The 72,089-nt window shown below is 39.6% G+C and overlaps 1 long non-coding RNA gene across 1 annotated transcript; it reads right to left on the bottom strand.

Annotated features, from left to right (window-relative positions):
- Positions 1–16,679: 16,679 nt before the first annotated feature.
- On the bottom strand, positions 16,680–42,397 carry LOC102027066. The gene is made up of 3 exons (XR_260308.2): positions 42,167–42,397; positions 40,940–41,190; positions 16,680–17,722 (listed from the first exon to the last, which is right to left on the bottom strand). It is a non-coding gene; the product is annotated as an uncharacterized LOC102027066 (long non-coding RNA).
- Between the last annotated feature and the right edge of the window lie 29,692 nt (positions 42,398–72,089).

Raw genomic sequence — 72,089 nt, forward strand, 5'->3', positions numbered from 1 at the left:
TCCTTTCTGCAGCTTGAAAAATTCTAGCGCTTTGAAATAACTTTCTTTAACTCTTTGCTACTCGAAGTATGGTCTGGGGCCAGCACCTTCAAACTTCTCCGGGAGCTTGTTAGACACCCAGACCTACTGAGTCAGAGTGCATCTGCCCAAGTCCAGCATGCACTCAGGAGCACCCTGGGGGCTGGGGAGCAGCTATTTAACTGGCAGTGTGGGAAGGCCCACATACAGCTGCATTTGCTAATCTTGGGAATGCTGATCAAAGCCCTGCTTATTATGTCTTTTTAATTTTTATGTTCCTGTTATAAAAATTTTTTATGTAAAGAAGCATCATAATACCAAACCCTCTCAGGTGAAAAATTTCGTTTTGACCCTTGCACGTTCTTACAGGTCCCACTGGAAACCTATAAGTGGATCCAATGATGTTTGTGGCTTCAGACTGTCATTGTCTAACTGGGATTATGTTATGTTGGGCCGTGAGGAACACAGAGCAGCTTTGAAAACTGTACCTCATTTTGCTTTTTTTTTTTCTTCTGCAGCAGCGGTTTGATCCTCTGGATAAAGTTGATAGTTTTTGGCTAATTTCAGTCCCATCAGGGAAAATAAGTGGTGGAAAACAATTCACACAAAATTTAAACACCATCTAAAGTTAGGGATACCTTGGAAGACTCCAAGATTTTCGTATTCCATTTTGTTCTGTTATTTTTAATGTTGAGAGAAGGATGTGGATTAAAAAAATATTGATTATGCAAAAGATGCAGTTAATGTCCAAGTGTAATTATAGTATGAGGGTTAATTATATCATGAAGTCATGGATTTCTGACTCACTGGTAAACATCGTTTATTAGCAAATAGGTGTTGAGCATTGGGATATGTGAATACGAATTTTATTAGAAGACCTCTTGAGAAATATGAAATGAAGACACTGTTGCCTCTATGTGTTCCCTGTGTCTGGAGGGGGCAAATGTGTTTGTAGTTCACCAGCGTACATCTGCTAGCAAAGAAATCCATACAGGTGAGCCAGAAATAAGGGGAAGGGATTTAGGAGAGCTCCTTGCGATCACTGACGGCACTCTGTCAGCTGCCCCTGCCTTCCTGACCCTACATACTCTGTACTACAAATCCTACCTTTTTCTCTTCATCCAAGAGAAAGGAGGCAGTGAGCCTTCTACTTGGTCTCAAGACCAGACCTTTCTATTCGTGTCAAATAGGAGAAGCAAGTTAGTGGGCATGGGCTGCCCCTGTGACAGGCAGTCTTTTCACACTGTGACCTAGTGTGGCCCGGTATGCTTTGAAGGCCTCCCATGGTGGTGGTCTTGACGTGCCATTCAGTGGACACTGATTTTTATCGCCAATCCATCACAAACTATTTTGCGGACAGAAGGGCGGGGAGAAGAACGGAAAAGGAGTTGGAAGCTGATAAGAGTCTACATTTAGACAGGATTTAAAAAGATCAGTGTAGGCCTGCTGTAAGAAGGCCTAGCTATAAAAAGCTAGCTGAGGGTCTCAGTATCTCCCTGGTGCAAAGGGTGCTGTGGGCTTCTGCCGTGTTCCTGGTCTCTTGGTTGTTAAACTGTCACAGACACTAAGTAAACACATCACATCCCATGTTTATGTCCTTTACTGTATATACAGACAATTGCAAAAACTCATGGAACTGTGTACTTCAGATCTATGCATTTTGATTTATGTCTTTCAATAAATAAATAACATTTAAATATCTAGATGCGCATGAGTGCGGGGAAGGAAAGAGGTTCCATGGGAGAGTGATCGTCCTGCTTCAAGAGGAGGGCACGTGGGGGCCCTTTTCCCCATTTCTTCTTGGAAACCAAAAGGTAAGGCAGTCTTTAGTCTGTGGTCCCTGGTCAGGGAAGGGAGGGGTGCTGCTCAGTGGGGCCAGACTGGTGCTGGCAGCCTCTGTTTCTTGACCCAGGGGTGGCTCTTTGGATGTCAGCTTTGTGACAAATCACCAAACTGTTTGTCATTGCTTTCTGTACGTGGGTAACTTTTTGTCATAAGTTTTTCAAACTTCTGTGCCACAGAAAACACCACAAAACTCACGAATAAAAACACATGGTTACAGATTAAATAAAAGATTACGCATTGCAAGCATTCCGAGATCCAGTTTTCTGCATAAATTAGAATAAAGAAGAAAAAGATGAATATACACCCCTGCCCCCTGCTTTCTGTCTTCCTGGTTGTCTGTAAGAGAACCAAAGAAGTTCATCAGTCAGCCAGAGAGTGGGGAGAGCTTAATTAAAGGTTCTACCTCTGGAGTTATTTCCTAACCTAAGCCCCACTAATCACACGGTCTTTTTCATCTTTCCTTGGAAAAAGGAGCCGACAATTATTTTCTCAAATACTTTTAAGCACATTTGACATTCCTCAGGGCCTTTGCACTTGCTGTGGCCCCTGCATGAGGTTTGGTTCCCACAGAAGCCTGGAGAGTTCTTCATCGGCTCCAGAACTGGACTATAATCACACTTCCTCAGTGATAAAATCTACAGCGGATGCCATACCTTCTTTGACATTTCCTAACTCCTTTCTTGGTGTTGCCTTTTTTGTTGTTTGTTTTTTATTATTACTTGCTTGAGGTAAATAATGATCAGTAGTTATTGTGGGGAGCTGGTACATGGACATAACACCTCTTACTTCTTCTTTTTGCCCCCTCCCTGTGCCTTCCATCTCTTGCTCCCCTTCCCACTTGAAAATGTTCTCCCTACTTCCCACTACCTATTATTTATTTTGTACTTTATATTCTGAGTTACCACACTGACTGGGCCTTGTCTTCTGAACTCCTATGAATTTTATGTCATTTTCTCTCTTTCTTCTCCTTCTTGTCTCTGTGTCTGTCTCCCTTTCTCCTCAAGCACGGCAAAAATTTTTGGTGGCTTTGCTCACTGCATCTCCAGTATTTCTGGGACATAGAACAATGTCTGGTACATAGTAGGTGCTGGGTAGATTCATTGAGTAAGTAAACAGGAAGGGGTGGAAGTTGATGCTGATATTAAGAGGACAGTGTTTGATGTAATAAATTCATTGTTTACAAATGGCTTTTGTGATTAAATAATCTATTTTCTCATGTTCCATCATGTTTTACTGTTTATTTAAAACTGCTGCAGGTAGAATACATTTTGCATGTTAAGGATGTGGAGCTCAACCTCAAACTTTTATTTGTATCATCAGTTTCATCGTAACTCTTGTTCTGAATTCCAAACATTATGTGAACCGGCCTTTGAAACATGGCCTCTTTATATGATGGGAATATCCCTTCAGCAACCCCCAGGTCACACTGAGTCTACCATCTGCACTCCCCAGAATTTTATTGCTGACAATTATTACACCAGTTGAAGGACATATTTTCTAGCTGATATCCTGCTGTTGTTATGAGGGGAATTGATTCTAATTGCCAGTTTCCTGCGTTTTTCTTCAACATATAGGCTTCACAAGGGGGAAAAAAGAGATCCTGATGAAAATTCCACACGTTACTAGGATTATTTCACAAACAGAGCATTCTTGACTTTGGAATTCCCCCCAGACTCTGAACTGAGTTTACCCATACTGAAAACTTCAATTCATTTGGAAATGGCAGGAAAAGAGGGCAAAATGTTATCTTTGAGCTATGCCATTTTGGCTTCCAGTGGACACAGGCGGTGGACACAGCCAGTGTCAAACACACTGATAATAGACAGGAAGCACCAGTGTCGACACAGCAGTCCAGATCTGGCACCAAACGCTGGATGGGACACAGTTGCTCTAATGCCAAGTGCCCCCAGCCTGAGCAGCGCTGGGCTGCAGGTATGGATGCTGGAATCCGGAGCTTGCAGAGGTGAGGACATCTCACAGACAATCAGACTGAAATCTGGCCAACAGGGAGGGCGGAGTATATTTATCCACTATCGGGGGATGAGCAAGCCAGAAAAATAGGCCCCAGGTCCAAGTCTTCCCTGGCTCTATTAGCAGGAAAGCAGGACAATGTAATACAGAAATAAAATGTAGAAGCTTCCTCTTCCCCATCACTTTGATTCTGTCCTGGCACAGATATCAACATACCGCAGGTCCAATGTGAAATTTATCTTCTTGGAAATGTGACCCTTGGCTGCCAGTAGGCTAAAAAATATGGCCAACAATCAGGCAAATAAAGATAAAGAAGCTTGTGCAGGACAAATGCTGCATATCCTGCACACAGGTTAAGAATTCTCCTGTCCTAGGAATGAATAGAAAACGAACGGATTCAGTCAGCCATTGGGAAACTCGTGTTATCTGCACATTACTCATGGCGATGAAGTAGATAATCGTGTTGCATGGACAGGGACAAAAGGACTAATTGATATTGCTAGGAATAAATGACGTATGACAAGTGCAAGGTGAACAGGCAGGGCTTCTCCAAAAAGTATCCCATTTAATTCACTCTTGTCATATGCCAATGTTTTTCTGTTTTTACATTTAGGCAAGAAATGATTGTGTGTGTGCGTGTGCATGTGTGAGTGTGTTTTATTCATGTGTAAGTGATTTATGAGTTTTCAAGTGTTGAATTTGTTGCCCAGCCATTCTTTACCAACGCCAGTTAGATTTTAATTAAATCACATGTGTTTTGAACTCAACATGTATGTATATTTTACTTTGACAGTCTTTAGGCTATGATTTAATAACTGTGGTCTTAGTTTGTCCTGGTACATGTTTGAACATTTCCTATTAGTTTCTTGCATTTATACAGCTGTTTTCAAAGTAGCTGTGAAATATTTTTAAAATTTCTTCCAAAAGGAAGAAATTTAGTGTAAGCAATGTAAAAAAATAAGGAAGAGGGGGAGTAAACATTCTTCTGTGGAATTCTGTCAATGTATTTCAGATATACCAGGAAATCAGCTAAGCTAAGCAAACATAGACATTTTATATGGAGAGAACAAAGTAATAGCCTTTTTTTTTTTTTACTTCAATAAATCACTGTCATGATTGTCCCAAAGCAATGTGATTTGAGAAATAGGCATTGAGGGAAGTCCCTCTTCCCAAAATATCCACCTTATCTGGCTTTCCCTGATAGCTGAAATTCCACTGTTTAAGAGGGCTGTTATAGAGCTAAGGGTACAAAAATCTGTGCGTAAGGAGGAGCGGCTGAGATATTTACACTTCAGGGTGAGGTGTTTAATCAAATGTGATAACTAACTGAGATGTGTTTTTCTTGTGAAGCCACTGACTTCCAAGAGAGAAGGGTGTCAAGATAGTGGTGGGAAGGCCCTGACAGTGAAGGTAGGAAGGTGTTAAAGACAAAAGTCAACATCCTCCTGAGAGGCTGAGGGGCCTATGTCTCAGTCCCTGGTAATCCTCAGGTCTGTGAGTTAAAGGACCAGACAGGAGACTGAGTACATAAGAATCTGGGGATGTGGTAGACTTTCTCAGTAACCTGTGCTGTCTCTTCACCTCACAATTCTTGCAAGATATTCCTGGTGGAACTGTTTTGTGCATTTGAGCAAAGAAGAGGTAGAAAAACATTTGAGAATTACTAGTCAACTTATCTATTTTTTAATCATTAAAATAACTTCAGCCCCAATGGTTGCTATTGACTAGGGGCTGGGGGCTGGAGATGGTGAGGGCTGGCATAGTGTCCCTCTAGCTCTGAACCTCTAAGAAAAAACAAAGGAGGACTACAAAGTCCATTTTTGGAGTGGCCTCTGTCTGTCCCTTGGACAATTTCCCTCTCTCTGTAGTCCTTCTGTCTCTTTCTGCTTCCAGGCACATGGTACCACATGGCTAGAGAGAAGTCAGAGCTACCCATGGTGATGGTGGAGCCCTGAATCTTGTTTCAGAGAAGGAAAACTCTGTGTTTATCTGCTGGAGACATCAGATTATGAACTTTCAAGAGTCTTGGGTTTGGATAAGTGAGGTGGTCCTGTTGATTCTCCAGGAATCCATCTATAAGATGGAGATGTCCACATACCACAGAAATGTAGCCAATCACATGCCACCTTGACAATTTGTCTGTCACATATATAATCGCTTACACAGTTTTAAATTTCTTTTCTGTCATTTCTTTGACTCTGAAATAAAAAGTAAACTCATCTCACCTTCACTTTTCCCTTCAAAGTATTTACCACTGTTTGTAGCTATTTGTATGTCTGGCACACTGGAAGCAATCAATCAATATTTGTTGACTTTCACTTGGGTGTTATCAAAGAATACTTTCCAAAAAAACAAAACATCTCTTACTGAGAAATATGGAATGAACATGTATAACTGACTTCTTCAGCTCTAAAATGAAGGACCAATACCACAGTAAATGAGTCCCCAAAATAAATAGAGAATCAGAGGATGTCTGGATATTTAAGAAAGACCTAGATTACAATGTCTAAGTGAAACACAAGACTGGTTAATGACTCATAGGGAACCAAAAAGTCACCTAAGGGGTTATCTTTTCTACCAGATAGAAGGCTCTTGCTTTTCTACTGGCTGAAAATCAACAAAGTCTATTTTTGCTCCTAAACAGTGAGTCTAATAAGAGTGAAGATCATGTCTTTCAATGTACTTAACTTAATTAATCTGTAAAGAAAACTTTGTGTCATATCTATAAACAGAGGCCAATATGATCTTCCACCAGCAACAGCTAACAGCTAGTAGTTTTCACAACAAGATAGATCTACAAAATGGGAATAACATTCAGGCTTCTCTCACTACACTTCTTTTTTTTGGAAAGAGTAAAGACAAAGAAGGATGCCTCACACACTGTCACCACTGTATGTATAAAGATCAGCTGCCTACCATTTGTTGTTAGAAGACAGCATTTTAGAAGATAGCATTTAAACAATGCAGAAAATCATAGTCGTATCCTTCTCCTCCATGTGTTGACAGAGGAAAACTCTGCTTATTCACAGAACAAAATCTAGATGATTTTTTGAAGAGGAAAGATGAATATTTAAACAAAGAACCCAACCAGTATTTGTTCCAGGAGGATGAAGAGGTGACAACGAAGAGAAATGTGGCAGAGTGTAGTTAACCTGCAGAAGTTGGTTGAAGGGTCGGGGAGTGGGGGATTGTGAAGGAAATACACAGAAAGAAATAGAGGTTTTAGTGAACCTCAAAATAAGGAGATTTTAAAATTTGTCCTTGAGAGAAATGTTTGGAGATCATTAATGCCTGTTCATCAGATACCCCAGTAAGAAACACCTCCCCCATCAATCAATTGTTCTGATTTGTTCTGAAGCAAGTTGGCTGTGGGTGGCATCTTCTGATTTTTTACTTGCTGATTATCAGTAGATTCAGGCAAACGTGATGTAAACAGAGGGACTTTCTCCGTTTCAAAAATTCTTTTGAAAAATATGTATACTATAATTGCTATGTGGTAGGATCTTTCCTCAAGGAGCTTAAATCAAAGGAATAAAGACCGAGCATTTTAGTAAGAGATGAGAATGCCAAACACCTTGACAGAGCTGAACACCGTATGCTGAGGTTCATCTTTCCACAGAGCAGGGCTCTGGTTGAAGGAAAGTGGCCAGATCACAGGAAGTGGACTCTGGTGCTTGGAAGCCTGTCAGATGCAATTTTGTACCATTTGATGAGGAACAGCTGGTGAGGAGGGGGTACAGTGGACGGTTGGGATAAAGGAAAAAGTGGTATTGTTGCTGACGAGCCAGAGAAAGGATGAAAAGAGCAAACTGGGAACGGACCATAAGGAATGTCATGGAATGTGTGTTTGTGTCGGGGGTTCCTTCTCTATTCTTTGGCCCCAATGACTGCATGGAAATAATGAAGAAGCAGCTTTGAGAGAGGGTAGAGAGAGTGTAGAAAGGTATGAATAACACCAGAAGGGTGTGTGCTATGCTTTGCAGGGGTCAGCTCCTGACCACAAAGACAGTCAAGGAATTTTTAAATTATTACATATAGTGGCTGCTAAACAAGTGACCCCTGTATAGGGAATACTTGAGAACTACTTCCTACCCTAATGCGTTGTCAACAGTGGAACAATTAACTAAAAATATTTAAAAGAATTTGAGTATATTCCTTCCACAAAACTAAGCACACTGATGGTGTATGGCCCACAATCATCAGCAAGACAGATACAGATACAAATGCCAGCCTAAGTCCTTACTAGGCAGGCGTGTGATTGCATATGTTTACTACTCTTTTAAATTTAACCACTGTCTTTTCATTCTCCCCGAATGCATTCTCTTCTCTCTCACAGAATAATCACAATTCATAAGCCTATCTCTGTCACTTACTGAAAACTAATAAAGACAATGAACCACCCCCGGATTTATTCATCGCTGCGTGCCACCCCGTGCCTGGGACAATGAGTCACAATGAGAATGTTCAAGGAACTCACAAAGTTGTTGAAATAAATTTTTAAAATGCAAGTGTCTGCCTTCTAGTTCTGAGTTTTTCTCCATGACAGAAATACAAATGTCTGCCTTGGGTCTGGGGATTTAGCTCAGCGACATAGCACCTGCCTGGCAAGTGCAAGGTCGTGAGTTCGATTCCCGGTACCAGAAACAAAACAAAACAAAACAGAAAAAAAAAGTCTGCCTTTAGAGATTTGTTTTTGGAAAATTGTGTGTGCACATATGTGTATGATGCAACAAATGGCTATAGTAAACATGTATAAATGTGTAGTATATGCTTATATGTTTAAATATCTGCATATACACATATACATGTTTGTATATATATTATAGGTATAAAAATCTAGATTTCAGTTTCCATCTAGAAAGTCCATGACATGAAAACTATGATTGATTTATTCTTATGGTTCTGTCCCCAACCACAAACACCAGTAGTGAGGGTCTAGCATGTACTAGCAAATTGTGGGTACTGAAAAGTAGAGATGTGACTTCTAGCTCCAATACTAAACAGTTTTATAAATGCAATGGAAATTTAAAACATCTGGATGCAAGTAAAAGTACCAGATATACAGATTAACTTTTTCACTGCACAGTTATTGGAGGTGGGAGGAAGGAGGGATTCTGTTTGGAATCTGCTTTCATATAGCACAGAATTTAGTACCAAAGGACGACATGAAGAAAGGTACACAGTGACATGTAAACAAGAAATAAACAGGGCAGAGTAGAGTCCAGAATGTTTGCATCTGGGGAAACCAAAATTAGCTTCATTAAGAATTGATACTTGAAAAGAAATTTATAGAACATGGACCTAACAGGTGACATGTTTGAAATTTAAATACATGGACATATTTGATGATATCACTCTCTACGTTATCAGTACTACTTCCATACCACCAGGGGTAGTCATTCCCCTGTGCCTTGTCACAGCCTTCAGCCACTCTGCCCACCCCTGTCTTGCCTGTGCAACACCAGTAATAGAAACCATTCCTGAAGCCAGCAGGCACAGCAAGATGTCTAGAAAAATGGAGAGGAACCACATTTGGTGACCACATTTCCTAACTACTATCTGTTCTGCTTTTTACTTTTTTTTTCTTTTCTTTCCTTTTACAGTGCTGAGTGCTGGGGATTAAACTCAGGGACACATACATGGTAGGCTAGCACTCTATCACTGAGGTACATCCTTACCACTTTTCTACTTTTTAAATTGCTCTCCTCAGCTGTATCATGTAACTTCTTACATTAGACTTCATCAAATCTCAGCTGGTGAAGGAAGCTCTCCTTTAAAACCTGGTGTTTAATCAATTCAGTGTCCCAGACTTCCATCTGTTTGGGCCAGTCAGATTAAATATTGATAGAGACTTAGATTTCAGTTTATGTGTGTATAATACAGTGATGGTAATATCTAAAGAGATATGCCTTCCAGATGCTCCTGCATGTGCAGATAGCTAGATCCAAGACTTCCACCTTCATTGGGATGAAGTTGATCTAAAGTGGGATCAAATCCCAGTTGGCAGTCTATAGCAGCATATTTATTCCTCTTACATTTCATTTAAACTTTAGGAAACTCCTTGGCTTTCTTCCCTGTTTGTTTATTTTCTATCCTCTTCTACATGAATGTTTAGGAATCATATGGGAAGACACACTGTACAGACAGTCAGTGACAAGGACAAGCTTTAAATATGACTAAATTTTTAATGGATGTCTGCATTCAAGCACTGATTTCACCTATCAAGGGTCCTAGGCTTGTTCATGGTCTCCCTTTCCCTCTATGCTGACCTGGAAATGGAGTACATTGATTTTCCCTGTGGATTCTGAGCTTTCTACCTGAGGTGGTATTCCAAGGCCATCTCCCTAATAATGGATTTATTGTGTCCTTATCCATCATATTTACCATCCCAACATACATCCAGACATCCTCACTATTGCCAATAAAACCTACTATCCAGAAGTTTCTTGGAAAGGGTTTGGGCAACTCATTCCACAAAGAGTATCCTTTGCTTAGTCTGGAAGTGATTTGCATTTTTAAAGAAACAATACTCAAAAACATGTGGCATCTGAAACATATAGGAAAGGCTGCTATAAAAGCAATTTTGCAAGTGGAAAGCATTATGTGGTAAGTACTGATCAGAGAGGAACTTGAGAGTGGGTATCTATTGTGTTAGGTTAAAGAAAAGCTACCATGTGTTAGCTAGTGCAGTAAAAATAATAAAGTTAGTAACTTCCAGAGATACTCAGTCAGAACTTGTGGAAAGTGTACCACAGCAAACAGAAAAGAGCAGAGTGAGGAGCGCTTTGTATTTGTATGAATCTGAGTAAGCAGAGTGTGGTGTCCAAGTCAAGAGTGAATTTTGGGCACTTTCACTGATGATAATAGTCTGTGAGTTTGAAAACACCATGCCGGGGAAAGAAGCAGCTGCTCACCAACAACAGCTCTTGAGGTTGAATCCTCTTCACCAGGCACTTCCTTTCTGCTGTCTGCTGTGGCTCAGGTCTTTCATCAAGCTGAGCATCTCAGTGGTGTGAAGCAGGCTCACGGAGCCACGCCCAGTGACTCTGAACATTCAAACTGGATTCTCACAAACCAGTATTTCAGCACCTGTACGGTTTTCTCAGCAACAGCTGAAAGGCCACCAGGAGGACTTAATTAATGTGGGCCTCCTCTAATCTACAAATGAGGGCAGACTGATGTGATAAAGAAACCACAGGAATGTTTCAATATAGAATCCATGTTTTGTTGACAAAGCGATTCTGATGTCTGGAGTAGAAAGATGTTTGAAAACTAAGTATCTGGCGCAACCGTGGTAGCGTTCCAAGTAGCTTTGCTGCTTTGAAATCTACTTCTGCTGTAATGAACACTGGTTCATTAGACATCTTATTCCTGTAACAACCATGATTGAGTCACATGTCTCAATTAGTTGCTGATTTGAAAACATCAATAGGAACAAGCATGGGATGAGGACCCGAGGTACAAGTCAGGGAGAGGAAGAAACCGAGGTCAGTGGTGCAGATTTTGCCCCAGTTTTGTAAATTGTGGGCGAAAGAAGTTTTAGTCCATACTAGTAGTAACAGTAACTGTGAACTTTTTATTTTATTTCAAAGAGAATTAAAAAAAATAAAAATGATACAAAATTTCAAAACAAGATGATAGGAAATTAACAGTGATTTTTATATTGCATATTGTTATCTTCAAAGTAGTTGTTCAGATTACCAGATATCGGCATGTAAAATTGATCAAACGATGACGCATTAGCTTCCAGCATGCTTAACATTATTCTAAGCACCAGACATATGATAATTACTTTAAGTCTCACAGCAACTCTATAAAATAGTAACATAGCTCCATTTTTATTTTATGAAACTGAAGCACAGGCTAGTTAAGTACGTTGACTAAGATTATGCAACTAGTAAGAGATTGGCCTAAGATCAGAAAGCAAGATTTATGACTTAATTTAATGGGTATAAAACATCACTGATATCACTGACTTCTAAACCTCTCAGTAAATATATCATCAGGCCAGAGAAATTTCTCTTAGATGTTAGTTCCTTTAAAATCCCACTAGTGAAACCAGATTAAATTCCCAAAAGACACTAGAGAAAAATTTAGGTTTGTAATTAATTTAAGAATTGGCATGTGGTGAGAAATGAATGAAAAGGATTCTGGTAAATTTCATTTTACTTTTTCCAATCTTGAAAATGGCTTGGCCTGGGAAGGGCTCCTTAGAAAAGGCCATTTTAGAAATCAATGAGCCACTACATTTAGCTGTGCTTTTAACCTTAATAAACACCATCCTCCAGAGGATTCTTTTTGGACAGAGATGGAAACTGAGGCCAGGGAGCTGTGGCAGTGACTTATTCAAGTTTCAATATAAACTGTGTCACAGAAAGATTTAAACTCCAATTTTTTGAACTCCTGACCAAGGAGTTTTGTATGAGACTACACTGTTGCTATATTTTTATCCTGTTCTGTCTCTGTCTCTGTCTCTGCTTCTCTCTCTGTTTCTCTCTCTCTCTCTTTCTCTAATTTCACATCAGCCATATCTCAGGATCTGTCTAATTCTGATCACCATGGGATTTGAAATGAGGAGTACTTGGGGAAACTGCACAAGACTGAACAAGCAGATCCTGTAGATTCTTATCCTAATGTCTCCCAGGCAGTGCCACACTCACTATCACCATCACTACCTTGACTCAGACCTTCCTGAATTCACCCCTAGGCTGCTGCTGACTCAACTTTCCCTCCCTCTATTATTTCCTTTGGTCAACTGCAGTTTTATTTTAACAAGTTCATCATAATCTTCTTTGTTTAAAATTGTCATGGGCTAGTCCTCTTTTCTGAGTGCCATTTCATGACTTGTATCAATTTCAAATGTTTGTGGCAATTTCTATCAAATAAAATTTTTACAGTTGCTATGGTTTGTTTGCATCCAGATGTCACCCCAAAGCCTCATACAGTCATAGGACTTTTTCAGAGTTGGCTGAATCTAGAGTGTGATGCTGGGATTAGGGTGTGTGATTAGTAAATCAGTCCAGTGATTGGTTTGGCTTAGTTCTGGTTGGGATTAAGGGTGTGAGTGCTACACCCACCCTACAATAGATAGTCTGCATACAGTATAAGGTACAGAAAGAATCTTGTCTTTTTCCCCTCTTCTGTTGCTTTTGCTGTCTTCCTCTACCATGAACTATTGCCCTTCTTCCATGTGCCACCTGTTGTGGAGCCAGTGGACTGAAACCCCTACAAGCTTTGAGTTAAATAAACTTCTTCTCCCTTAACTTTGAATGTCCAGTATTTTGTCTCAGCAACTAGAAAAGTAACTGAGATAGTGTGTCTTCATCCATCCACCTTATCCATAGGATCTGGCACTACGCAACTTCTGGCTCTTCCCCAAAGTCAACCATAACAGTAAACATTTTAAATGGATTCAGGACATCAAAGCAGCCACAATGGTACCACTAAAGAGGCTCACAAAAGAGGACTGCCAGAACTGCTTCAGAAAGTGACAAGAATGATAGGATAAGTGTATTTGAACCAAGGGGGATATTTTAAGATGTGTGAATAGGGGCTGCAGATTTAGCTCAGCAGCAAAGTGCCTGCCTAGCAAGCACAAGGTCGTGAGTTCGATTCCTGGTACCAGAAGAAAAGCAAAAAACAAACAAACAAAAAAAGATATGTGAATAGCAATGTGTCCTTTACTGTAACAATTTCTTCAAAATTTAAATGCTCATTTTACAGTTTGATCACATCTCATACATCAGCAATATTTGATACTTAAAATATATCCAAATGATATTATTTACTGTTAGTGTACAAACATGAATCATTTAGCAGTTAAAATCCTGGAACATTCATTTACTTCTTGGGGAGTTTAAATTGTCATTGTGTTCATGCCATACAGTTTTAATTTAAGTGAACACTTTCTCTTTTATGGGGTTTGCTATAGAATGCTGATGTACAGGTTGATGACATTTACTTAATTTTCAATATGGACCAGTTTTAAACAACCTAGAGAGGCAACTTTTCCTTAAGCTGATATTACAATGGACTGAAGTAGGTTAAGAAAAGTTTCTTTTATTGTGATTTATGAAAGACCTTTAAAATATCCATTGGACTTACTGGCTTTACTATAGATTAATTATTTGAATAAGACTTCCAGTTGAACTAAAAAATCCCCACATTTTCATTTTAGTCAGCTTATCAGAAATGTGACAGGCTGTATGCCGCTGTGTCCAAACTGCTTCAGACCATAACAAAATGGCCTTACGTCAGAATGCACCAATGACTGCCATTTTTTCTCTGAATCCAGACTTTTTCAGTGTGTTTTTGCAGTTTATACCTTTCAAGGAGGCAAAGTCCATTACCCAACTCCTGAATTTTGGCTGGCCTTGTGTCTTGCTTTGGTCAATAGAATGTAATGGAAGCAACGTTGTGTGAGTTCTGAGGCTGCACACCAACCTTGCACACATTTATTGCAACCTTGCACACATTTGTTCTTGGAATAATGCAACTTTCATGTAAACAAATCTGACTTTGCTTAATGAAGGATAATCAGTCACGTGGAAGAGAAGCAAGGCTTATCAGCCAACAGTTAGCCAGCCTCTGGCAAATGGCCTGCTACCCACAGGCACCTGAGTGAGCAATCTTAAACCAATCACTTTCCAACCAAACCAGCAACTCAACACAGACAGCTAATGAGCACCACCAAGATCATCTCAGTCCATGGGAACTGGAACAATTGCCTAGCTAACTGAACTTTGGAATGGTTTTGCCTGGCAGAATCTAACAGACATAGGATTGATGGCTATAACTCTCTTCATTCTCTTTAACAGGCTTCACAAAAACCTGACACTTCATAAGATCCAGGTGATCCAATAATTTATGGGCCAGGATGTATAGATGTGCTTTGGTAGAATGATATTATTTGTTGTCTGATCTTAATAAAATTGTATGAACTTAAGAGACTTCATTTTTCTAAACTGGAAAACGTAAAACAATAATATCCACTTGAGGAACTTAACCTGTAATTTGGGATTACTACCTCCAAGTAAAGTATCTATGTCGCTGCTAGGGTTGATGTCAAAGATTTTGATCCCGTTAAGAAGCACAGCCAATGTCCAATCCTTTTGCACCCGGGAAAATTCTATGACTGCTTTCACCAAAAGAATATGGTAGAAGTGGTGTGTCAATTTTCAGACCCAGATGTTAAGAGATTGCCAGCTTCTACTTCCTGTGTGTTGGTTTCTATTTCCTGTTTGCTGGCCCCTACTTCCTGTCTGTTAGAATTTTTACTTTCAGTACGCTCAGATACAAAGGGAGGAGTGTAATTATTTTGCTGAGGAGGATATCTGGAGAAAACCGAAGATTACACAGAGAGGGAAAGTGGCCAAGTCAATATCAGCCTTTCAGACACATCCATGGAGTTGCCAGTCATGGAAGTGCAGTCATCCTGGACCATCTTAAGCAGCCAAGCTACCTACTGATACTAAGAAGGACCACAGAAAACTAGGAGCAGACAGACCTGCCAGAGAAACCTTACTTGAATTCTTTGCTACAGAGTCATCAGATATAACAAAATGGCTATTGTGTGGAGTCACTCAGCTCAGGGGTAGTTTGTTACACAGCCACAGATAAGAGGAATCATTTAGTACAAGGCAGGCTCTCAGGACACAGGGTGATTGAGACTTAGTGGGGATTTTCCATGGTACAGGACTTTCAGGCCTCAAACCAGGAAAATCCCAGGTGAAAGGGAGGAGTTGGTGCACACTGAATACGGGCTAGAGATTGTCACAGTTGTTTTGCACTAAAGCACTGAACAATTCTGTATTGACTTCATTTCCAGCAGGCTACCCTAAGGCCACAAGGGGATTTCATACATTCACAGGGAATTAAAAATATTACTTGATAGAAACAGTGGGCAATGTTGTGTTTCATAGAAAGCAATCTGTGGAAAACAAGTTCAGGTTGATCTTTTCTATGTCTCATGTAACTTTTATTGAATACAGGCTTTCCTTAAATCTCTCACACATGAATAAAAAACAGCAACATATACTCCATTTCAAACTTAAGCTCCAGTAAAGCATTTTTACTAAACTTTTAATTATCAAAGGAATGGATAAAGATTGCCCATGTCTTGCTAAAACTGATATCATTTCCAAGTGTTATTTGGAAAAGACTTTTCAAATGTACGCAATTATTATTTTAATATTTTGTCTCAGTGTAAATTATAATATCTTTCTATCATGAATTAATTTAAGCTGCACTTTCACTAATTGCAAAAATAGCGATGTTAAAAATTTGAAAATCCCAAAAGAACAACGATGTGAAACCATTTTTGATAGAATGAAGACATTATACATTTAATTGTGTTCTAGTCATCATGAAGAAATAAAGACAGAAAGAAAACAAAAATTTCTAAAAGGAATCTGAAATTGCATTGTGATGAGATCAGAAGTTTGACATCCTTAAATGAGGAACTGGGGTAAAATAACTGATGAATACAATGATACATAGGCAAAATCTGGGGAGAGTAAAGACACCAGTATGTGCCTTTCTGTAGTACCACAGAGAAGTTACTTTCTCTAGAGGTAGGCAAGAGGTTCTGGAGTTAGGAACCAATGTCTTGTAACTGGAAAATAAAAAGCCAAGGCTGTGCAGGGCCTGCCTATACAAGGGTCCCTATGAACCTGGCTCCAGACTGCCCAGTGGCAGGGGGCTAGGAGGCTCACGGTGAAATCCATCTTCCTAGTAAAATTATTAGGCAAAAATATTCACACTTTCTTGAACTTTCGTCAAATTGCTATCAAATTGCTTCCCAGATGCCTTGATAATAATACATATTTACACCATCCATATTTTATGGGATGCACATAGCATTAGCATTCTTTATGTGTTTGTCAATTAGAACAAAAAGTATGGCACATTTTTTTCATTTAGTTTTTTAAAAAAGTTTAGGAATAGATTTATTTTGAATTTGAGATTTACAGTAAAACCTTGGTTTGCCAGCATAATTCGTTCTGGGAACACACTTGTAATCCAAGTACTTGTATGTCAAAGCAAATTTCCTCTAAACATAAAGGAAACGCTGATGATTCATTACACAACCTCAAAAAATTCACATAAAAATCATTAGAATACTGTAATATAGTCCATAATAATAAAAAATACACAGTAGAAAGAAAAATAACCAAATTAACCTGCACTTTGAAAACTTTCCTAGCTGGTGTGAGGGAGTCAAAAGAGGAGGAGGGCAACTTTCACTATCACCAACACAATCACTGGTATCTATTGGCTCAACGGAAACTTTTCAGGGTGTGCAACTTTAACAAGGAGCCTATCATAGTCAACAGGCTCCAAGGCAGGGTGGCATGGCAGAGGAGAAAAAACCCATGGCAAAGTAGGGCAGTTTGAAGGCAGCTAGTAGGGAAATAACAAGCAGGAAACTATAGCAGCAGCCCTCTTTCTGTCCCTTATATTCTCTCCAGGCTTCAAGCCTTTAGCATGAGTACCACTGACTCCCACGGTGGGGAACCCTTAATCCCAGCATCACACATCCTTGATCCAGACACCTCTGAAAAGCCGTACCTGTGACTGCATGAGGCTTTGGGGGTGATATCTAAGTAGAAGCAATAACTGCTCATTTGAGTATTTCACAGAAATGTGACACTGCATTGCCATTACACAGATTCATCACTGGCACTACTCCAGCCTTATTTGGGTGGTGTTTTTCTACAAAATTTTTCACTGTTTCCCATATTATACACACTTCTCTAATCTCATCTGAAGTAAGGTATTCCTTGGCCATTCTCTCCTCCTCTGCAAACAAGATCTTCTTCATAACCTCTTGTTATTGGGAGATGATCACCTACAATTCCTCAGAGAGAAACGGAGGGAGGGAAGGAGGCTGGAAGAGAGAGAGAGAGGGCCATTAGTTCAGTTGTGATCATGTGATATTCAGGGTCACATACCAATAGTATTATAAGACATCACAAAGTTAAAATTTATTAGAAATGTTTCTTCATCTTGTGGGTCACTCTCAGAACATGTTATTCACAATCCAAGGTTTTGGTATATTTGCTCATGATTTTCCTATTTTAAATTTATATATGTTTTGAGCATCTTAATTAAGTTTTTATATTTATTCATATCATGCTTGCTAAAGTTATTTCTAAAAGGCTTTTTCCCCATATAGTTATACTGACCTATACTTTTAGATGCTGATTTTTTATTCTTCTGGGTGACTGCAAAATATAGAAGAGCAGTGAACTGGTATAACTTCCAGAGTGGTAAGGGATTCTGCAGTCTAGGTCACAACTCAAATGTGCCTCTCTGTGTTTTAAAAGCAAAGATATAAACAAAAATAGATCTGTTGAGATTTCTTTTGTCCTACTCAATTCTATTATTTCAAGTTGCATGTTTCTGGTCTGTGCAGTTGTGGAGACCCCACTTCTGCTTTCTGAAAGTGATTCATTGCAGGTCTTATCTGCAGATGCTCCTGCAACCTGCAACCTGCACTTGGTTAGACCGTAGTCCTTCTCTCTCCTTTTGTGGACACATATTCTCAATGCCACATTGAACACACCCTACCATATCCCTGTGTAACTACATCTCTAACAGTATAACTCACAATAGCTAAACTCTGGGAACAGCCTAGCTGTCCATTGAAGGAGAACTGAATAAAGAAAATGTGGTATATATTAGAATTTTATTTAGCCATATAAAAGAACAAAATCATGTGAGTGTGGCAAATAGGAGGATCTTGAGACCATAATAGTAAATGAAACAAGTCAGAGGAAGGAGGAAGCCAGCAAGGAGACTGAAAGTGATCCATATATGTTACAAACATGTACCAACCCTCCAAAATAAATGTAAATACTGTATATTGCAAGCACACACAAATAGTAGAAAGAAGGGAAGAATGAAAGGTGGGAGGAAGGAAAGAAGGAAGGAAATGAAAGAAAAGAAATGAGGCAGGAAGGAAGGAAGAAAAAAAGGAAGGAAGGAAGAAAGGAAGGAAGGAAGGAAGGAAGAAGAAAAAGAAAAGGGAAGGAAGAAAAAGGAGGGAAGAGAAAGAAAGAGAAATACAGGGAAAGAGACTCAGTGTGAAGGTACTGGGTTCAATTCCTAGTACTGGAAAATAAACAAATAAATAAATGAATAAAGAAATAGATGGCTAGATTGAATAAAAATAAAATATAACCAAAAATTTTAAATAAACATAAATAAATAAATGCCGCAAAGGAGTGTGCAGGATTTGGGGGTGGAGGAGGCCCTCCTGCAGAAGAATTGCTCAGCATATGGGGTTCATGAGACTCAGGCCCTGTCTGGCCTTATCTGGACTGTGTCAGGGTTGCACACAAAGGCTACCCACTGTGTTCCCAAGAAACAGTGGCCTGGGGACACCCAGCCTGTGGCAGCCTGGAGAGAATGGCCCGCTTTCCCACCTGAATTCCCACCCTCCCCTGAGGGCTTTTCAGATGGGTGTGTATTTCAATTTGTCAAAAAGAGATCAGTTCCTGTGCTGAAAGGTAAGCCCTGGGCAGTGTGTGACAGAGCTGGGACACCCAGAGGGACAATTCCCACGTAAGTGGTTCTCAGGCTGGGCTGGGCAGTGGGTGCCAGCTTGCACATTACCTCCTGTGACTGCCCTTCCCCAGTGTGCTCACCGACCTCAAGGGATGCTTTGTCAATTGTTGGTCTGGCTGCTATTTTGACAGGCGATAGCCCCTGGATGCCAGCGTAGGCTGTCTAAGAAGAAAGAGGCCAGCGTGAAATGTTAGACCCAACAACTGCTGGACTGGACCTGTTATGGGGCGACTCCGGTTCTTTTCTCTTCCTTCTTTTCCTTTCCTTTCTCCTGAATGGCAATTGGCTTTTATCGGTGTACTCTGTCCTGGTCCTCACAGGCTTTGGGAAGGCATTTGTGTATTAACCTGGGGTTCAGCAGGAACAGGGCACAGTGTCCAAGGCAAACTACTCAAGGACGCTAAGCCCCCATGCAAGCGATATGATTTGTGGTATTAAGGGGATTCCAAGTGGATGGCTACTTTGGAGATATTTTCTATGTCAGTTGCGGTGGTCAGCAGTAACAGACAGGACAGCAGTCATAAACAGCATTGCTTCTGGGTAGGATTGCATGACTCTTATTAGTAAACCGTTGCAAGTGAAAGGAACAGAACCAGGAATGGCTTTCTTCTCTGCATCTGCTAGTTGGGCAGGTATCTTCACCCTGCCACAAAACACACTTCTGGCATCCTTCTAAATGAAGCCAGAGGGAAATCCTGCTCCCCAAGAACAAACCTGCAGTCTGAAAATCGCCCCTTTAACACTGGCTGTGACCTCTCTATGACACCCGTCCTGCAACTTCTCAACCTAAGTTATAGCTTTAACCCATCGACTGGATTTCCATTTCAGCTGGCGTTCTGAGCATCATTTTATCAGCTGAAATGGTTGGAAGAAGTAGTAATGTTTATTTTTTTCATTGACTCTTTAGTTAAACTACAAAAAATTAAAAGTTTTTTTCTATTCACTGATGATTTTGATGTTGCAGAATCAAATATAATGATTTCCTCATGACTTTAATAAAATAATTTTTAAATGATTTCTAATGCAGTTCTAAGGAATTACTGCTTTAGAAAGTCAATTTAAATGAATGCAGATATGCATGTCTATGATTGTTAAGATACCAGGATTTATCATGGTCTTTTATTTCAGTTAGTAAGAGTTGTAATTTATGCATTTTTATATCCTCAAAGAACTTGGTGTATTAATGTTTTTGATCACAAAAGCAAAGCCACAGAAAGTGGAGGTGTGGAGATGAATCATACCAGAATTTTAATCACTTAATTAAGTGGTCTTTTTAATTGCCCAATTATACATTTTGAGGGGAAATAAAGAGAATAACCTATCAAGTAGAGACTGAGTTTAGTCACCTGATATTAAAGGGGAAGAACATTTTAAAAATGCATTTGCTGATCATTGCCACTTGCTTTGCAGAACCTAATACATCCCTCCCTGATAACATCAAAGGAATTAAGGCCCTCTTTATGTAGCAAATGCTTTTCACAGTTCAATAACCATTCCTGTTGCTGCTATAATATTTCACCCTCGTTTCCCCACGTTCAGGGTAGGCCTCAGAATTGGAACTGTTTCAGTTGAAAGCGCCTCCATCTCTCCTTGTTATATTTTATCACCCCTCTCCAAATATTTGCGAGCCACGACCGTTCTGTTACTCAGGAAAGTGGAAAAAAATCAGCTCTCTGTTTTGGAGTCTGGTTTCTGAGGCACAGAGAATAAAAATGCCCTTGCTCTGGAGTTATCAGCCATTTCCCTCTGTCTAAAGAACCAAGCCAAGAGGCAGAGAGTGGCTTGACTTATGAACCAGAAACAAACAGCAAAAGACAGGATTCAAAAGCCCCAGTGTGACTGCAATAGAAACCATTGTTCAAAGCACTTCCTGGGAATTATTTAGGGATTATAGTGTCAAAATTGCTTAATCTGTAGGAAACACCCCCGGCCTTCAATTCACATCAGCAAATATGTATTAAGTGCTCACTCTGTGCCCAGGACCGAGTGGAACACTTTGGTGAACAAAGAGAAAATGTGATTATATTGTTGTACAGGCAAAACAGGGTGAGTGGACTTTACAGAAGAAAGAAAAAGTGGGGTGCATGCTGAGTATATATTATTTTCTTCTTGCTTTATTACTATTGGAAGTTTGTCTTTTCAACTCCTCCCTAGATCCCCCTTCGACAAACTAAAACAAGTTTTACCGCAGAGCAGTTGCTTCAATTTTTAGTGTCAAGAACAGACACTCTGATGGTTTTGAAACCTAAGAAGGAGAAATCGTGAAAAATCAACATCTGTCAGAGGAAGCTAACATGAGAGGGGGCAAGACTTAAAAAGACTCTCAGGTCCTTAAAAGGACTGTTGTGAAGACATGAGGGTGAAAAAAAGAAGAATGGGAAAGTAACCTACATGGGATGGATTCTGTACTATTTATTTTAGTAACACCAGAATGTAGGAAAAAAAAAAACAAACCCTACAAGACATTAGGGATGATTTACCCTTGTTGGATTCCCCTTTTTTACTCCACAAAAATCAAAAGAGCCTGATCTAAGGTTTTTCATTAAATTGCCTAGATAGTTGTCAGGTTTTTACGTCCATTCCCAGCCCTAGGAGAGATTCAGCCAAGCTTGTGTTGTTTTAAAAGGTTTCTAATCACAGAAAAGCCACCTACTCAATTTTGTTCATTTCCTGTGCTAATTAACAGACAGGAATATTTGTCTCTTCACTGTTACCACAAGGAATTCTGGGGACTGACCCTTGCAAACTGGACTCCCAGTGCCTGGGAAAGTGGCATCAGCTTTGGATGGAGGCAGGAAGTTGGAAATCCTGAGACGTCACAGTCTAGAGCCTGAGAACCAGCCGGCCAGGGTAGTTTGTGGGCAAAGAGGGTGGGAGCTACAGGAGTGAAGCAAGCTTTATTTTTATCTCTGAATTTTATTCTGCAATGAAACTCTGAGTCCTGGGGACACAACAGCATCAGAATGGCCTTATTTTGTTGGGCAGTCAAAGAGATTTCTGGGTTTAGTCAGCACTCCATATATCTGCCCAAAGGGTCCAAATATTTGGATCCTCCAGAGCTTAGATGGAAGCAAAGTAAACACCTAAGTTTGGTCCAGCAGGAGTAGTGACAAAAGAGACTTACATCCTAGACTTACAGATGATCTGATTTACTCAGAACCCAGAGGAGAGTTGAGGAAAGTGAAGATGGGACCCTAAAAACAAAGGAGAAGCCTGGTGTGCTGGTGCGCACCTGTAATCCCAGACCTCTGAGAGGCTGAGGCAGGAGGATCACAAATTCAAACTCAACCTGGGTAGCTTAGTGACTTAGCAAGACCCTGCCAAAAAATAAAAGAAAAAAAAAAAACAAAAAGCATTGGTCTGGTTAGGATTAGGGTTAACCCAGTCCTAAGATCCTGGCTTTAGTCCCCAGTATTAGAGAAAAAGAGACACATCTAAGACAACTGGGATTCTGATGGATAAACTGGAATAGCTGAAGTCAAGTCAGGAAATCTTGTCAAGTTTTAAATCTTGCCTCGGATGATAATCCCTTTTCTCCTTCTGAATGAAATCACTGAATACCTCACTCAACATCAAGAAGCCATTTCTTACTATTTCAGTATATTTTGATAGAGCGGTCCTGTGTAACCAACTGCCACGGAACATAGTGATCAAAAGCAACCACCATGTATGGTATTCCACTGCAAAGTCGCACTGCAAATGATGTGGACACAAAGGGGTTGGAAAGTTGCAGCTGTTCTGGTAGCCAGTCTATTCTCAACCTCTGAAAATTGCTTGAAGAAGAAATCTTGTACCAGATAGGCCACCAGTGCTCTTTGCTTTGAGCTGATCTCTGATGAATGATCATTAATAAGAGAACAGTGTCTCCAAATTCATCATAAATACCTTAGAGTACTAGAACTTTATTCCTGTACCTCTCATGGGGTTAAACAAAATCCTAATCACTGCTTGGTGTGTTTTGTTTGAACCAGGAGTGATAGAAAACTGACATCTACAAACCAGGGCTATTTTGTTTCCACAAACACTGTTTATTTAGTATCAATTAGCATCAGCTTACAGTTTAGGTGCTTGGCCTTTAAAAAGCATAAATTTATGAGAACTTTTGGTGTGTAAAACTCTTCAATAGCTTGCTTTATAATTTGCTTTAAAATCATCCTCAGTCCCTCCCTGTGTTTTTGTCATGCTCAACTGTTGAAATTTACTCTCTGCTGTCCCTGGGGTTCAGTACCTCCCTGTGGGAATTCAAGAAGGTCCCTTGGCTCTATCTTGTCCCAGTTCAAGTCCATGTGGTTCCCCAGAGTGGATCGGAGGTCAGCTTCTGAACCAGATAAGGGACATGGGTTTCCAGCAGCATCGGCCACCCCAAGGTCTCAGCAGCTGTGCCTCTCAGAAGCTTCAGGTTTCACTGGGACATGCCAGGAAGCACAGTGTGAGAACCTCCCTGTTTTGGAGTACTACTTGTGGACATCTGTCCTTCCATTCTAGTCTGGATCAAAAATGTCCCCTGAAGGCCCCTGTGTGAAAGATCTGTTCCCCATCCTGGAGATCCTGGGAGGCAGTGGAGCCCTTAGGAAGAGGAGTAGTGGAAGGAAGTTAGGTCATTGGGGGTTATGGCTTTGAATCTCTCAATTTCTCTCTCTCTGTCTCTTCCTTCCTCTCCCCCCCTCCCCACCTTTCCCCTCCCCTGCCCTCCTCTCCTCTCCCTTTTCTTCTCCTCTCCTTTCCTCTCCTCTTCTCATTCTTCTCTCTCTCTCTCTGTCTCTCCCTCTCTCCTTCCTGACCACTTAAAAGGAATACGCCTCCTCTACCAGCCATCTGTCCTTGCTGTTATACAGTGTACTACTCACAAAGCAACAGGGCCAAACAACTATGGACTGAGACCCCTGACATTCTAATCCAAAATAAACCTTTCCCCTTATAAAGCTCATTACGTAGGGATTTTCTTACAGTACTACAAAGTTGACTAACATACCCTTTTTTGGATAAAATAAAAGTATTTGTATTCCTCCTCTGTCATCTTCAAAGGCCTGAATCTTCTGCCCTCACCCTTATGAGGACAGCAAGCTCAAGGACAGAAAGAAGTATGCCCTGCCTCTGGATTCTCTCATGCCCTGTCGAAAACTCTTATGGTGTGTTGTTATACATTTAAGGTACCATCTTATAGTGTGGGAATGAAGAAGCACAGGAAGAAAAATAACAAAGTTTCTGTCTCCAATTAAACTCTATTCCTTACATTTTCAGAAATGCTGCTGGTATTCTTCTAAGTGTGCACTAGATCTAGATCTTGTTCGCATGCCGCCAACTTCCTCCTCCCATACTGGTGCTCAGGAAGAAGTAAGTGCATTCCAATTGGCACAGACAGCTACCAGAGGGGTGGCCACAGGCTGCAGTAATATAGGCAGGCTCATAACAAGATGATTGAAATATGCCCCTAGCTATTCGATGAAGAAGCAGATACTAAATGTGCTCCTAGAGCCAGTTCTTTGTTGAGCTTCAAGTACAAACCAGCTGTTCATCAGCCGTAGGAAACAAACGCAGGAATAACTAATTAAATGAAGATGTTTCAAGGCTGAACAAGAGGGGGAGGGTGTTTTCATGCACAGAGTCAGTTGTATGGTACAATCTTTCTTCTTCTCATGTTCCACAACCTCTTGAGCTGCTTCAAGCTAAGGGGAATTTTTGTAGTCACTCAAAAAGTTGTGATGTGTGGTTGTAGCTCAGTTGTCTGGAAGTCTGGCAGGAAGACCTGGCTAGAAACAGGCTGTACAGAAAACTCACACGTGATGGAACTATGCTTTTCATGTCTCCAGAGACGTGTCCTGAGAGTCTGCCAGTTTCATGGACTTAGAGAAAAACTGGTGACCAAAAGCCAGCAGGCTGCTGGCTCAAAAGCTGACAGTCTTGGGAGATGACAAGTGGTTAAATACTTTGCTTGAAACTTCCTTTCACCAAAATCACTTAAAATGTATTATCAAGGAGTAGACATGATATCAAGGCCCCTTCTTTTAGACTCACATATATTCAGCAAGACCTACATGTTCCCTTCTCTAAGATAGTTCATCTCTGCTTTGGGGACTCAGTAATCTCACATTTCCTCCTATGACTGTTTATTTTTATGTCTACCTTTATTCTATCAAGTTGTCACAGTGCTAGGGTAAAAAACCAGAAAATTTTGCTTCCCTTTTCATTTAAAGTATCAGGTTGTAGTGGTCATTGGATGTATCCACCGTGATTGGTGGATGTCTGATTGGATGTCATTGGATGACATCCTGTGATTGGATGTCATTCTACTTTCTGTTCTCAACATTAAGGGCAAAGGAATTGAGGACAAGAGTATGATAATTGGTTAAAGAAAGAGACATAACAATCAATCCCTACAGAGACCAGGGAGGAACTGAAACTACAGCATGAGAAGAAACGACATAGAATAGGCAATGGTCAGCTCTGGGGTGAGATGGAAGACCTATACCTCACATAAGGGAGCCAGTTCCAATTAATTATTGGAACTGATTGGATTATTGGAACTGATTAATTATTGGAACTAATTAATTATTGGAACAGTTACTAAGTTCCAATTAATTATTGCCACAGAGCTTGTGGTTCTGTTACTGCCAGAGCTTCCAAATTATTCAGGGACACTCACAAATCCATATTTAATATGAACTTGCTCAACTTTTCAATCTTGAAGAGGTTTGTTTTTCCTTTCCAACAGAATGTAGACCACATGAAACATGTTACTGAGTGAAATATGGTTTTTGGGGTAGCCAGTGGTTCTCTGGAATAGGGAACACAATGCTGCACTGAGAAAATGCCTCCACATCCTTTCTTGTTTTGAGAATGCAGGATGGTTAAATGAAATGTGCACAGAAGGGCCCGACTTCAAAATTTAAAATCCAGAGGGAGCCTCCTGTGGTTCTGCCAGTCCACAGGACTCTGTTCAGGAAGAAACAAAGCATCCCTGATGCATGAATACCACGTGGCTTCTCCCCTTCATGTTATGGCTTTCACTGTGCCCTTTGGGTTTGGTGAGCTGGTGTGTGTACCTTACTCTTCCTGGAAAAACCACTTGTCCACGTTGGGATAAGCCACCTCAGTGTGCCTCTGGAAGTGGTAAGATCCTGGTTCACTGTTTAATAAGGGCCACCGAAAGAGTCAGTATTACCAGAGGTGAGCTGGGGAAGTTGGTTGTATCCAAAGACCCAGGATTCATATTGGCTTCTAACTCAGTTTCCCGAAGCAATAGATCTATCTAGTGACTCCCTTTGGTTCAGTTTAATGAAACCACAGAAAATTTGCAAACTAAACTCACCAAGATGAGACACTAATAGAAAGCAGATTTTTCTTCTTTGGATGCCATGGCTGATGACAGTATCTTCAGGGACACATTCAGTATGTCCTCAAGGTTTAGGTAAACGTGAAGCTGGCAAGGTTGTGCTTTGGGAGACATATAGTGGGCATGATCCACAGCTTTAGTAATGTATATATGTTATGAGAGATTGCCCCTAAAGTACTCTTTTACTTTCATAATTATAAAGACTTGCTCCTTCAATTGTTTTAGATCGTTGTGTAGCCTCCTCAAAGTGCACCCTTCATTAAATTATCTGTCATGCATTCACCCTTGCTCTTTTAAGCCTATTTGGTTGAGTTCTCATCATCAAACCTATCAGTACCTGCTATTGATATTACTCATTTCTCTGTGCATTGTCTTCTCCATAGACTATAGTCTCAAAAAGCACAAGGATTTTTCCATAGGTTCATGGTGCTTGTCTATACCAAGAACTATTGGTGGAAATATACAGATACTCAGACTAAGTGCCCATTAAAGGAATCAGTGCTTATGGTGGCTCAAAGGTGAAATGCATGTGGAGCTGAAAAGACCATGGCTGGATCTTCCCAGGAATCATTTTTCATCATTTTCAGATGTCAGCAATGAACATGTGCACTTTTCCAAATATGTGATCCATTGGTAATCTTTTTATTTATCTCAAATGTTAGTTTGGTTCAACTTTTTTCAGCAAGATGGTTCTTCTGATTTCTAGGTGGAAGACAAAATATTTTTCTCTAAATTGTTCATAATGTATTTGATAGATCTATTGCTTTGGGAAACTGAGTTAGAAACCAGTATAAATCCTGGGTCTTTGGATACAACCAACTTCCCCAGCTCACCTCCGGTAATACTGACTCTTTCTGTGGCCCTTATTAAACAGTGACCCAGGAACTCACCACTTCTAGGGGCACATTCAGGAAGTCCCTCCAGGCAAAGCAAGGTGTACACACTAGCTCACCAAACCCAAAGGGCCCAATGAAAGCCATAACATGAAGGGGAGAAGCCACGTGACATGAAAAGACCTTATTTAGATTAATTTGATAGTTTAAGTGTGTATGAATTAAATAACATTTTCTTCACAGATCTAAAAGAAATTTGTAGGCTGATGTTTTTGGGTTTAGAAAATAGTCACTTTGAATCTTGTATCCACTATTTTTAATTACCAATTAATTAATTTCTAATACTAACATTTCAAATTTTTGTGTCATTTATTTTACCCATTTAGTGGACTTTCTTCAACACAAATTTCAATCATTTCTATTTCCTTTGGATAATTAAAATATCTTTCTTTCTTTCTTTCTTCCTTTCTTTCTTTCTTCCTTTCTTTTTTTTAATACAGCATCTCACTATGAAGTTCAAGTTGGCCTCAAACTCATGATGATCATCTGGCCTCAGTCTCGCCAGTGCTCAGATTACAGATGTGTGTCACCATGCCTGGCTAAAATACCTTTTAAAGCATATTTTAAAAATAATAAAGAAATACTTTTCTCTAAGGAAGCTAGAGTTCTAGTTTTAATATTACTTTAAGATAAGTAGGCCAATATGAAAAGAGTATTTATTCCATCATATAATTTCTCATGTAAAAATAAATATTTTTAACAGTCAATGTCACTTTCTTATATACTGCAGTCAGCATAAAAGACTGCTGTTAAGAGGGAAACAGAGGGACAGTTGGATTTGGGAAATACTTGAATGATGGCTTGTGACTATTCTTTTAAAAGATACTGATCTTTGATTTCAGTCTTCAGTTACTAAACAAATTAGGTACATTTGCTTTAAATGACACATTTTGTGTTCATATGAGAATAGGGTTGAAAAAATACAGACGTAATTACCAATTTATTTCAGTATACGTCTGGACTGATGGTTCAAATAAGGCTGAAGACTTCCTTACTAAACTCAAAGAAAACTTAACGTATTTCCTCTTCTCAGCAACTTTTTCAACTGATGACCCTTCTTTCATTCTAATACACCATCTCCCTGTGGCTTCCAGGTATCAGTGTTCTCAGCATTTTCCTCCTGCCTTCATGAACCCTTTCTCTGCTCTTGGTACATAGCATCTCTTCCTCTACCCACTTGCTGGATGTGGCTGGTTTAAGGCATAGCTTCTCTGCTGTTACTCCTTAATCTCTCTCTGTGGTGTCTTAGCTCCATATTTACCTTTAATTCCCAATGATTAAGAGCTAGAGTCTAATTTTCAGACAGATTCTTGAATATTTAGACATTTATCCACTTGTTAACATCTGTTAAATGTCTCAAATCCAACTGGTCCCAAACTAAGCTCTCAGCTCATAACCTGATCATCCCCTGGGCTTTAGCTCCCATTTCATAATTTTAATATTTATACCACTATGCAAATCATCGTTGATCCTTTTCTCTCCTATATAATCTCCCCAAACAGATCTTTTCATTTTTATTTATTAATTTTTTACTGGTAAATTTTAGATATACATAACGATAACATTCATTATAGGTATGTTTCATCATAGATATCTTTCATCATAGGTACCATTCATCATAGGTACATGATATAACTTGAATTTTTTCCCATTCCCTTAACCTCTTTTCAAATCCCTCTTTCCCTCCTTATTTACAAATCTTTGATTCCATTTTTACCTTCTATTCACTTTTTTTCTTTTCCCTTTCTTCCTTTCCCCTTCTCCCCTCCCCCTTTCCCCTTCCCATTTGAATGTTTTCTTCCCATTTACCAATATCTATGATACATTTTGGTCCTTATCTACATTTTCAGTTTGTCCCACCAGAGAAACAATGCAGTATTTAAACACTCATGTCCCATTTATTTCACTTTGTATGATAACAAGGTGCATCCACTTAGCTAGCAATGTCTCAAGCTTATCCTTCTTTATTTGCTAATAAATGTTAATTTTGTTCCTTACTCTCCAAATCTAAAAACCACTGCTTTCACCTAAGCTTTGATTTTATTTTCTATGGAAAACCCCAAATGCTTCCAAATGGTTTTAACCACACTCAGTGCAGCCCCTTCTTCCCACTTGTCCCAATCTGCTCCTGAAGATTAATTCACAGTAGATTCGTCTATCACTACTAGTTCCAAAGGTGCCTGTGATCTCCCTCTGCATTCTGAGTAAATAGCCCACAGTGCCCTTCTCTGCCTAGTCTCCAGCCATCCCTAAGACCTCATGGTCTATTATAACTTCTTTCTTCCTTTATGGAAACCACACTGATTTTTTCAAAGCTGTTTCTTAACATTCTTTCCATCACAGGGTCTTCTGTGTGTACAGTGCTCCATCCACCCAAGATTTTCTCTTCTTTACCTAATGAATTCTTATTTATCTCTCAGATCTTAGCCCACTGTCTATTTCCTAAATTAAACATTCCTGCCTTCCCTGACCAAAACTAATCCCTTAGTTCCTGTCCTTTTAGTACTTAACTGAAATGCTATTTTATTTCTGTGGTATTATGTATTATGTTATGTATTGTTCATGGCTTGTTTATCATGTATTAATCTCTGCTGTCCTCAGGGGCTGCAGCTTCCATAAAGATAGGTACTTTATCTAATTTCACCAGCATGATGGCCATAACATTAATATTTGTTTAGTAAAAGAAGAAAAGGAATTTGGAAGCAGTATATTTGCATGAACTTCTTGTCAAATGACAGATCTGGGATGCAGGTGCCTTTAGATTCTTAAAACATACACACACACACACACACACACACACACACACACACACACACTCACAGAAGCAATGACTGAACCTTGGAGTTAATGCCTTTTATCTCCAAGCTTAAATATGTCCTATATTTCTAATCAGCAGACTCAAGATGATAAGAGAATGGAGTATCAGAAGGTCAGCAACTGAAAACATAGAAGAAATGACTCTTGTTTTGTCCTGTAGGTGAAAATGTATTGGCTGTGAACTTTCTGTTTCCCTTATAGGGGAATATACTTATTACATGTAAATATATATTATATGTAAATAAATATATTTGCACATATTTACATATATATATATATATATATATACATAAACTTTCTGAGACAGGGTCTCACTAGGCAGTATAGGCTGGCCATAAACTCATTTTGTACCACAGGCTGGCCTCCAACTCGCAGCAATCCTCCTGTCTCATAATGGTGATTATGTTTTCAAAGCAAGAAAAATATATACAATGATATGGAAGGATAAAAGAAAAGGTAGTGGAAACAAAAGAAAACTAAATTTTATAGAAGAAATTGGTTCAGTTATCTAAAAATTAAAAAACGAAGAATGTATTTCATAAAGAGAAACGTGGAAAGCAGTTGTATAAAACATTAGTAACTCATGGATCAACTCCCTGAGAACACAAATACATCTGACCACCATGATTCTAGATGTCAAACAACCTCTGTGCTGCTCCTATAAAACCATATCTGCATCCCCAAATTGTCCTATCCAGATGCATCTCCCAGGGCATCTCTTACATTCAAAACTGACACAAGAATCCTCTGGTCAACCTTGTACCAACTTTTGCCCCATAATATAAAGCCATTGTTTACATACTATATTTTCAGATTTACGGTAAATAACAACCCTGGTATTCTTATTCAGAACAAATTGAAAGTGGACCAAGATGTTAAATAGGAGCATGTCGGTACATGGGAGAAGTAAGAGAAACAGTGAGGCCTTGTGGTGGGGTCAGAACAGGATTTAGCTTTCTCTACAAGAGGACCACATATCTCAACAGTTTTTCACAGGGTTTCTGGTAGACCCAGCCTCAGCCAAGCTCTAGCCCTGCTCTTGTGAATGCCCCTCCACTCAGCTGTTTTGCTTCTGACTTACTTGATCATGAAATGAGAGGCAGTGGCTGAAATAATTGGAACCATGTAACTTTGAGATCAGTACTTCAGAGCTGTAACTCTAATTTATTTCAAGATCATTATTATTTAACTTGTGCAATATTTCCAAAGCATCTTTAAGGTCTTGCTTTTTAAAAATGAAGAAACATCACATAAAATTTTATATTCTAAGCCTCTTTCTGACAATTCCCCTGAGGAGGAGAACTGTCTCAACTCGCACTGTATATTTTACTAAAAACATGTCCATATAAAATGCCTTGGTTGCAAACATGCTCTTTCCTTCCTTGATTCATTTGTTCTGCTAAAACTGATTAGAGAAATATGAAACTGTAACCTTTTTCCCTTGAACAATAAATAGTATAAAGATTTAGAGTGCAAGGACACTGTTTGCAAATTTCTAGATGGCTTCAGCATAGTCTCTGTGGCCTTCTCAGAGCATAACCTCAGCCCAAGGTCTCTCTCAATTACCTGTTACTCCATCAGGTCTTTGTCATTCTCTCTATTCCTGTGACTCTGTCTGAAATATATGTGAAGGGCAAACAATCCTCCTGTTCTACACATTAATGGATTTAGAAAATAAGGACAGGCCCCACTTGATGAAAACTGAAAAATGAAGAGCAAGGCTTGTCCAATGACATAACACAGAACATCTCTAAGAGGCTGAGAATTTTGAAAATTCAATGACATATCTCAGGCCTCACTTTAGCTTCAAGAATATGCCTTGCAGTAATGAGAATAATTTTAATTATGATATAACTTTTACCTTTTTCTGGACTATCTTCTCCCATTCTTTGACAGATATGTGGGTTGGTTACGTATATATAAACACAAAATATTCAAGAAATATTTAGATTCCTCTTTGGAAGCAAATAAAAGATGCATTTGGTTCTGAAAATGTGATGACTTGGCCTAAGGTCACAGGCATACATTCCCTTTTAGCTGCAGTAAAAAATCAGTCTTGGGAGTTTCTGATGAGTTCTTTTTTGGTGGTTTTTGTTATTAGTGAAAAAACAGATCTTTCTGCTGCATGCTTGGAAAATCAGACATTATCACCACTTGATTATTCATTTTCTAGTACAGCTTGTTTCATTTATTACAGGAAAGTCAAGGTTGAAATTGGATCTCTGCAATGCATGTCCGTGGCTTTATGTGTTTGTGGATAATAAACAGCTTTCAGTGTTCTGAGTTGACTTTCTAGGCTATAACTTGGCATTATTTAGATCTTTCTTTGGATGAGCCAATTACCCTACAGAATGGTCTGTAGCCTTAAATAAGCAAATACTTACAAGGAAGGGAGAGAGTGTTCCCTTTGGAAACGTTAGGGGAGGGGAGAGGAAGGGGAAGCATTTTTCAGCCATCCAACATGGACATGTATCTCATGGTGGCCACAGTTTAAGTAAACATAAACTCTGAACCAGAGATCACACCCTTGATTTTCTCAGTGCTAGCAGTACCAAACCAAAATATAGTTTTCCTTGGCTAACCCCAAAGTAGGATGTGGGTGCCAGTCTTCGAAAACCACATGATCAGGTTTCCAGCAGACACCACGAAGGCCAGCTTTGTCTTAGACAGGAAAGTCATGCAGGCATTGCTCCTCCAGCACCCTCATTATGCTCAGCAAACAGACGCAAGTGGAAAGGCAGCTCACAGCAGAGAGAGGCTGAAAAGTCCTTTGCTGTCTGAGCATGGGGTTTGAACCTGTTCCAGAGTATATAACCCTACTGAGAGAAGGAGGATTTTAACAGAGTCTTACAGAGATAATTGGGACCCAGGCAGACATGAAGGTAGAGGAAGATAATCTCCCACCCGCATATCAATTTTGGAATCAACAGATCTGGAGTTTACTTCTAGAAATATCCTAGATCTTTCTGGAAAACTCCCCGACCCCATCAACAATTCAATAATGAACAAAGCGTTTGTACATGTTTTCCACCTATTAACACTTTCTCTCTTTCACCAGGAGGCTTGTTCAGGACCTGGGATTGTTCCAATCACCTCAAGTTCTATAACCTCCATGTCTGGTCTTGCTGCTTCACAAAATTTCATGGTGTGAAGCTTTATTTATTTATTTACCTTGGAATTGTTGTTTTTCCCTCCCCCTCTGGAGCCAGGGAGGGATGGGTAGATGATAGAGTTGGGTGCCTTGAGTTAATGTGCAGCTCTATATTCACAAGCTCGTTTACTTTTGTCCTCACCTGACGCCTCGGTGCTGCCAGTGAGAGGGAATTGATTTTATTGAGGACCTCTCGCAGATCCTTAGGAGAAAAACTGCTCACTTGGCTGGAAATGCTTTGACAGAAGGCAGAGCAGCCGGTCCCATTCGGACACTGTATCTTCTGGATTTGGGGGCAGGTGCGGGGGAATGGTGGGTCCAGAGGGAGGAGAAGACTAAAAGTCATTTCACAGGAGCCATTATGAGGTGGCCCTAATCACATCAGAGTCTATCAACAGGTCTCTTGCCAAAGACGCAGCCTGCTGTACTCTTTTCTGCCATTCCCCCCCTAAATCTGTGCGTGACCCTCAAGCACCCTTCCCAACAATCAACTCCCTATGAGAAGGTAATCATCTCATGGTGAATTGGAGAAGGAGAAAAGGCGCTATAGGAAAATGTTATGATAATGGAAAACTCTCCAGTGTTGTAACCATCTGGTGCACTGCCGCAACAAAGGGGGTGATAATTGAGTGGCCAGGAACTTCTTTTGGCCTCACATAATGCGCACTCACCCTGATTTGTGTTTTTCACAAGCATCCTTTGCCATCATTTCACACCACATCTGCACCACATTTCTCCCATCAATGCAGCCTCACATATAAGTTACCACACTTAATTAAGTCCACATCATTCTCCCCTGAAGAACAGAAAGTTTTGTGTGGAGGTCCGAGCAGCAAAGAGGCTCAAATGAGATTTTAGTGACTCTTGTTTTGAGGAAGAAATGGAGATTGATGGGGAGCTCATGCTACCAAGGGTTGGCTCCCAGGGAGGGCGGGGTGGGGTGGGGTGGGATGTGTCTCAACAGCTTTAGGCCAGGCAACAGCTGTGGATAAGCTTAGGCAGCCGGCCTTGTGCACAGGGAGGGGACTGGGACCCCTTTGTCCCCTAATCTTGCTTTTGAAAATGTGCTACAATTGATTAGATCTGATTTCTAAGGTGCTGTCACGAGAGCATCATTAAAAGTCTTTTAAGAAACTGGAGGATAGACTAGATCACCAAAGGCAGCTTTGTCGGCCTCTTCTCGGTCTTTTTTTAGTTGAGCTTTCTGTTCCAGCTGACAGAACGGGCGAAGTCTGTAAGCTCCAGACAATTAACATGGAAAATTTCATTTTTCTTTAATAAACAACACAATGTTACTGGGAGAATCAAAGCAGTGCTCTTTTGAAGAAAAGGGCTTTAAAATCTTTATTTTGCCCTTTTCTTGGCGTGAGAAGAATGATCCCGTACTCTCAGGGTCGGCTGCAAGGCTCACTTTACTAAACAGTTTATTAGCTGCTTTGTGAGTGTGCTGGTGTGGTGCACTTTCCTCTACAAACCACGGCCATTGGCTTAAAAGACACCCTGAGCCCCCGCCCCATGTAGGCAGCAGACAGCCGGGAAGTCTGAGTCTAATGAGAAAGCATTAATCAAGAGCCCTGGACCAATGGATGAAAGAGGAGATTCTTCCAGTCTCCCAGCTATCTTAGTCATAAGTAAATTAGCAAGTCTTTATCCTCTCTTTAAACGATAAGGAGGGAGTCAGTGTGGGGACCTTTAAGATATTTCTCACAACAAGTGTCAAAATACCCTGAAAATTCCCCGGGGGTCCACCTCCCACACACAGCATGCCCTTCATTTGTTTATCTAAATGCTGACAAATTGCAGGATTTTAACAGCCTATCTGTGGGCTGGGGTTCATTTGCATGGCGCACCCTCTATCTTTGAGGGGATAATGAGGTTCCACATAAAGCCCCCATTGAGGGCTCTGCAGAGCCTGACGGTGATGAATACTGAGCAGGAGAATTAGGTGGTTTTGAGAAGAATATGCTATTGTGCACAGCCCCTATCCTTTTATCTTCCCTGCTGCTCATTTTCAGGTCTTTCAAGGAAATTGCCTTCATACCCTTTCTAGTGAAGGTTGTTTCCCCTCCCTTTCACTCTGAACGGGCACCATCTTCCAAATCGTGGCTCAGCCCTGTGCTATTTTAGTCTCTATAATTATGATCTGGGCTTATCCTATGAAATGTTAGAGGCTTCCTTTCACCACACCAGCCTCTGAGAAAAGCTGTAAAGTGTTGTCCCAGATGCGTTGGGCCCCTCCACCCACTGCGTTCTCAGATATTCTCTGGTGTTGCAGAAACCATCAACCTCTGGTCTGAAACATTCAGCCGCTGTCCCTGGACAAAGTACTCACTGACTGTACCCTTGAGGTGAGGATGATGCTTAGAAAAGTGACAGAAATTCCATATTATGAAGGTATGTGCTCAGACATCTACAGTTTTAGCTGATGGTGCTTATATTCATAAATCAAGCACAGAGAGTTTAGCATGGTTGAACAGTGATAGATATAGGGAATTTTTCTGGGGAAAAAAGAATGCTTTCTCATCCTGTAAAGTATCATAATGTGATATGTGGGAGAAGAAGCTTTTGGTGGTGAAACAATGGGCATGAAGCATTATAGGACTGAGGAGGATGGAATAATAGAGATCAGGCCGATTGCCTCATTACAAAACAAGAGAAGAGGCCCAGAGGTAAAGGGATTTGGCCAAAGTCACACAGCAAGTGTGTGAACTAATACTTTTCCATGCCAGGGGCTAAGAAAGAACATGAGTGAACTTGAGTTTGCTTATAGAAAAAACACACGGCAGATACATGTTATCTATCTCAGTTTCTGTAAGCCAGGGTTGCCAGTTGGTTTCATTTTGAGGTGCTTGCTAGGATCCCTTGCAAGGACCACCTGTAGTTTCTAGACCTCTGCCTCCCCACGCTCTTGGATCTAGAATTCATTACTCTCATTGAACCTGACAATCCTCATTTTGCCTCTATCTACCAGATTTCCAGGGCACTCTGGAATTTTAGCTTGTTGGACTTCCCTATTCTCCTCTACGCTCTGTCTAGTGAGATGGACAAGATCTACTAGCAATCAGTGAGGTCGTCAGAAAAGTTTTCTAGCTGATGGGCAAAGAACCTATTGGATAATGGTTGATATCTATCTACCTATCCTCCCTCATGGTACCATGAAACTCCATAAGTTCTTCCCAGCTCACAGAGCTTAAACATCTGTGATGAACTTAATTCTTGGTTTTAATCACTTTAAATAATGTATTTTACTGCTTTTAATCATTAATACATAATCAGCATGGAACATATGGAAAATGGAAAAATTCATTTCACTCCTCACTGTCTCCAACTTACCATCTGATCTTTCCCTAATGTGCTGCCATGAAAATCTACTTTCTTTTTTCCAAATATACCACCATTCTGTTCTTCCTATAACTTTCAGGGATAGATATCTTTCTATTGACATCAGAATGAAAAAATATTCTATAGTACATATTATGGGTCTAAAAAGTACTATTTTTACAGCTAGTAATAAATGGCTAGCAGGTCCCATGAAAGAAGTGAAAAATAATAACTTCATATATAATGAGAAGCTTGTATGAAAAAGAAATTTGAGAGTTGTTTTCTTCCAGAAAAATACTTGATTACATAATTGGTTTAGCTGGAAAATCAAATAATTTCCTCTTTTGCGTGTTCTGTATATAAGAATCCATGAAATATATATAGGATAGCATCAAACAGAATAAGAGCTTATGCTTTCAAATCCTGACCCTATTCCCAAATATTTATGTAAATTTAGGAAAGTTGTTAGCCTGTCTAAGTCATTGTTTCTTTGTCTGTAAAAGATGGATCACAATGCCTCTGTCTCATAATGGTGTTATCAAGACTTATGATAATGTGTTTTAACCATTTAACATTATGCCTGGCAAACAGGGAGTTTTAGGAAAAATAGGATCTTGACAAAGATGTTCATGAAATCTTTCGGAATTCATCTCTATGATAGATTCCTGTACCCTGGGGAGAACGCTACAGTAGTCTGAACCTTTCTGGTAGCTGGGGAGGAGACCAGCTGATCACTCTCCATTGTGAAGCTATACTTGCAGCCCTCTACACAAAGTCCTGGGACCCGCCCTAGCACTGCTTCAAGGGGCTTTAGGAGAATGGTGGTAAAAACCATCTGTCCCCTGGGATGGAACAGTGATTGATAAATTTTTCGCACATGTTCTTTGTAAGTCAATGACTAGAATCTGCTTGTCAGAATATAATGCCCCTGTAACATCCAAGTGGACATATGTACTGGTATTTAAGTGCTAATTTTTGCTTTGGGGAAGAAAAAGAGACTTGCACTGAACATATTATTTAAAACAGACTGAAGATGTAACAAATGGAAAAGAGATAACAATTTTCACACTTCAGCAGGGTAGTATTACAGTAGAACTCCTGAGTATATTTACATTTACTAACCCCACTTAAAAAACAAATACTTATTTAAAAAATACTGAAATGCTTTGAGTAGGTGGTATAGCAGACTGCCTTATGGGTGATTAAAGAATAGGGTGTTGAGTTGGACTACGGTTCAATTTATTTCTTTAAAAATTGAGTGACAATGAACAAATCATTAATGTATTTTGAAATTTGATTTTTTAAAGTTCTTTCAAGTAGTATATGTTCAAATTATCTTGCTATAAGCACAAACTAACATAATATCTGCAGTAGTTTGAATGACAAAGCTTGCAAAAAGAAACTAAGACACAGTTTCTGTTCCACTTTGATCATGTTTCTACAGGACACATGCACATCTCTGAGATGGCAAGTGATACATTAGTTTCAAACAAAAACAGATACTTTTCCCACTAAATCAAAGCCCTAATAGTTGTTTTCCATTACTTGTTTTCACCTAACTCCTTAGCAATTGAATCTCAAGCTTATTAGGCAAATGACTTCCTGGAAAAGACTGCATTTGCTAACCTTCCTTTAGTTTAGTTGACTATGACCATGCACGTAACTTGTGCCCATGAGATGTTATTGGGACAAGGGTATGCCCTTTCCTACAAGCATCTACTGGCTTGTGTTGTTGCATGAGAAGTGGAATATGATAGGACAAATGATAGCTGTCACTCTTTCTGTGGCCATCTCCAAGTATTATGCGCCTTGGAATGGTATCTATGTGTGGCAGAAACACAAACAGAGAAATTTGAGCTGCTGATACCACAAAGTATGCTATCATAATTGTAGGACTTGTGCTTACATGTGCAAATGTCAAAAGAAATATGCACTTATATTTATATATTTAACATAAACTTAAATTATATACCCATATTCAGCAGTCTCTTTTGAAATTCAAAGAGTGACAGGGAGTTCTGGAATCTTATAATAATCTGTCAAAGAATGACTTGTATTAAAGAGGGTCATCCGCTGCTCTTGTTCGTGAGGCCAAGGGACTCACCTCCAACATGACTTTGAGGGCACTGGGGGTGCATTACCTGCAGCAAGTTTCTAATGTAGTGTAATTGTTGATACACTGTGTCAACTTGAATTTAGAAGTTTAACACAGCAAGGGGTGGGGTTCTTACTTGTAAACATCCTCATCCTGTGCAAGAGGAGGGCAGGGAGATTGTGTGAGTGCTACTTATTATAAGGAAGGAAAAGAGGCTTGTTTCCTGCCTTTTGCTCTTGCTTTTGCTTCTTTATTTTGTCTCAGCAATGAAAGAAAAGTAACCAAGACAAAAGGAAAGATCTGGGTAGGTCACACTAGTTACAAATGTTTCTATATGAGGGAGAGGTAGCAGTGGGGTATAAAGTTTTCATACAATAAATGAGGAAGAGAGCAGCAAAAATGCAAAGAAACTAGGAGTCCTTCTGTTTATTCAACAGCCTCAAGTGTGTTAGGGTGTGCCAAATACTTAGGTTGCTAAAATTAACCTTGGGCAAGTTAATTTAACTTACTATAGTTTAGTACCTAATCTCTAGCATGCAGATAATAATGGAGTTTTACCTAGGCTTAAATAAAACCAAGCTACCATTATTGTTTTTTTTTTTTTAAAGAGGAGCTCAAAGTCTAGTGAGTGACAATGAGTAGACATTAAAGATAGCACAGCACAATGATATATATAATATAGATGTGGGTACAACCCTCTGGACAACACAGGGAGGAACCTATGAGTTGGTAGAAGGCACTTGTGAATCCTTCTCCAAAGGACCTGGACATACAGAGTGGGTTCTCCGAAGAAAGAGTAGCATTCCAGGTGAGGACTCAGCTTGGGCCAAGAAAAGGATCCTTACTGATGTTTGAGAAAACTGTATTGCCAAAGAAGTCATAAATTCTGTCTGAAACCATCTATGACAACTGAGGTTTAAAGTACTTTTGTTCCCTCAACGAGGCATAGTCAGCAAACAGGCTGAGAGAGTTGTGCAATCTCCAAGGAGAACAGATTCCCCAATGTCCATTCAATGTGGCTGAGGAATATAATGGACAAAGAATACCCTGGAAAAAGATCCAGCATACTGAAGAACAATGGGCCAGGAGTTTCTTCCCAGGGAGCAGAGTCAGGATCCAATCAACGTGCTTCACCGTCATGTCTTCAAAGTTTGCCCAAAAAGTCCACAAATGGTTGCTGTATAGTATGTCTTCTATTACTTCTGTTTTTGTGGTTAATCACACTCCTCTCCCACTATTATATGTTAGCAGTGAGCAGAAAATGTGTTTATAGTTAACACATTTCAGTACTAAGAAGAGTTATATTTGGGTATGATAGAATTATTGCAGCTGGATTGATAGTCTAGATTTTGAGCAAGATGCAATGGTAGGATGGCATCTCAGATCATTGTGTATGGTGTCTGTGTGTGTGTGCATTTTCTGTATATAAGACTATATCAGTTCGAATTTCTAGAGAAAATAGAGCACTCCTAAATTAGCATAAATAGAGGAAGGTTCCTTGAAAAAGGGATTGGTTACAAACATGTAGTCAGGTATAGGAATAATAAAGGGTATTGCAGAAATCTGGGCCATTGTCATCCACAGGCGGAAAGGAATGAGGGCAGTGAATGGTTGCCAGGACTGGGAAGAGCAAGACTGAATCATCTAGGTCAGGTCAGGAGGCTCAGAAAGCCAAGGTGACCTCACAGGGAAAGAACCAGGGACATAAATGGTCTGACCTCATTTTCTCCTTCCTGATTCTCCTGAATCCTTGCCATCAGTAAATCCAACTGGAAGCCAGTGGACATTGATATCACTTGATGCAATCTCTATATATTAGGTTCTAGGGGCAGAATGTCAGGTAAAACATGAGGATCACAAATCTGGAGGGGCAAAGAAAAGATACATGACATGGGAACAAAGGGAAGAAAGAATTATTCACTAACCAGAATGAAGAATTCAGATGCGTAACCCTTCTTATGCCCTCTTCTGCACGTTCACAGTTTGAAACTTTTGGTGGAGAATAAATAAATGCTGTGAGCTGCAGAGGCCTGGTTCCGTCTGTTGCAGACTGGTGAAGCTCAGAGCTTCAGCGCGGGAACAGTGATCTGTCTGTTCAGTTGGTGAGCGGTGATCAGAGTCATGACTCAAAGCTCATATCTCCTTCCAGTGTGTCATACTGCTGGCCCAGGACTGGCTGAAGTCCAGTTAAAAGTGAAGAGTGGGGAGCAAAGTGTGTGGTGTTAGAAGTGCATGGTCACCAGAAGTCTATCCATCCTTATCCTTTTAATTCCCCTTTTGATTTTGCTCCCCTTTTGATTAATTCATTGCATTGTCACTTCTTTACCACTCTTTGTATTTGTGCCATTTACTGTATGATTTTGTCACTCTCTTCACTAAAGAGTTGGAGTCCATTTTCCTACCGTTTGAATATAGGCTGCCCTGGCAACTTGTCTTGGCCAAATATAAAGAGGCACAACTGACAGTAGACCAGGTCCCAATCTATGCTTTGTTTAGGCTGCAGAAGGATAAGAAGTACCAAAAGCAGAGCCAAGCCACCTTCATCACTTCTGGCAGAGTCAGGAGCAATCCCAGGCAAGACTACTACAGTCCAGACTGCCCACAGGTGGCTCAGGATGTGTGGACATGGTTACTGTCATAACCTCCTGAGGTTTTCCTGGTTGGGTGTTACACAGCACCACTGTGATGACAGGTAACAGATGCACTCCCCCATGCTGCTGAGCCACTTCCCATGGCAGCTTCATAGGGCTATTCAGTTTCAATGACAGCTTTGCCTGCAGAATGGTTTTAGGTGCAACTGTCTTGAATAGCAATTCTACAATGTCTTTTTCTTTAATCCTTACAAGAAATTGTCACATTTTTATCCTTACTCAGCCTCTTTAAACACTTTTTAGTTTTAATTAAATCCAGTCTCTAGAATCAATCAGTCTGAGTTTAAATTTTAGCTTTGCCTTTTAATAGCTACATTCTTGAGTAGATTAATTAAGTTTGCTAAGCCCAATTTCTTTTCAGTAAATTAGAAATAAGCTATTCAAAAAACGAAATGCTGCAGTCCCTTATGCTTTTCACAAATTGATCAGACAGTCACAAGGGAACAGCTCGCCTCTCTTTCTTGCTGTCATGCTTGAAGCTGAGGTGTGGTGTGTAATTACCATATGTGAAGAACTGTATTGAGAACCATCATTTTTATTTCTCCTCATTGTTTGTCACATTACTTTCAGGGAAGAATAGTTTCAATGGCGAGCCAGCAACCTTAAGAATAAAAATAAAGAGGTCAAGGGTCCTCAGTTTATTTACATATTCCCATGAGGGCAGGTGATTCTCCTAGAATGCTGAAGCCCACCTGGACCTACTGGTGAAAGTCAATTGTTAAATTTTCAGAAAGTTTCTTTGCCAGTTATATACAGTTCTACCAAAAATCACATGTACTCATTTATAATAAAATAAATCACTATCTTAGTTACTTATCTTTCATTTCTGAGACAAAGCCCCCAACAGCCAAAGTTAAAAGAGGAAAGGTTTACTTAGCTCACAGTTTGTAGAGGTTTCAATCCATAATCAGCTGGTTCCAAGGCAGGGTGACATGTCAGAGGAGAAACAATTCATGGTGGGCAGAAGGTAGCAAAGCAACAAGGTAGCAAAGCAATGAATACAGCTCTTTCCATCTTTTATATTTTACCCATGCTACTGGGATTAGGGCCTTGCCCACCCAATGAGTGTACTGATTTACTAATCACCCACCCTCAATCCTAGCACCCATAATCGTAGCATTGCATTATGAATCAGTCACAAACTCTAGATCCAGCCACCTCTAAAAAAGCTCCACCTATAACTGCATGAGGCTTTGGAGGGACATCTAAACACAAGCCATAACATTCATTGTAAAACATGGTAAATATACAAAACTCATCATCTCCTAGTTATATTGCTGCAGCTCACCATCACTATCCTCTTGAGGTTGCTTGTGTCCGTTGTAATTGGACAGTAAAAATGTGTCACATATGGGGTGGCCAAGCATCTTTTCCTAATTCCACATTCAGTGGTGGGCTGAAGTTGGTCACAGTGGCAGTGTAGATTCCACTATAACCAGTAGATTCTACAAATCAGGGTTTTTGTCATTGTTATTATTTTGGAGGCCAGTTGTTTAATTTGGACAAACACAGCTTTTGGGTGAGGCCATCAGTTGCATGTTGAAGCCATTGTTGCTTGTGCACTTATTTATCATAACATCATCCCTTACCTATCCTTGCCACATTAGGATGTTGTCTATTACTATCCATATACCTACAAGGAAAAATATTCTTCTACAATATGATACTAATGAGTCAAACAAACTTAAGGAAAAGTCATCAAATTTAACTACAAAATGTGGTCATTTAATTCTTAGCTAGCTCATAGTCTGGCAAAGTGTGGGGTGAGAACACTATAGCAGGAATGAGGCAACGTTGGAAACCTGGTGCCAATACTTCCTGATGAGTCTTTCTTTGATCACTTCTTGGCCAACTGCAGTGCAATGAAGGGAATATTGATTGGAGAGAAAGGAGGCTAGCAGTCCAAGCAAGTTTGGATAATTATCTCTGTTACCTTGCTCAAGTCTCCTGTTGTTCTCTTAGACCTCAGTTTTAGAAAATGAGAAGACCATATTAGACAATACGAAGATCTTATTTAGCTCATGAGTTTTGTGAGCTCCATTTCCATAAGGAAGAAGAAATATCCCTAAAAGAAAATCTATTTCTGCTCTTCTTTGGTTTCCTGACAAACTTAATTTCAGGGAAATGAGACTACTTTGGGTGGTGCTTTCCTTTAATAGGAGAAGATCTAAGGGTAATGAAAAGATTTTTCATAGGGAGACTACAACCAAGGCCTTCTACTTCTGAGATTTTGCTACAGGTCATGTTGTAGAGAAAACTGACCTTTCTGGACCCTCTTTAATTATAACAGTGCACAAGCTGTGCTCCAGCAGGTGATCAGGGATAGGTTGCTTTGCCCACTTCTAGTGACTGTTGATTTCTGGATGTGAACCCCAGCAGGGGACAGGGTTGGCAGAGATGAAAGAGAGACAGGGCCTCAGGTTTTGTTGGGTAAACAGCTCCTCTGGAACTGGTCAGTGCCAGCTGTCCCCGGCAAGTCCTCAGCCTACCCCAGGCCCCACTTTCTTGCTCTGAGGCCAGCAGTCACCACTGTCTATGCCAGCCCTCAAGTGAGCAGGAGCTGGGCTTCCACTGCTTCTGAGCAGAGGAGGGACACTCCTCACCCTGAGTCACCCAGAGGCTGAAGAGGATGCCCTGCCAGACCACAGAACTCTCCCTGCACGCACACCGGAGTCTGATGCAAGCCCACACAACAGGTCATTTAGACTTTTGAGGTTAAAGTCTCCTCACCTCCTCAGTTCCCAGCCCCCTGGGTGGTGGCAGTCCACCCACACTGTGAGCACTCTTTCTCTTGGGAAACCCCATGGCCTTGGAGGATTTGAGGAAAGAAAGAGGCAGAACAAGCTTTATTTCACAATGTGAAGTCAGATGGAAAGTACTTCACACTTTGCAAATAATTCCTATCATCTCTGGGCTTTTTGACCTCTTGTCAATTTGTCTTTCAACTCTTGCACGTCTCTGAAATCTTCTTCCAGCACCAGTCACAAAAAAGCACCAAGTGGATATCCATGACTTGATAGAACTTACCCTATGGAGACTTGCTGCTCCTGTGTGTGACACCTCCAAGAGATGGGGGTCCCTTATCTATGACACAGCTGTGACATCATAAGTCAGTGCTGCTTTGCATCCTCCTGCAAATGGAATGTGCTCTTTCCTAAACTCACCTAAGTCACCTGGCTCAGTGGCCAAGACAACTGCACTTTGTCACTCCTCACTGCTTTGATTGCTTCAGCTTTATGATGAGACATACATACACATAACAGTACGTTTATCAACAGATTATTTTATGTAATTTATATTTTATATGTAGAGCATACTCTATATCAATATTTTATGATATATTTATGTTCATGATATAACAAAATATATAATTATATGTTAAATATAATTATATGTGTTAAAATATTGTAATATACTGATACATTAATAATAATATATTATTATACTATATGATATTTTATTTGTGTCTATGGGCCATACACACTTTTTAAAAATTATACGAATTTTTCAACATTTCTACAACTTTGCCTAAAATCAATCTAGTCTATAAGGTAGATTAATTTTGAGTAATTCTCAAAATCTTCTGAGAATTCCCCCTGTCATTCTTACATCTGTTTCTGTAATTCTTTTTTTTTTTTTTTGGTTTTGGTTTTTCTCCGGTACCGGGAACCGAACTCACCACCTTGCGCTTGCCAGGCAGGTGCTTTGCCACTGAGTTAAATCCCCAGCCCCGTAATTCTTTATTAACTCATTCCATCAACCCAGGTTGGAGTGTTATTGTTCAAGGTTAGCAATATGAATAGTCCCTTATATTGGTTTTAAGAGTTAACACATGCTCTTCCAAAGTTTAGAAATGGAAATGAAAAAGTAAGTTCAGAGAAAAATCTGCACATCAATGTGCACAGGAGGATTATTCATAACATTATATGTTTATTCATCCAGGGATGACAGGGATGAGGGTAATTCAAATGTGGTAGATCCATACATGGACTGTTACTCAGCTCTGGAAAGGAATGAAGTCCTGACACAGCCACAGCATGGATGGCTGCTGAAAACACTGTGACAAATCCAGCCACAAAGACCACATGGTCGATCTATATACAGTGACCAATATGGGAAAATCCACAGAGAGGGAAAGCAGATTTCTGGTTGCCTAGCACTTGGGAGAAGGAGTTGGAGGCAGAAGCACAAATCACGATTAAGAGGGTTTAAAACATGATGCTGGCTGCACAGTTGTGGATATATTAAAAACAAATTGAATGTGTATTTTAAATGGATTAACTGAATGGTATATGAACTATATGTCATTAAATTTATTATAATAAAAATTAAAAGTCAGTTTATTAAACTTATTTAGTTTAATGCACTGAATTTAGGTCCTTTGCACTGAGCTATACCCACAACTGTTTTTTTTTAATTTTAAAGAAAATTAAAAAATGGTACAGAATTTCAAAACAAGGTGACAGGTAATTAACAATGGCTATTTTAAACATTTTTTTTACTTTAATTTTGAGACAGGGTCTTGTTATGTTGCTAAATTGCCTAGGCTGGGCTCAAATTGGCAGTCTTTCTGCTTTAACCTTCCAGGGTGCTAGAATTACAAGCATGTTACCATGATGCCTGGTCCTCTATTTTTGTCTTTAAAATTATCTTTTCTCTTTGATATTTATCACTAGTATTTGACTACCATGCAATTAAGAAAATAATAGCATCAGCTTACTGAAAAACAATTATATATTCATATCATTATCAACCTGGTGGTATCAGCACCTTTTAAAAAGTGGGTTACCTTTTTACATGTGGCAAGCAGAAAATACTACTTAGTTTAATAGGTCAGCAAGGGCTATTGCTTATTGCCTTTTAACAATGATAGATACATGTGAGAATCAAAGCCTTTTCAAGGCTTCTAGAGAAGCCTGTAATTCCTCCTGTTTCTTCATGCCCCGCCTCTCCTCCCTCTAGCTCAGCAGCCTCTGTTTGCTCTCTCTTTGTTGCAGGCTGGCATGCTCCCACTCCATGCCTCAGTCCTGGCTTTTCTCTTTGTCTGGAATGTTCTGTCCATGTCAATACACAAGTCTTACCTGATGTTCACTTCTCTGTAGAGCTTCTCCGGAGCTCCTGGTGTATCCTTCAGGGTGTACTAGCACTGTCTTTATTTATTCTGTTTACCTGTGTTGTGTGTTACTCCTGCCAGGATATAAATAAGCTCTACGAGTTCATGAGTATTCGGCTATTGTGTTCTCTGATACTCTGTGGCATGTACCACAATGCCTCACACATAGTTCCTGTGCAATTCACATCTGTTGAGTGAATGAGCAGACAGAGATGTTAGCAGTCTGGTTTGAAACGTACATTCTTTGTTAGGTAATTTATCAGTCTGTCTATCTTAACTTTAAGTCATTGTCCCGATTAAGTCTGACTGAATAAACAAAAAGAAAAAAATAATATATCAGCATCTAAAGAGAAACAGACATTTCCTAAAAGATCTGGATTATGAGTAAATGTTTTTGTTTTTTCTTCCGGTACCAGGAATCAAACTCACAACCTTGTGCTTGCCAGGCAGGCGCTGTGCAGCTGAGCTAAATCCTCAGCCCCTGAGTAAATGATTATTCTGGAATATTTGATGATTTACTTTGAGGTCACCATATATAAGTTCAACTAGCCAAATAAGCATTAATTAAATACTTCACCTTCTCTGTGTCAGATTCTTGATGTTAGTGAAGTAACAGTGGCATTTACATTGTCATGGGAAGACCAAAAAAAAAAAAAAAAAAAGAAATCAGGCAGACAGTTATGTATGATGGCAATTAGTGCCGATAGCTATAAAGAGAAGCTATCCAAGTAAGGGATAGAGAATTAAAAGGGCCTGGAATGATAGGCCAAGACCAACCTGAAGTGGTGACTTTTGCATAAAGTCATGAGCAAAGTTAGGTAAGAAACTTGTTCTTATATGCAGAGTTCACAATCAACCCCAAATCCTGCAACAGGAGTATGTGTCCATGCCATGCTGGATGAAAAGAAAAGAGTAAGGAGAAAAGTGTGGGAAGTGATAGTGAAAGGTCTGCAGGAATCGAATCATTCCGGGGTCCGGCAGACCATGGTCATGACTCATGGCTTTGTTGTTTGGGCCCCTAGAACTTCTTGCGGCCCATGGAGCCAGAGTTGAAATGACAGGATCAGATGGAATGGTCTACATTTCAGAGCACTGTCCTGAGGCCACAGACAAGAATGTCAGAAAAGCAGGTGAACACCTGGCACATAGAAACCAAGAGGAAAGGTGAGATTGCTCTTGACAGCAATGGGCCTTAAGGAAAAGGACATAGATTGATCCTGTTGTGCCTTGGAAAGCTCATGCCCCAGGTAGGACTTTGCCTCCAGTGAGACAGTCAAGCAGGCATTTGATTAATAGAGCAAAGTGGACACTCGAGGAATGAAGTACCTTCCCAGGTGAGGAACAACCTAGGTGTTGGAGTGTGTTCTGTCTCCATAACTTCAGGATTCAAAAATAGCATGGTATAAACTTTCTGGTCCAGAATGTACCTCAGAAGCTCTGTCAGTTCCCCAAAATTGCATAAAACAAGGAATCTTAAATGAATTTGCTTCTTAAATGGAGTTTAATCAGACCAGTGACAGCCAGGAGTGACTGGAGTGAGACTTGTTGGGGATGGTTGTGGGGAAATGAGGTGTGGTCCATGGCCTGGGTTTATCCTGCCTGACCAGAAAGGGACCTGGCTCATTCATGTAGGGCTGCCTCCCAGGGCTGTCAGCTTCTCATCCCATCTGGCTTGTACTGAGTGGACAAGCTGGCTCTAGGGGCGAGAGATAGCCTGCAGGCAAAAAGAAAGTTGTGTAGCTGTGTTCTGAGGGATACATTCAAGGAATATGGAGCAGAACCCCACCATCCACTGCAACCACCATCAGGTCTGTTGCCAATCTTTTAGTTCGCCATACAATACAAGTGACGCCCCTCAAGATCTTGCAAACAGTACCTTCTGCCCCACTCCCCAAGGCCTGGCTCTGTGGGATGGGCAGTGCAAGAGGAATACATGCTCCACAACATATAAACCTTTGATCCAGCCTTTAGTGAAATTTATCATCTGTACAGAGAACACTGCAGTTGCAGTGAGAAATTACGATGAACTCAACACAGGTGAGTGATGATACCCAAAGCAATTTGTTCAGGAACGCAATCAGAGGAAAGAAGCAATGGCTCATTGTTCAAAGTCATGTTATCTTCTGTTGGTAAACATTTCTGGGAAAAGACGCTTAAGAAGCCAGTGGCATCTTTCCTGAATACAATTAACAGAAGTTTTTCTCTCTGTCTATCTCTGCTAAATGACACATCCAGGCCACATGAGTCCAAACTATTTAACAAAAGGTGTTCTTTCTTGGTGGGCAATGCAGATGTGATATGATTTATTTAAATCATTTTCCTTCTGGGTTAAGATTTCGATTCTGTGCCACCACTGATCTGGGAGAAAATTATGTATAAATAAGTTCTAACTAGATTATGAAACAAAGCACACGTGTGTGTGTGTGTGTGTGTGTGTGTGTGTGTGAGTGCACATTGAACACAGTTGCATGGAAATGGTGACCTGGTTTTAACTCTAGTGATATAAGTGAGGCTGTTGTGAGGCAGGAATGACTTCATCAGGAAATCCTTATTCAAAGTTCCAAATATACAAATAGATGCCTTTATTCTGCTGTGAATCAAAATGATGCCATGTCCTGTAATTAAGGATGTTACTAACCAGGTTGAATGGGACCCAGCCATGCTTTGCCTTTGTCTCTCTGACAGTTGTCTCAAAGTTCAGCATCTTTAGGCTGAGTGGCCTAGTGTGGCAAACCTTCTGTTCTATTTCCAAATTTATCTTAGGCCATAAAATTTCCATTTAATCTTTACCTCGGGTTAGAAGACCTGTTAATTGCTTGAGGCTACATGCAAAAATATTTGTGTATCTCAAGTAGGTTACTATGCAGCCAAAAATAAAATAGAGTAATAACTGGAAGAAAATCCTGACAGTCAGTTAAGCTAAATTGGCATTGAGCTACAGAACTGAAATTAAAAAGCAGTTGTCAAATGCAAATATACATGGGAGTGGGTCAATAGATAACGTTGGCTTATTATTTCTTTCGTGAAGGAAGTTCTAGGCAGCCATTAGTCTTTCTAAATATTAACTTCTCAAACTGACCAGGTAACTTGCTCCTGGGGTTCTATACAATGGCAGGATGAAATGGTCTGTTGAACAGAGACATTAGTACACAGGAAGGGAGAGAGCCGCAGCACATTTAGAGCAGTGATTCAAAGCTGTCTGAAGTCAGCAACTCTTTCTCAGAGACACAAAGCTGTAAGCCTCCTAAGCCTGTGGCCCAAGGCCGTGTGCAATCTCTCCCCATAGCCTTCAAAAGAGGACAATGCTGCTCAACTGTTCCAGCTGCAGAAATCACCCTTGATGGTGAGATAATGCCTGCACTGGTAGAGTCTACTGTCCTGCCTCTGCTCCACCCCCATCAAATTCTATCTTTGCTTTAGGCCATGACTCATGACCTCCCCCCACCCTTCGGTCAGCTGTGACTCATAGCAGAGGCCAGATAAACCCGGGTTGAGCTGCAGGGGTGGAAGAGCTATGGTGTGTGTGTGTATGTGTGTTTGTGTGTGTTTTCCTTTTCTTGCCTAGTGAGAAAAGTGAGGTCAAATGGTCAAGTGGTAAAAATGTTCTCTTTTATTATTTATTTATTTATTGCCCTTAATTTGGAGGAATTCCTGTATTGGATGGGAGATTCCAGTGGATGTTCTCTTTTAAGGTAATACAATACTAGGGTGCAAACTTCAACCTTTGGGATTAATCTATCTTTGAATGATTGCAAACTGGTCCCCATTTATTTATATTTACCACTTCTGTAACCTTGTCCCTTACAGTGTGACATTACAGCTAGTCCACTTTAGGCATGGATTCTCTTTTTTCCCTTTCTGAGTCTGTTTTTGGAAGTGGTGCTGCAATGATATCGTGCTAGTGTGGGACCCAAGCATCAAGACAATCTCATGTAGAAGAGCCATGCCATCTCAGTGCAGGCAACCCTAAGGCCAACCAGATTGCAGGCACCCACTCCCTGACTACAGACAAATGGGTGAAATCAGCTGAAATCAGCCAATTCTTATCCAAAAGAAATAAACTGCTCAACTGATCTCTAGCTGCATGAGAAAAACAAACATACAAACAAACAAGCAAACAAACAGGACTGTGGTTTTAATCCAGTAGTTTCTCATCATGGTAGTAGATAATAGGAGTGCTACCCTTGCATTTTAACTTAAGTAGATGGAATGACAGTTTTAGATCCAGATACTCACACTGTGTGTTTCAAGAGCCCACACTTTGACACCCTGAATCCTCTCAATTCTCATCTCAGCACAGTTCAGAGACTCTTAAAAGTAGGAGAAATTTAAGGTCTTAAAATATGTCACATTCATTTATTAATAGAATGTTTTACCCCCATCCTCATCTACACTGACTTTCAATTCTAGATGAGAGCATGGGACCCAATGTATTGGTTTGCTAAGGCTGCCATTGCAAACAGCTGCAGACACCCACCATCACTCCCACTAATTCCAAAATTATCTTAACGTAGTGTTCACAGTTAGCCCAAACTTGGTTCTTTTCTTCTATCCTTATTTCCACTTACTCATATCACTATAACACACACAAATATTGGCCACTCTAGTCTGTACACACACACACACACACACACACACACACACACACACACAATTGAGGAAAAGTTGGGAAAGGTTTTGCTTTGTTCACCTAGACTAGTACTGTGGAGAAGCCAAGACATGGCACAGCCTCTGCCTTTCTGGTTTCCCCAGAGAAGGAAATGTGCTTCCACTTTTTTCTAAGTGTTCATTTAGTTTTGATACTTGCAAAATGTTAAACATTTATTTGGAGCTAAGAATAAAAACTAATTTCATACTATTTAGATTTTCTCCATCTTGTACTTATTGTACTCTTTTCAGTTTGGGGATTTTGTTTTATTTTACCTTTCAGTGATAGATAATAGGGAGACCAAAAGGAGGAACATTCATTTCTCTTAGAAAACAAGAGCACTTTCTCCCTTTTCTAGAAATACTTGAGCATAGAAGCTCGCTGAATGTGTAATATAATAAATTAAAAGTTGCATTTAGAATTTTTGACTAAAAAAAAGAAATTCACTTGTCCACTAAACATTCCAGGGAATTCCGGCAGGGTACCATCCGAGCCTCTATCAAGTTGAAATCCATCTTGCCTCTCAACAAATGAAGAACTTTGAGCACTCATCAGACAGCAAAAAGGAGAGGCACCTTCCCCATCATAATAGGGAAGAGTAGGTTGATTGCATTTATCGCCTTAACTTACTAATGCTTCCTTTTATTAGTACCCTTTGCATCCTACACTTGTATTGAAATTGTGCTTGGCCATGTGAATTGTTTGGACCAATGGAACCTTTTATTATAACATATTACAGCAGTTAATATAAAATGTAATTACTAATGTATACCATAATTGTAGTATTCAACATGATGTTAAATAATACATAATATATGTTTATAATTATAAATTAAGAATATATCATATATAATACCAGCTGCAATATACACTATTATTATATATCTTATAATAACATAAAATTATATATAATATCATATACTGATACACATAATATTTATTATATTTGCATCTATGTATATACATACATATACATACACACATATACACATACTATGAGAAGAGTGTTAAGATTGTTTCGGACAAGAAAGACTGACCACACATTAGTATTTTGATTTCTGTTGATCTTCTTTAGTTCTATGAGGATATACTACTAGGCTAATGCACTCATTCAGCCAATCATTCATATATCAATCCATTCCTAAATATTTAATAAGAACTAACCTAAGGCTAACCTCCTCTATAGGCTCTTGAGTTCATAGCTCCTCAGTAGGCAATATCATTGAATCCCTTCCCATCCTTTACCAAATTGTTCCAACTGTAATATAGTATGCTAAAATGATATTGGGACCTGAAATTTTCAAAAGTCATATGATAAGCTCTAGAATCTTGTCATGGTGTAGGATTTTGTGCCTACATATGTCATTTTAAGGGGTACTGGATAGGTGTTCTGTTCTGCTGACCCTACTCACCTAACTTTCCATTAGTAACTGGTAGCATGCAATGTATATGGGTTCATTCAAGTTTTTGAGTCTTTCTTCCTTATTAGCTGTACCTTCCAGCCTTTATTAATACTTCATAGTTTTCCAATCCCCGCATTTCCCTTGCCTTGCCCCCATCCTACTTAGAATGGAATTCCTTACAGCAAACACACACACACACACACACACACACACACACACACACACAATGCTAAGACCCAGCAGACAACAGTAAAATAAAAAAGTACAATACATTTCCCTCAGTATCCATGGGAGACTGGTTCCAAGACCCTCGTGGATAACAATATCCAAAGATCCTCAGCTCTTTGTATAAAATGGCATTATATTTGCATATAACCTATGCACATTGCACATTTCCCTACAAGCTTTAAGTCATTTCTGCATTGCTTAAAATACCTAATACAGTGTAAATGTTCTGTAAGTAGTTGTTATACTCTATTGCCCAGGAAGTAATGAGAAAAAAGTAAGGCTGTGTATGAGTAGTACAGAAGCATTTTGTACTTCTGATACTTTTGATTGGTGCTTGATTGACTCTGTGGATTCAGGACCAAGGAATAAAGAGGGCCAACTGTGTAGGAAAAGACCTCAGTGAATAGGGTGACTGATTGAAGTGTGTCACAGAGAGGAGCAGAGGGAGGAAACAGTGGCACAGTGCTAGCTGATGAGCTGTGAGACCAGCCAGGCATGGTGCTGAGTGCCCACAGAGGTGTCCTCCACTTCTCTCACAACCCCTCATCACCTATTTTCACCCTGCCTTGGGAAACCCACTGAGAAACCCACTGAAAATCTACTGGACCATAGTTCTATCTTCATTTAGCCTTTACAGGCCCCTGAGAAGACCCTGAGATAAGAATTAAATCAAAAATTTACTTGGATGATCACAAGAGAAACAAATAAGGAGACAGCAAATGAGAGGGGAAAGGTAGTGCCCGAAGCAGTGGGTGTGTTATGAAGCATGATCCCTTTGCTTGCTCCTGTTGGAATTCTGGAGATGGTGTAGGTTAAGGAAGCTGGGTACAGATTCACGAACTTCCATCAGTCATTGGTGTCAGGAAGCTGTTGGGTACATCAACTCTTCAGCTCATTTGTTGTGTGCTTGAGCCAAGCTTGCTCCTCTGAGAGAAAAAAGCCAAGAGGCCTAATGTTTCAAGAACAAAAAGTCATGCACAGTTACCTGAGGCCCAGGGGGCTGTGGGCAGGGCTGCTACTTACTTAGAGTGATGGACCGCAGCCGCAGGAGATTCAGAGCGTGGGAGGAGAGTGAGGTGAGGGATTGTTCCCACACACTTCCTCCTCTTGTCTACTCTGTGCCTCTCTGATTCGGCCCCCCAGCTTCCATCAGGATGTCCTTCTCCCTGCAACATACTCTCTGGTTCCCAGGACCTGTTTTCTGACTTGGCCCCTTTAGCCCTCTCATGCTGGCATCTCTAGGATGCCTATAGCTCTGGGAAGTGGTGCACTAAACCAAACCTGCTTCTTTGTAAAAAAATTTCTTTACCAAACAGTTCCACTGAAAAGCACCTTTACTTCCAGTCTCTGCTTCCAGCCTTCCAGTTCTCCCCCACCTGCTGCCTTTTAAGAAATCAGGCCAGTCTCATTAATACCTCATAGCGATCTAACCATTACTTTTCTTTTCTTAGACACAAAACCCAGAGAGAGGTGAGTTGCCTAAGACCGCATGGCAAGGGGGTAAGTGAATCAACTGAAACTCAGCTCTGCCACCTACAAGCCCACAGTCTAAAACTATGCAATCTATTATTATAAAAAGTGTTGTAATTATTAATAATGTGCTCCTGGCTCAAGGCTAAGCTCTGCGGCCCATTGTCCTGCACTCTTTCAGGTCTCCGGCAGGCACTGGGGCGACGTGATGCAGAGGAATGCCTAGCTGAGCAGCATGTGGTCAGGCAGCCTCAGCCAGCCAGGTGACGCCTAGCCAGATGGTCACCCTCCCACCCCGGAGGCCACTATTGAAAATCTGAAAGAAACAAAACGTCCATGGAATCCTCCAAGAGAGACCAGATGCTGTTTGGGGAAAACCTGTCCATGCTGCAGCATCAGGGGACATGTGAATCTCGGGACATTTGAAGAATGATGAATAAAGAAAGAAGCAGGGAGAATCTCCATCTCATTTTAGAATAACATCAATGCCCATTACCTCCTGTTTCACCATTTTTGATAATTAAAATGACCCCTACGACGATTAATATTAAAGACAGACTCTGGGAAATGAACTCCCACTATCTCCCTTCCAGATTTCCATGGAGAAATATCTGAAGAGGAAAAATGAACACGAGGAATCTTCCTGCTTGGTGCAAGGCATGGGTGTGTATTTTTTTCCACTGCTAGTATTTCTGTTGGCAAATTGCACACGCTGTTGGAATGGATCCCACAGGCCTTAAGCAGGGGCAGTATGCCTTGTGGAATGGAGTCCTATCAAACGGGGCCGGACTAAGGTTTTGTCTGATGTGACCCCGGGTTGCCCGCTGGGATCTATGAAAGGACAGCGGCCCGCAGGAGTGCCCTCCGCCTCCCTTTGTCCAGCCAGGCTCCAGGCTGCAGCAGCTGATCTGGTTATTATGCTCCTGAAAAGAATTTCTAGGTGGCCACAGTGACCATAAGGAACCGAGAAACCATGAGGGCTGAAAGCCACAAAGAACAACATGAGCTGTTGAGCGATAATCCCGCCCATAATTAGAGGATCTCTGCAGCCTCGCAGTTCTTTTAGAATTCTGAACTAAGGCAGAGAGGAGCCGTCCCAGGTCTGCAGCCCACCACTGCCCAAACACGCTGTCATCAGCATAGTTCTGCTATTGGATGCGATGGGGACAGTTTGAAAAGAAAAAGGCAGGAAGCTCTATAAAGTGTAGATTTGAGGCAAAAATGGACTACATTAAAGATTTCTTTAAAATTGTTTCAGGTTTCCCTGACTCCCCCCCCCATTCTTAAAATTGTGTGTACTTTAATTGGAACTTAAGTGTTGTGTGGCTGATTTGTTTACTTTAGATTCATCAAAATGCTGTTTCATAAGAAGGATTTCGTAGTGAATAAGATTTGCGTAACTTTTTCTTGGGCTATCTTTTCTTGGAAATAAAACGGGTGTTGCATCTGGAAATGAGAAGGTTTGCTTCTCAGATTTGTCAGGACCAACTCTGGCAATTGTTCCCTTACTACTCTTCCTCCCAATCCAACCCCCATCGAAGGTATCTCGAGGTTTCCATGGCAACAAAATTGTTCCCTGCCCATCATCTGACATGAGCCTACACAAGCCCCCAGGAACAGGTTAGCACATCATATCACACTACCTTCTATTCTAACATGTCACACACCGCCTGTTGTACGAGTGGTGGAAAATGAATACCTGGTGACAGAATTGCTACTCAGGTTTGAATATTGGCTAAAATATTATATTAACTTTAAGAAAGAGGAAGAAACTTACAGATAATCTCTGAAGGTATGAGGAATCCATCTTTGTTCTAATCTGTTTAAATACATATGTTGTGATTAAATTAGTAGAGCAAAAGATGATGTGTGAATTTTTACTTCCCTTTTATTACAGTCTTTTATTTTAAAGATAAAAGAATAAAAACATTAACAAACACATACATTTACAAAATAACACAAAAACAATACAAGCAACATAGAATTTCAGACAAGGTGATAGGAAATTAACAATGGTTGTTGTATTACATATTGATATCTTCAAATTTGTTATTCAGGTAAACAAATATAAACATGTAAGACTGATCAAACAATTAAACATTAACTGTTCCTTTCAATAAAGTGATAGAAGTCAGTAGTACGACTATGTTAGCTATCCTATATATACATATATACATGATTTTCTCCTTTCTTTTCTGTTTTCCCTCATCCCAGTTGTTCTTTAGTTTTGAGCAGTTTCCTTAACTTTCACAGTATCTATCGTACCTCTTAGTTTTTAGTCATTCTTTCAGGTTCTCACACTAGAGAGACAATACGGTGTGTACACATGCTGGTCTGATTTATTTCACTTATGAGTATGGTCTCTAGTTGCATCCATTTACCTATAAAAGTCTCGAGTTTATCTTTCTTTATAGCTGAGTAATATTCTGTTATACAAAAATACCACAACTTTTTTATCCATTCCTCAGTTGATGGGGATCTTTACTTGTTCTTCCATATCTAGTACTTTCTGTGCTTCTCCTAACAGTATAAGATAGATAAGGGCAAATTTTCTTAGTTTCTTTTTAGAGATGAGGAAACTGAGACCGAGATTTTCCATAGCTACACAAAAGAGTCAGGTTCTTAACTTGAGTTTCTAATATCTTATTTGTGCTTATGTATTAGAATAGATCATGAGAAGAGGTGCGGGGTCTTCATTTAGAGATTGGTTTATCCACATTCCAATGAACCCTTTTCACCTCTGGTTCTGCAGCTACAGAGTGGGAAGAATTCTAAATGCTCATTGCCTTGGGTAAAACTGCTTCCATGAGCTCAACCTGAATAAACATAGAGGTGAAATTCCACCAGCCAGGAGAGCTTCCTGAGGATAGGACTGTTGCAAATTGCTTTGGGACCTGGATAGAAGAAGGAAAGATGTAAATCACTGTCTCCCTGGAACACTGGAGTATCAAACTCATTATATCTCTCAAGCACATATTCCAAATACTGGCTAGAAGAAATCACGGATGAGGGTCCTCTTTCTAGCAGTCATAATTGGGACTGCAATATGTAATAATATAAGCCTGGAATTTGGAAAGATATTAGACTGTGAATTTAACTTAAAGTTTCTTAGCTTGGAGCAGATGTCTAAGGCTCTATTGGGAGCTAGCTGAAATACCTATTCAGTGTCTTACACTGATTGCAAACAAATTGATGTTTTAACAGGATATCATCCAAAATTAGAAGTAGCATGAAAAGTGGCCAATTTATGTACTGTGCATAATCCTAAAGAGAAGGAAATGTTGGATAAGATAAATTTTCCACATGTGACCCCTCCATAGGGTCTTGTTGAATAACAAAGATATGCCCACGTTTCAATCAGATTTCACACAGTCTGTGAGATGACAAAGTATTAGGGGAAATTACCCTAATTCAAGGAGAGGGTGAGAACACCTCAACCAGATCCAAAGTGAAGATACTTTCAAAGCAGGACCACAGTGAAGGTTTCCATGACCTATTTTGCGTCTTTCCTAGCACTCTGGATCTGACATGCTCAGCCAGAGCAGCACACTTGTGCATGCAGTGACATCTAGTGACAAAGAAAATAAAGCCAGCTGGGGCTCTACCGGAGAGGCTGCACAGAAATGACACCCTTCTCCTTATCATCATTTATTTGTGTTTAGTGCTTTCTACTAAAACAGATGCACCAGTGTCTGTGCTGCACATGTTGCTATGGAGCAAAGAAGAACGTAGCATATGGTTGCTAAACGCCCCTGGATTCAGAATCCTGGCTGCTCACACCACAGAAACTGGTGTGTACCCATCGACCCAAAGTTAGCATAGAATTTCCTCACATAATATTGCAATCTTCCAAGGAAAGACTACATTATGAGTAATAGAACATCTTGTCCAAAATCCATATACACAAGCTCAGGCAACATATATATATATAAATATGTTACTCACACAAGGCAAAGATTTAAGCAAATCTCATCCACAACCTCCTTGAAACTCATTCTAGATTATTTGGAGAAGGGCCTTATGAAATATTTCTAGTTTTACTGAGTCTAAATTTAGGATGTGAGGAAATTAATACAATATATTAAAATCATATCTTTGTCTGTACAGCAAAAGCTTGGGCTCTTGTCTTGGTACAGGTGTAAGAATATTGAAACTACCGATGTCCATGGGCTTCTGTGTTGCTGGCTTGTGTTGTCTTGACAAGAAACTCAGACTTTAGCCTCCATCCTAACCTATACTGTCTTAGGGAGCAAGCATTGTGCAGTTTATCCACCTGGGAGACTTGTAGATTCTGGGGAACTGCAGGGAGCCCGAGAGTTTGTATATATAGCACACAGTTTGTATAGTTTGTATATATAGGTGATTGTTATGCAGTTTTTCCACAATCTGTACTTGCCTTGTATTTCCCAAAGGTAGAATACCATTGACAACCTGGAGAGGTTATAAGGTATAAAACTATCTACAATCCAGCTGGGCATGGTGGCCCATGTCTTCATCCTAGCACTCTGCGAAGCTGAAACAGGAACCCAGGCTGCGAAAATTAGCAACTTAGCAAGACCCTCTCTCAAAACAAAACAAAAGCAGATCATTTTTAAAAGTTGTTAAAGATGTAGTTCACTACAAGGCCCTGGGTTCAATTCCCAGTGCCACAGACAAAAAAAATGATATTTACAATCCTGGGACTTGGTCTTTTAAGTATTTAGAGTTACAACTAGCTTAGCTACACGTTGGTAGAACATCTTCAAAATTAATTTTATGATTCCCAAAATTATCTCTAAGAGAGTTGCAAAGTAGCTGAAATAATTGATTTCTTTTCATTCTTGTGTCTTTGTTCTAACTATCATTTTTATCTTCAGTAGTCTCTTTCTTTGCCCCATGGAAAATAGTCTTTCAGCAAATCAGTTCTTTTAAGAAAATTACGGTTAAAGTTATAGGTTAAAAATATTATGTATACAGCATAGCTGGGGCCTGGCAGTGTCACTCTGGGTGTTCTGAGTTATTGATTGGAAATCAAATGCTTATGAATTAAGTAATCATTGACATAACAAGTCAAGTTGTATTTAAAAGATTCTACTAGTAAATCTTATAGTCAATTTATATTAAGATAATGATCAATGGATAATTCATTCTGTGATAAAATGAGATTTTAATACATAAGGCTCATATGTATAATTATTACATATAGTATTAAGCATATATACACGGTTATTATATATTATACATATTGGATTTATTCAAATTTGGCACATCGTGGGATCATTTATAATAAAACCAATGTTTTTGCTGCATTTATACAGCCATTTGTACTCTGTCTTGGAATTTAAATTCCAGTGCTTGCTTCCCTTGTTTGGATTTAGAGCTTTTCCCCTCATTTGTACTGATTTTCAACTGTCTTTCCTTTGAAGTTCTGAATGTGCTCTAACTTTGCCAGGTGATTTTTTTCACTGGAGAAAGAACTTTGAAGTTGAATTTCTTCTAGGTGGAGAGTTGATCTGGGTTTGCAGAGCTGCAGAGATCTGGGATGTGGTTCATGCTTCAGGAGCTAAAGGAAGTAGAGTGTGTGGGAGCAGGTGGGGATTGCCCCACAATCCAGAGTCCTCTTGAGCTCTGGGGCTTTCTTTTATGATTTGGGGTTCTGGAAAAAGAAAGAATTCTCCTATATCAAGCATGATTGCAAAATGCTAATTGAAAGATTTCTGTGGGAAAAGATCCTCCGGTTTACTATTTCTAATACTTCTCCTATTCATTGACTCAGTGGTTTACTTTTGTCCTAGGACCATGGTGCAGACTTTCACAGATCCATACAGAAGGAATCCCAGGGTGTGTGTGTAGAGATTGGAACAACTGAACCCAGAAATACTCTGAAATCAGTAGATATTTACAATCCTGGGACTTGGTCCACGTCCACAGACTTCTAAGGGTTACTGAGATCTTTCCTTTGTTTCATTTTAAAGTGCTGAGATGATAGCAGGCCACTCAATCAATTCTTATGTTTAGTCTTCCAAGGGGGAGGAGCTTTTAGATTAGTAAATCATGAGCTCTCCTTCCATAAACATTTTTATTGGTTCTTCAGTTGGAAATTCAAACCCCTTCATCAATGGATTTCTGTCTAGGTCTCGTTCACCTCTTGTATGCTATTCTAATATCCACCTTGCCCTGAGTTACATCAGACTGTTTACTATCCAACCTTCTCTGTTCACCTCTCTGCACCAGGACCCAAATTGATTTTTTTATAGCATTCTCTTCTCCCGCCTTCTAATCTCATTCTCAATCACCTACTTTTGCTACAAAACTTCAAATGGCACCTGCTCCAGGCAGCGTCTTCTCCAATCTCTCTCCATTCCCTCCATCAAATTTAATCTCATCTCTTTTTCATGTTCAACTCTCCTTTCTCTGATCACTCCCTCTGCCTGCTCCACTTCTGGTGCTGACATTGCCGAAGGCTCTGTGCAGTCTTTGGTTTCTCTCCCTTCCTCTCTCATTCAATCCCCTAAACTTAATTTCCACATTTCTCTGGTGACCCAGATCTCATTGTCATCCCTGAGATTCTCCAAATATCTGCTAGCTGTCACTACTCAGAGTCACAGGTCCAAAGACATATTTGTTTCTCACTAATTCTCTGTCTCAGTGGAGAATGAGTCTTTCTTTCCAATTGTCAGGCCAAAATCCTTGAAAAACAAATACTTTGAACTCTCTCTTTCTCATATAGCTCACCATATCTACTCTATTATAAAACCATGGTACCTCCTATTTCAGAATATTTAGCATGCATTCCTTTCTCATGACCTCTACTGACACACCCCTCATCTTCCTACTGACATCATCGTAACAGTATTCTAAGTGGTTTCTCTACTTTCACTCTTGTCTTTTGTGTAGTCTGTCCTTAATCTAGCAGGCAGTGTGATCCATTTAATCCATATGTCCCATCATATAGCTCTTCTCCTTAAACATCTGCAGTAATTTGGCATTTCATTCAGAATAAGATTTAAAGTCCTTAGACCTCAGGGTCCCATGTGTTCTGATCCATGCTCACTCTCATGACAGCCTCTTTCACCTACTCTGTGCGTCAGCCAGTTTGACCTCTTTGCTCTTTGGTAAACATGCCAGGCATTCTCCCATCCAATGATTTTGCATTGGCTCTTCTCTCCATGATGATATTTTTCTCAAAGAGCCACTTGTATCACCTCATCACCTTCAAAGACTTTGTTCAACATCACCTCTTCTGTGATACCTCCTTGGACTACTCTACGTAGCAAAAGACTTTGTCAGCATCCACAACACAGCTCTCTTGTTTCTCCTTACCCTGATCTTTCTGTTTTCTATCTATCTATCTATCTATCTATCTATCTATCTATCTATCTATCTATCATCTATCTATCTATTATCTATCATCTATCATCTATCTATCATCCTTCTGTTTATTTATTGTCTGGAACCTGTGCGTTGGTGACTTGAACAATTTCAGATGTGGAAATGACTACCCTGGGGCCATCCTTGAGCTTCAGTCAGGCTGCTACCCAGGTCCCCCTTTCTTTGCCACACATTGTCCTCTCAAGTTACAGTGTTGAGACAGTTCCTAGGTCACAACTCTGACACCTCAACTTGGCAGCTGGCCTGCTGGGGTCTGGCTGCATATCATGCATATTCATGCCACTTTTCCCTGGGTCTAGTTTGATTTTCTTCCTATCATCTCAATCCCAGGTAGTTGTCTTATCTGCCAGGCATGGATCTTCCACAAGTGAGAGTTTCATGTGCACCAGCAAAGGCTGCAAGGCCTCTATGATCTGAATTTGAAGTCTGTAGCATCTCACATTGGTCAAACATCAATCATGTGACATCAGGTTTTAAAGATATATTCATGTTATGGACATATCAGTACTGTTTGCATTTTATTGCTGAATACTATTCCATTGTGTGAATATGTCACAATTTGCTATTTCAACTATCTGTTGATGCACATTTACATTGTGTCCAACTTTTGGTTATAAGAAAATTGGGGCTAACGGGAGAACATCATTGGGGTAAGCAGTTAATGGTAAGGGAGTCTCCTTTTTGAGGTGCCCTACCATAATAAATTTGACCTCAACCAGCCCCTAAGCTTGGGTACAGATTTGGCCTGAAATTGTCCCTCTATATTTAGTGAATGACAGCTTTGCTGCTTGATATGTGAGCAAGTCATCACCTAGCATGAGAGTACAGTATATCCTTCTAGCAAGCAGTGCACCTCAGCCAATCAAAACTGAATGCAGCCGAAATGTGACAATATAAGGCAAATGCCATCTGCAGCCAATCAAGTTGTTTCTGTGTCATGTCCTCTTACTGGCTATAAATAATCCCTGCACATGAAGCAGGGTGGGGCTTCTCCTTTGGTCTGGCATGAATTCCAGGTCTGGAATCTTTTCCTTGCTCAAGTAAACTTTGTTAAAATGAACTGCTCTCAGTTAATTTTAAAATGAGGTGAAGCAATAATTTTGGAACTAGATAGATAGGGTGATGGCTGCATTGTGAATGTACTGAATACTACCAAATTATTTGCTTTTAAATTTTCAGCTTAGTGTTGTGTGAATTTCACCACTGTAAAATCAATTGCAAGTGAGCATGGATTAAAAGCAAAAGGGCTACACAGGTGCACAGTAAGAAGTGAGGTCTATTTGGAAATCATGTACTCCAGGGTGCATTTCCATGGAGTGCGGAGCTCTGCCTGTGTGTGGGGTGGACTTTACCTTAGAACATCACATCAGGATAATTTACCCTTATAACTTCTCCTCCAGTGTTACAAAACACGAGAACACAAAATATCTCATTGCTATGCGTAGATTAGTATTACATTTTGTAGGCATCAGACACTTAATTAGTACTTTTTATTCAATGTGTGTGGCCAGCTCTGTTTCAAAGATCTAAGTGGATTTCTTTGAAACTTAGAATTTGCTTCTCTGTAGAAGCCCTTTTGGAGGAAATGAGTAAGATTTGATTGTAGTTCAGTCAGGAGAAGCTAGTTGTATAGGCAGATAATTCTTATTCACAAATTTATATGCTAGAGATTGTCTTAAGCTTTTCAAATATTATTTACTCCTTAGAGCAACATTATGGCAATGTTACTATAGCCATTTTATAGATGATGAAGCTGAGGCTCAAAGAAGTTAGGTAACCAGCCAAAATTACATGACTAGTATCAAACTAGGTATCAAACCCAGGCAGAATGGTCCCATAGTTCATGCTCCAAACTACTTTGATATCTTATTTATATATTTATTTATTTATTTATTTAACAGTACTGACAGTAGGATCTAGGAGTGCTTTTCCACTAAGCTATATCCTCAGTTCTTTCTATTTTTACTTTGAAAGAGGGTCTCACTAAATGGCAAGGCTGATCTCAAACCTGTGATCCTTCTGCCTCAGCCCCTTGAGTAGTTGGGATTGCACAACACTGACCATGCCTCTTTCACTTTAATGTATAATTTCAAGTCTCTAACCCTAAGTTTCTTCATCACAAGATGAGGAAAACCATGTTGTCTTCTGGTGTTTCTCTGAGTTTCCAACAAGAATACGTATTTTGAAAATGCTTTACAAACTTTACATCAACACATACCTCTTGCTATATGAATCACTCTATTTCTTTTATTTGTTCAAGCATATTAGCAAGGTATTTTCACTCAGTGAGATGCAATACAATTGAATTCTTTGTGTCAAAACTCAAACTCTCTAGCCAAGAAAAAAATTAAACAACTATTTATATTCCAGAGTAATACATTTTGTGTAGTAGAATGATGGGAGGAGGGTTTGGGGACTTGGGTCCCAGTCCATCAATGAACCTGGACCTGAGTGTCACAGGTGCCTCCTGTTGGTTGGCTATGGACTGCAGGCATCTCTGCGCCATTACTGCAGTTAACAGTGACAATACTGGTACCGCTGAGGACATGTTTACAAGCTCAAAGGTCATCTCACAAACCACACAGCTTGAGGTGCCTGAATAGGACATCTCTACATACATGTATATTGTTTACACGTGACAAGGTAAACTTTACATTTTCCTCCTTCCCTATAGACACAATTTATCATGAACCCAATAGAGAGCCATAAATCCAGTAACAGTGCAGAAGTCCTTGAGCATTCAGAGGTGAGGTGATACCCTGCCTAGTTGGCACCCTTGGCATCATGATTGATTTTCTTCAAAATGAAAATCTTTTAATGACCTGAGTATTGGGGAAATGAGAACCAAAGCTGCTTCATACCAAAAAAATGAATTTTATATAAATGTCTTCAGTCACTAAGTACTATGAAACCTCAGATGGTTTCTGCACTTTCAATATTTCTTCAAACATTTTATAGAAAAAAGAAAGACAGAAAGCTGCTGCCCAAAGTGTGCTAACATTTCATGGATTACAACCCCTAAGATGTCAAAAGTAAACTTTGTTCTCACAGAAGGCAGCAATTCAGCTCAGAATGAGTTGCAGAAGATGCACTTATATTAGGGATGGCCAAATGATCTGTCTGGAGAGAAACTGAGGCCTTTATACGGCTATGTGCTGTTTGCCCCACTGAAAGGTAAGGAGAAGAGAAGGCTGCAGGCAGGTGCATCTTCACTCTGCAGCCTGTGCGTGATTCCTGGGAAAGCAGCTTCCATTCGTGTTTCAAATTTACTTAGACCAAATGCTCTAAAAAAATATGTCTTGGTTTTCCAACACACATGACAAAGCTGGTGTGCCTATATAAGAAAATGAGACTGGAGCTCGGAAGGAAAGTATTCATTATGCTCACAGACACAAGGGAAAGAGTCACTGCATGTCATGCAGGGGGACAGGAGTACAACCAGTGTCGTCAGGAGGCAGAGGCAGGCCTGGGAAGAAGTGAAGGCCATGGCCTTTATGGTGATTTCCAGGAGAGGGAAAAAGCTTCAGATTGTTTAGTTTACATGATGTCAGTGGCTCCTGGACATGGGGATGGTCTCTAGCTCTCTGACATCTGCTTGCAGATGATTTTGGGCAAGGAAAATATTGTGAGAGATCTAGAAGGAGGTGATTGGGGCTATAGACTAAAGATGGGGAGTTTGTATATGGAAAATTTGGCCATGGCCCAACCTTTGCGGTCAGTAAGAGTTAGCTTGTGGAGAGAGATGTGGTCTGCCTAGGAGAATTCAGTCCTCCTACAATGACCATAGTGCCAAAGCACCAAGAATGTGGAATGTTAGAAAATATAGCTAATAAAATTGGCCCTGTGTGAACGAATTCAAATGAATTCAAAATAGGCAAATACAAAATCTAAAAAACGGAATACTAAGGTATGAATTTTTAAATTCCTATTCAAAAAGAAAATAAAGCAATTAATTTGATCTTTCACTTGCTGTTTATTTTTTTATTTTTTATTTTTTATTTTTTTTTGGTTTTGGTTTTTCTCTGGTACCGGGAACCGAACTCATGACCTTGCTCTTGCCAGGCAGGCGCTTTGCTGCTGAGCTAAATCCCCAGCCCCCCTGTTTATTGTTTTTAGAGGTCTTTAAGAAGAACTAAAGTTGGGTTTCAGGGTCTCCTTTGAACCTATCAAAATCATAACCATCTTGTTACTCTACTGAGTGGGACCAAGCAATCTAAGTGAATTTTTTAAAAGTAGTGGTATGATTTACAAATCTCCGAACATGTAAATTACTTAGGTAAAATTTTGAAACTTAGGGAACTAAAGATTATTTAAATATTAAATCACAGCATAACACAAAACAATGTTCTGGAAGTAGATTGCCTTTGTATTGCCAAAGTGTTTCTAAATATTTAAACAAGAAGAAAAATGAACACATTTTTACCAACAAAGATACATAATTGAAATATTCTAAAATAATTTCATAAATAATAAACTGTACTTAAAAGTTCTTTAGCTATATCCTGAATGGTTTATTAGTGTTTCTCTTTGGTTTTTTATCTTCTCATGTGACTCATCTTTTGAAGAGCAAAGAGATTTGTGGTTGACTAAAATTAGAAAATTGCTCAAGTCAGCAGAATTCACAGGCGAGTCTCTTGCAGAGCAAGTGATGATCTTCAAAGTAAGATGACTCAAATTATTCTGCAGCTTTAGTCTATCTTTGTGTGGTTCTCATAGCATATAATATTTATTGGTGATAGCCTGATCTACTTTATCCTCTTTTAAAACATAGATTCTTCCTTGAAAGTAATATGGTTTAAATCTCACCCATCAAATCTCATGTGTTTGGTAGGTGATCGGACTGTGAGCTTTCTATACTCACCAGTGGTTTAACATGGATGAGTTAGTTCGCAGCTAAATGTGCTGCTAGAAGGTAGAGTCTGGTAGGAAGGAGTGAGTAATCTGGGTTGTGGCTTTGCAGGGTGCATCACCATCCCTGGCTGCTCCTTTCTGTCTCTGCTTCCTGGCTTTAGTGACCTGAGAAGCTGCCCCCACCATTCCCTTCCACCGTGCTATTTGTGCCTTGGAGCCAGCTGACCTCAAACTGAACCCACTGGAAACCATAAGCCAAATAAATCTTTTCTCCCCTTAAGTTTCAAGTGTTGAGTATTTTGTCTCAATGATGGTATCATACAGTTACTGACACTATGCCCTTTTAAACAACTGTGCCTCTGTCTATGACATCTTATTTAACAGGATGCATGCTACAGTTCTGAAACATTATTATACGGAGTTGTTAGAATGCTTCCTTTTCCACTGAATATTTTCAAATTGATCCCTTAGAAGGGAAAAAATATTTCTTACTACAAAATAATAAATGTGCTTGTAATTTTATTTGATTGACTGTGTTTAGCATAAACAAAATTGGTGTGGTACTCTATCAACCATCAAGTGTAATGAGGGGAATCAAACTGCTCTACTCACAACAAAGTAAAAGGATGTGCAAAGAGAAAAGTTGATTCAAGGATATGAAAAGCATTTGAAAAAATGATGGCAATACTGAATTACTGACAAAGATATTTTGTGATTGTATTGCAGAAGACTATTGCCCTGGGCTTTTGGGAATAGGCATTATTAGGAGCCAAAATCATATTGCTATAGATGTGTGGGTGGCTTCTTTTAAAGATTTAAAAGTTCACCTTTAAATGATTGGTTTAAAAGATCCAATATGTTGTTCAATTCAATAGGAACTCTGGCCAAATTTTATTGCCTGCGCTTTCATGGCAATAGATTCAAGCAGGAGAGGGTTACTATTTGTCCTTGTTCTTTGTGCATGGTTCAAGTTATGGAGGATAAAAAGAATAGTAAGAGTGGTCTTCAAAGGTGGAGGGAGATATTGGCATCTGTGAAGAAGGTGTACAGAATGGAGAGTTGTTCTAGTTCTAGTTCTGTTCTATGTGGTCTCAGCAGATATCTAAGGAGCTCCAGTTAGTTTAGAGATTTCTGTTTATATCTCTCCAGTGATGTTTCTTGAATTTTCATGGGGATGTTAGTCCTGCAGTGGAGGGGTACCTGGGCGCACTTGGCGAAGATTTCTGCTTAGTAGAATATGTATATCTATCAAGAGAAATATGCATGCTGCACTATTTTTTATCACTGTACTTTTACAGTTTTTTATGTTTGTGGTTTTCTTCATAGAGAATTAAACTGAACTAATAGAAAATAAAGAAGTACAGAAACAAAAGAAAAAGTAGACAACTAAGATTGCATCAAACTAAAAAGCTTCTGCCTAGCAAAAGAAAGAACAAACTTGGATTAGAGAGTGGCTGCAGACTGCCAGGAATATTTGGAAACTATACATGTGATATATGAACTCAAACAACTCAAAACCAGTAAACAATCCAGTGAAAAATTGGGCAAAGGACTTGAATAGACATTTCTCAAAAGAAGGCCTACAAGTAGCCAATTGGTAGGTGAAAAAATGCTTATAATCTGCAACCATCAAGAAAATGTGAATTAAAAACTACATGAAACCGCTTCATATTGTTAGAATGGATATTATTTTTTTTTAAAAAAGCAAATGATAAGTGTTGGTCAAAATGTAAGAAAAGGGAATCCCTAGAACTTTAGATGGAATATTAGTAAGTACAAGCATGATGGAAGATGATTGAGAGAGGCCTCAAAAAGTTAAAATTAGAACTACTGTATAATCTAGAAATACAACTGTGGTATATATACAAAAGAGATTAAATCACTGTGATGAAGAGATATCAGTACTCCCATCACCACTGCAATATTATTCACAATTGCCCAGGCATGAAATCAGCCTAAATGTCTATTGACAGACAAATGGATAAGTTCGTGCAAGGGATGAATTTATTCAGTAACAGAAGGGAGGAAATAACTGTCATTTGCAACAACATGAAAACCTGAAGGATGTTATGTTAAGTGAAGTTAACCAGGCCCTGAAAGACAAGTACTGCTTGATCTCATTTATATGTGGAATATAAAACAGTTGAATATAAAATAAAATAGTTGCCAGTGAGGAACTGTGGGATAGAGTCAAATGTTGGCCAAAGGGCACAAAGTTTAAGTTATACAGGGTGAATAAGTGGTGACTACAGTTAATAATAAATCTCACCACACACACACACATGCACGCACACACACATGCACACAATACACACATTAAAATAATTATGTGAGATGCTGTATGTGTTAATTAGCTTGACTGTAGTAATCACTTTGCAATATGTATATATATGTTAAAGCACCACATTATATATTGTAAATATACACAGTTTTTTATTTTTCTGTAATACCTCAGTAAATCTGGAAAGTATATAAAAACTAGGAAGAAATGAAGTAAACCACTCAGTAATGCTGCCATTTATAAAGCAGTAGCTGAAGTACTACCCAGATGGGGAAGGTTGGGACGCTTGTATCTAACTTTCTGATATTCAATTAGGAAGCAAGGAAAAAGGAGAGATTGATTCAAAATTTGTTATATACATCAACCTACGTAAATTATTGTTTCACTCAAAATAAATTACATCTAGCAGCATTTTAAATAATTTGTCTCAATTCCCTTAAACAATGCAAAACTCACTTCCTTGAATATCTTTTCTGTGTCAAATTAAAGCTCCTGGCATCCCTATTTGCATCTTGAATGCTATTGTAACCATACAGTAACAGGACTTATTACATCAGGAGACACACTATGTACATGAATTTTTCTCTTTTCTTATCATGTATCTTAACAGATTTCCCCCATGTTTTCAGAATACACTGAAGCATTCATCAAGGTCTTTGGGGAAGTCTAGTCAGTATACTTAAATAATATATAAGAATATTTTTAATAGTAGACATTAACATAGATTTGCTATTTCTCTAATAAATAAAATATGCTCAGAACAAAATCTGATGAATAATCATTCAGTGTATAGAGTTGAATTTATAAATAAGGATGATATGATTCTTAGAGGAAAAATGAAGAATTTCATATGGTCCTCTAATCTCACTTTCTTCAAAAATCCAGTGAAAAGTACAGAAAATGTTCATATCCAAAGGATAAATCTGCTCAAGTAGAAGGTGAAAATTTATTTGGCAGTATAATAGCTATTATAGGATAAATCCAACTCAGCAAAAGTTATGTTGGAAAGCAACATTACATAGTTGAAAAACGTGCTTTGATTTTTAGGTAAAGTGTAAAATTTTATACTAGGAAAGAAACAGTATGCTATTATAGAAGAAATGGTAAACAATTTTTAATTCATATGCTTAATCATTATTTATTGGCTTTTGAATGGGTCCAGAGTAATTATTCTGAGTTGTTTGAAAAAAAAATGAAGTTTTAACTTCATAAATAGTGATTCTCAATTAATATTTATAACTTTGGGGAATGAATACCTTAAATTCATGATGTTTCATTAGTTTTGTTGACTATGTATGACCATACAGAGAAATGATAACTGATCTTTGATTAACAAATTGGATATTGTGCACATACACACAGAATAACAGTGATGCTAAAAGGTAGCTCTGTAACAATGTCCTAGATTTTAATGTAATAAAACATCAAAAATTATAATGATAATCATAGTAAAAGTAATCTTCATTGTTCTCCAATTTCTAAGTGGCAAAGAAGTTGTGAATTTTTAAATGTCTTCTTCAGCATTAACATCTCTGTGACAGGAACAGAAGTTCTAAGAAAATTTGTTTTGAAAGACAGCGCTTGTGAGCCTGTATTAACTTCCCAATTTTTTTATATTAAAAACCTCATATCACCTGGTGAGAGTTTTGCATGGGCCCTTCTCACAGGACCACACATTACATGCACTCACAATCGTGTCAGCTTACACAACTTGTCTTTTCTCTTTCTGAGTTTAGGATTGCTCTTAGGGCTCATTTTGAATTGGTAAGTGAAATTTGTAGGAAGACATTTATTTAGACTAGAATCCCATACTATGTCCAACAGACCAAACTGACGTGCAGAAGAGAAACTAACCAAGTTAGCCTCACACTCATGTAACAAATTACTGAGCTTTGTTTAACTGTAACAGATGAGGCTTGGTGAATCATAGAAGACTGAAAGAAGGCAAACCAATTGGGTCCTGTATCTTGCTTCTGTATCTATATTTTATGCACTTTTAAGATTTCTCATTGCAGGAAAAAATGCCTGAGACCCACAACTTAAAGAAGGAAAGAGTTTTTTTTTGTTTTGTTTTGTTTTCTTTTTTGGCTCACAGTTCAGCGCTTTCAGTCCACAGTTGGCTGGTTCAAAGGCAGAAACATCATGGTGGAAAGGCATGTTGGAACAAAGCTGCTTATCTCATGGTTTCCAGGAAGCAGAGTGAGAGAAGAGAGAGCCAGAGAGAGAAAGGGAGAGAGATAAACCCGTAACATTGTGCCTCTAGACAACACCTTTAACTGGGCCTACCTCCTAATAGCATATTTAGCAGGAACATTAGTGGTTTTAATCACTGATGAATATAGCATCACCACAATCCAGTCACTTCTCCAAAATCTCTTAATCCTGGCAAATTAGCAATTAAGATTAACTGGCACATCTTACTTCTGATCTCTATCCATAAACACTTCAGGCTGGGAGTACTTTGAAACTGTTGTGTCCAAATCCTATGATCATGAATAAAAGCCAGTTAATGTCTTTAAACTAAATTTTCTGTAATATTTGTCTTTTAATAGTTTTCTCACTCTGAAGCAAAATGTCACATATTATGTTAGAGTTGAATATACATATGGTACTCTGAGGGTGCTAATTCATTGCTTCCCGCATGTGACCTTGACCTATCATGCAATGACAAGTTGTAGCTTTGCTTTATGTTGGGGTCCTCTGTGTTCTCCCGCTTATGCAGTTGACCTGGAGATGCATGAGGTCTGAGGTCTCATGCTGTGTTTTCTCTCTTAAAGCTCCGGAACTCAGCAGCGATTGTCGCACAGGAACACTTTGTAGTGTGACAGAGTGTCACCTTTCCTCAACTCTCACATACTTTGTACTTGATAAGAGTTTGTTCTCTCTCTGACACAGAGAGTCAAATGAAGGTGTTCTGCTGAGGAAAGGCATCACATGCCCCTCCTGTAAGGTGGGGGTGCCGAGGATGTGAACATGTTTTGGGGGAAGAGTATTCACAGTAATGTTCCCAGGATGATAATCTTAGAACCATTTGGGTGTCCTGCAAGCCATCAGAATGG

The sequence above is a fragment of the Chinchilla lanigera genome, unplaced genomic scaffold, assembly GCF_000276665.1.
Source record: "Chinchilla lanigera isolate Chin_1 unplaced genomic scaffold, ChiLan1.0 scaffold00014, whole genome shotgun sequence".
Lineage (NCBI taxonomy): Eukaryota > Metazoa > Chordata > Mammalia > Rodentia > Chinchillidae > Chinchilla > Chinchilla lanigera.